The 72,089-nt window shown below is 40.5% G+C and overlaps 3 protein-coding genes across 3 annotated transcripts in view; all 3 read left to right on the top strand.

The window, feature by feature from the left end:
* Window positions 1–5,685: 5,685 nt before the first annotated feature.
* Window positions 5,686–8,754, top strand: LOC133547332 (zinc finger protein 248-like). The gene is made up of 2 exons (XM_061893055.1): window positions 5,686–5,734; window positions 6,389–8,754. The coding sequence occupies exon 2, from the start codon at window positions 6,440–6,442 to the stop codon at window positions 7,289–7,291; it is 852 nt and encodes a 283-aa protein (XP_061749039.1). The 5' UTR covers window positions 5,686–5,734; window positions 6,389–6,439; the 3' UTR covers window positions 7,292–8,754.
* An 8,694-nt stretch (window positions 8,755–17,448) lies between these two features.
* On the top strand, window positions 17,449–49,490 carry LOC133548279 (zinc finger protein 271-like). The gene is made up of 3 exons (XM_061893596.1): window positions 17,449–17,887; window positions 26,334–27,447; window positions 42,657–49,490. The coding sequence occupies exons 1-3, from the start codon at window positions 17,704–17,706 to the stop codon at window positions 43,795–43,797; spliced, it is 2,439 nt and encodes an 812-aa protein (XP_061749580.1). The 5' UTR covers window positions 17,449–17,703; the 3' UTR covers window positions 43,798–49,490.
* An 11,240-nt stretch (window positions 49,491–60,730) lies between these two features.
* LOC133547321 (gastrula zinc finger protein XlCGF7.1-like) overlaps window positions 60,731–72,089 on the top strand; it is a 20,286-nt gene continuing 8,927 nt past the window's right edge. Inside the window, exon 1 of the mRNA XM_061893052.1 lies at window positions 60,731–61,047. The gene's annotated coding sequence lies outside the window, so the exon portion shown is untranslated. The remainder of the gene's footprint in view (window positions 61,048–72,089) is intronic.

The raw sequence follows: 72,089 nt of genomic DNA, 5'->3' as shown, positions 1-72,089 counted from the left end.
CTTGGAAAAAGGTAGTTGGAATTCCCAGAATGGTGGAATGGTTTGAAGAATGTGAGAATTGTGGAAGTTTAAAAACTGGCCAATTCATTTTGAATGGGGAATATGCAAAAAATAGGAATTGTGGGAAATCCGGGAATTTTTTTCTAGAATTGTTGAAGTAGAGCACACAATTCCTGAACAGGCTGAATATTTTGAAACTGGAACAGTTGGAATCGGAGGAAAAATGTGGGAATTGTGCAACTTGGAAAAATATCCCATTCATTTCAATGAGAACTTCCTGGAAATTTGGAAATTTGGGAAAAAGCGGGATTAAAAAAAAAATATTAGGAGCATGAATGTCCTGAATGAGCTGAATTTCCAGAATGGTGGAATGCGTGGAGGATGGAATGGTTTGAAGAATGTGGGAATTGTGGAAGTTTGAAAACTGGCCAATTCATTTTGAATGGGGAATATGAAAAAAAAAAAAAGAATTTTGGGAAATCCAGGATTTTTTTTCTAGAATTGTTGAAGTAGAGCACACAATTCTTGAACAGTCTGAATATTTTGAAACTGGAACAGTTGGAATCAGATGAAAAATGTGGGGATTGTGGAACTTGGAAAAATGTCCCATTCATTTCAATGGGAACTTTCTGGAAATGTGGGAATTTGGGCAAAAGCGGGATTTTTTTGAAAATGATTAAGAGCATGAATGAGCTGAATTGCTTGGTGTTGGAATTGTTTGAAATGAGCAAGAAATGTTGAAGTAGTAAATGGTATTCGGGAAAATCGGGATTTTTTTTTTACTTGGAAAAAAATAGTTTGAATTTCCAGAATGGTGGAATGTGTCGAAGGTGGAATGTGTCGAAGGTGGAATGTGTTGAAGGTGGAATGTGTTGAAGGTGGAATGTGTTGAAGGTGGAATGTGTTGAAGGTGGAATGTGTTGAAGGTGGAATGTGTTGAAGGTGGAATGTGTTGAAGGTGGAATGTGTTGAAGGTGGAATGTGTTGAAGGTGGAATGTGTTGAAGGTGGAATGTGTCGAAGGTGGAATGTGTTGAAGGTGGAATGTGTTGAAGGTGGAATGTTTGAATGGTTTGAAGAATGTGAGGATTGTGGAAGTTTGAAAAATGGCCAATTCATTTTGAATGTTGGATATGCAAAAAATAAAAAAGAATTGTGGGAAATTTGGAATCTTTTTCTAGAATTGTTGGAGTAGAACACACAATTCCTAAACTGGCTGAATATTTTGAAGTTGGAACATTTTGAATCCGATGAAAAATGTGGGAATTGTGGAACTTTGAAGAATGTCCTTTTCATTCAATGGAAACTTCCTGGAAATTTGGGAATTTCCGGAAAAGCAGAATTTTTGTTTTGTTTTGAAAATGGTAAAAACAGCAACTAGAATAATCTTAATGAGTTGAAATGGTTGGTGTTGGAAGTTTTTGAATCGTTGGAGGAATGTGGAAGTTGTAACATGAGAAATGGTATGATGGAATTCCTGGAATTTCGGGTGAAAAATGTGGAAGGTAGAATGCGCCAAAAAAACTGGTGCCTATCTCAGCTACAATCGGGCGGAAGGCAGTGTACACCCTGGACAAGTCGCCATCTCATCCCAGGGCCTTGGGAAATTGTGTTAGATGTAAATATAAACAGAATACAATGATTTGCAAATCTTTTTCAAGCCATATTCAGTTGAATATGCTACAAAGACAACATATTTGATGTTCAAACTCATAAACTTTGTTTTTTTTTGCAAATAATAATTAACTTAGAATTTGATGCCAGCAACACGTGCCAAAGTAGTTGGGAAAGGGCATGTTCACCACTGTGTTACATCACCTTTTCTTTTAACAACACTCAATAAACGTTTGGGAACTGAGGAAACTAATTGTTGAAGCTTTGAAAGTGGAATTCTTTCCCATTCTTGTTTTATGTAGAGCTTCAGTCCTTCAACAGTCCGGGGTCTCCGCTGTCCTATTTTACGCCTCATAATGCACCACACATTTTCCATGGGAGACAGGTCTGGACTGCAGGCGGGCCAGGAAAGTACCCACACTCTTTTTTACGAAGGCACGCTGTTGTAACACGTGCTGGATGTGGTTTGGCATTGTCTTGCTGAAATAAGCAGGGGCGTCCATAAAAAAGACGGCGCTTAGATGGCAGCATATGTTTTTCCAAAACCTGTATGTACCTTCCAGCATTAATGGTGCCTTCACAGATGTGTAAGTTACCCATGCCTTGGGCACTAATGCACCCCCATACCATCACACATGCTGGCTTTTACACTTTGCATTGATTAACAGTCTGGATGGTTCGCTTCCCCTTTGGTCCGGAGGACACAATGTCGAATACTTCCAAAAACAATTTGAAATGTGGACTCGTCAGACCACAGAACACTTTTCCACTTTGCATCAGTCCATCTTAGATGATCTTGGCCCCAGAGAAGCCGGCGGTGTTTCTGGATGTTGTTGATAAATGGCTTTCGCTTTGCATAGTAGAGCTTTAACTTGCACTTACAGATGTAGCCACCAACTGTTTTTAGTGACAGTGGTTTTCTGAAGTGTTCCTGAGCCCATGTGGTGATATCCTTAAGAGATTGATGACAGTTTTTGATACAGTGCCGTCTGAGGGATGGAAGGTCACGGTCATTCGATGTTGGTTTCCGGCCATGCCGCTTACGTGGAGTGATTTCTCCAGAGTCTCTGAACCTTTTGATGATATTATGGAGCGTAGATGTTGAAATCCCTAAATTTCTTGCAATTGCACTTTGAGAAAGGTTGTTCTTAAACTGTTTGACTATTTGCTCACGCAGTTGTGGACAAAGGGGTGTACCTCGCCCCCATCCTTTCTTGTGAAAGACTGGGAAGCTGTTTTTATAGCCAATCATGGCACCCACCTGTTCCCAATTAGCCTGCACACCTGTGGGATGTTCCAAATAAGTGTTTGATGAGCATTCCTCAACTTTATCAGTATTTATTGCCACCTTTCCCAACTTCTTTGTCACGTGTTGCTGGCATCAAATTCTAAAGTTAATGATTATTTGCACACAAAATAAAGTTTATGAGTTTGAACATCAAATATGTTGTCTTTGTAGCATATTCAACTGAATATGGCTTGAAAAGGATTTGCAAATCATTGTATTCTGTTTATATTTACATCTAACACCATTTCCCAACTCATATGGAAACAGGGTTTGTACTAACCATCTCAAATGTTATCGCCGTTTATTATTATACGTTTTAGCGTTACCTCCCTACACTTGATGTCACGTCCTGTTGCAGCCGAGACAGCGGCTCATGTAAAATGTCACTCAAGCAGCACTGAGGGCGGACTCAGCCAAACTCCCTCTGAGTAATGTTGTCATTTTCAACACCGACAAAGCCAGCATGCTCGGTAGATATTAGCCTGATGCTAACTTACATTGGATTTGCAATAGACAGGCTACTGATTAGCGGTGGTGCACAAAAAAATCTAATTACATCCGAATCGCGATTCTTACTCATCTCGATTAAAAGTTTTCAAAAATGGATTCTGCCCGAATGCAGCTGAGATGGACTCCAGCATCCCCCGCCTCCCCGGGAGGGACAAGCGGTAGAAATGGATGGATGGATTTAAATGGACCAAATTATGCATACATCCTGAAAATGTGAAACCAAAGCATGGAGGCACTGTGGAGGTGTTTATTAAACAATCAATACAAATAATAATACATTCATAAAAGAAGCAAACTTCATGAATGTTTTTTTTAGCACCAATTATGTGCTCCGATCACTACATCACACACACAAATAAGAGTTGTAGAAATGATTGGCAAGTCAAGACAGCCATGACATCATCTTCTTTACAAGTGTACCTACACTTTTGACCACCATTGTATATTATTTGGTGCAGCTGGACCAGAGCAGGGGGAGATAGAAAGAGAGAGAAAAGAGGAAGGCAAAAGGGGAATAAGACAGAGAGACAACAACAACAACAACAACTGAAAAGCATCAGCAAATAGGATACAAACAAATATGAAAGTGAAAGTGAAAGCAGAGAAGCAGTTAGTGAAGTAAATATTAATAAGATGTAGTTTAAGATCTACACGAGTCCGCCTACAGGAGAGATGGAGCGGCTGGTGTCCTGGTGCAGCCTCAACAACCTGGACCTGAACACCCAGAAAACAGTGGAGATGCCCACCCTGCTTGACTCTCCCTCCCCCGTCTCCATTGTGGACTCCCCCCCCCCCCCCCCCCCACCCTGATTGACTCCCCCCCACCCTGATTGACTCCCCCATTGTGGACTCCCTCTGTTTCCTGGGGACCAGCATCACCCAGGACCTCAAGTGGGAGCCGACCATCAGCTCCCTCATCAAGAAGGCCCAGCAGAGGATGTACTTCCTGCGGCAGCTGAAAAAACTGAAAGTGCCGACTGAGATGCTGGTGCAGTTCTACTCAGCCACCATGGAGTCCATTCTCACCTCCTCCATCACCGTGTGGTTCCCCGCCACCACAGTCCGGGACGAGCATGGACTGCAGAGCATGTACGTGCTGCTGAGAAGGTGATTAAGGTATAAAATACTACACGGTCTAGCTCCAGCCTATCTTGCCGATTGTATTGTACCATATGTCCCGGCAAGAAATCTGCCTTCAAAAGACTCCGGCTTATTAGTGATTCCTAGAGCTCAAAAAAAGTCTGCGGGCTATAGAGCGTTTTCCGTTCGGGCTCCAGTACTCTGGAATGCCCTCCCGGGAACAGTTCGAGATGCTACCTCAGTAGAAGCATTTAAGTCTCATCTTAAAACTCATCTGTATACTCTAGCCTTTAAATAGACCTCCTTTTTAGACCAGTTGATCTGCCGCTTCTTTTCTTTCTCCTATGTCCCCCCCTCCCTTGTGGAGGGGGTCCGGTCCGATGACCAGGGATGAAGTACTGACTGTCCTGAGTCGAGACCCAGGATGGACCGCTCGTCGGGACCCAGGATGGACCGCTCGCCTGTATCGGTTGGGGACATCTCTACGCTGCTGATCCGCTTGAGATGGTTTCCTGTGGACGGGACTCTCACTGCTGTCTTGGAGCCACTATGGATTGAACTTTCACAGTATCATGTTAGACCCGCTCGACATCCATTGCTTTCGGTCCCCTAGAGGGGGGGGGGGTTGCCCACATCTGAGGTCCTCTCCAAGGTTTCTCATAGTCAGCATTGTCGCTGGCGTCCCACTGAATGTGAATTCTCCCTGCCCACTGGGTGTGAGTTTTCCTTGCCCTTATGTGGGTTCTTCCGAGGATGTTGTAGTCGTAATGATTTGTGCAGTCCTTTGAGACATTTGTGATTTGGGGCTATATAAATAAACATTGATTGATTGATTGGCTGCAAACTCACATTCCTCCAGGACTTGTTCTCCTCCAGGACCAGGAGGCGTGTGGGTCGGATCACAGCTGACTCTTCTCACCCTGGACACAAACTATTCTGCCCTCCTCTCCCCTCAGGCAGGAGACTACGGTCCATCCAGACCCACACCTCCCGCCATCTGAACAGTTTTTTCCCTTCAGCCATCAGACATGTGAACTATAACCAGATCTGACAGCTCAGTTACAGCTCATCTTATTACCTATTCTGTCTTAGATGTCTTTTATCTTGCACCATTGCACCAAGTCAACTTCTTACTTTGTGAACCCGTTCTCAAACAATGGCAATAAATACTTTTCTGATTCTGTTTCTGATTCTGATTCTGATTTTATACGGATCAGGACTTACTGAGTTTGGCAATGGACAAGTAAGTCATATGATCTTTTATTATTATCTCCAGTTATATTTTGACAAACAATCAGAAATTAATCTTTCAGCACGTACACGATGTTGACATCTATAATCATATTTTAATAATCAATCATCAATGAATCTTTCAGCACGTACACGATGTTGACATCAATAGTTATATTTTGATAAACAATCATAAATGACTGCAAAGAGGTGGCAACTTGTCCAGGGTGTACTCCGCCTTCCGCCCAATTGTAGCGTTGGTAAGCACCAGCGCCCCGTGCGACTCCAAAGGGAATAAGCGGTAGAAAATGGATGGATGGATGGATGGAATCACAAATGAATCTTTCAGCACGTACACAAAGTTGACATCTATAGTTCCATCCATCCATTTTCTACCGCTTATTCCCTTTGGGGTAAAGGGGGGCGCTGGTGCCTATCTCAGCTACAATCGGGCGGAAGGCGGGATACACCCTGGACAAGTCGCCACCTCATTGCAGGGCCAACACAGATAGACAGACAACATTCAGACGACATCTATAGTTATATTTTGATAGACAATTGTGACAAATGTTGATGAATACAATGTTGATGTTGCATCATCACAAAGTCAACATGGTGACTGATGAGACTTTTCTAAAGCCCGTGTTTGTTTTCTCGTGTCCTGCAGACGTCAGTGAAGAACATCTTCTCACCTGAGCGGCAGGAGTGGACGTCCAGGATGGAGCAGGAGGAGCCACAGCCCCCCTACATTAAAGAGGAGGAGGAGGATTACAGCGTCAGTCAGGATGGAGAACATCCTGAAGGACTGGAGGAGTTCTCAGTGATCCGTGTTATCGTGAAGGGTGAAGAAGAAGAAGAGGTCAAAGGTGAAAGTGAGGAAAGGGGAGAGGCGGAGAGACCAAGCAGCAGCTCAGCTCGACACATGACAACAGAAGGTGATGGCGGAGACTTAGCTCCACTGTCCGATGGTGACGAGGCGACGTCTCACTCTGCTGACTCTGATGATGAAGACGAGAAGATGGGTCAGAAGGACAACACTCGCTTTATCTGCTCTCAGTGCGGGAAAACATTCAGTGAGCGGTGTAATCTGAAAAGACACACGAGAATACACACCGGAGGGAAACCTTTTACCTGCTCGGTGTGCGGCGCGGGGTTTGCGCGAAAAGACGATCTGAAAATACACACGAGAACGCACACCGGAGAGAAACCCTTTTCGTGTTCCGTCTGCGACAAAAGCTTTTGTGTCCAAACCAACCTGGTAAGACACATGAGGACTCACACCGGAGAAAAACCCTATTCATGTTCCATCTGCAACGCCACTTTTTGCTTCCGAACAAACCTGGTAAGACACGCAAGGACGCACACCGGGGAGAGACCCTATGCTTGCTCAAGCTGCAACAAGAGCTTTTGTGTCCAATCGCACCTGGTGAGACACACGAGGACACACACTGGTGAGAAAGTGTTCAGCTGTGGTGTGTGTGACCAAAGGTTCTCTTATAAATACCAGCTGAACAAACACAAGTGTGTTGCTGACCTCGGCAATAGGGGAAGATCCTCTATGACTTCCTGAAGGACTGGACTCTGTTCAGGTAGCAGCTCAATAACAATAAGCACTCGTCATTCATTGTCGCAGGTCAAGCTGGACTAGAAGGGGGTCTCCACGTCTGTCACCACTTCTCAAGGTTTCTTCTTCTTCCCCAGCTGCGGCTTTTACAGTTTTTCCTTGCCCGGATGTGGGTTTGGATCAGGAGATGTGGTTTTGAAGCCCATTTAGACACTTGTGCTTATGAAGGTCTATATGAGGAGTGTACATACTCCGCCCACGGTCCAAGTTAAATGTGAAATTCCGTATTTCCTTGAATTGCCGCCGGGGCGCTAATTAATTTGAAGCCTCTTCTCACTCCGGCGTTTACTAAAGTCATGCGGTAAAGGCAAGCATGCGCTGATTAATTTAAAACCTCTTCTCTCATCCGCGCTTACCGAAGCCATGCGGTAAATTTAGGCCTGCTCTTATAAATTTGAGTGTGATGTAAGGATACCATCATGAAAAGCACATTTGATAAAAATAAATTTTTTTTATTATGGTCTTACCTTTACTTATAAATGAAGTCCATGTGCAGCTCCTTCTGATCAAAAGCATGGATAACTTGTTTATAGAAGTCTTCCTTATCTTTCTTCAGTTTTAAAAGTCTCTCTGTCTCAATGGAGATCTTCCTTTATTACCACCTCTTTTGATTGAAAGTCCAGTTTAGAAAACTGTTTTATTTTAGATATGTAATCCTCCACAAGCGAGAGGAAAAAAATAAAGGATGGCTGCTCACTCTTGCTGCTTGTTGTCACTTCTTCTGCAGCCGAGTAGTCGCAAGAAGGATCACTAGCGCCCTCTACCACCAGGAGGCGGGAGTCATTTAATGACTCATATTTGACACACGCAGCTATGGTATCTTAATAAAGCATAGCTGCTTACTGTTCTTTTTAGCATATTTAATAGCTTGGACCTTAAATCCTACTGAATAGCTCTTAATCTTCTTCCCTTTATGCGATTTCAAATGATTGAAATCAGCCTCCTCCATTTTGAAAAAGATGACGGGTGAAGTGTCACTCGTGACGTGACGAGTTTGACCCGGCGGAAATTCTAGACATGTGCTAATTATTTTGCGAAACGAATTTGACTTGGCAGTAATTCTAGGCAGGTGCATACTTTATACCTGGTAGCAAGTCAAGGAAACCTGCAAACCTGATGTCATCTTGTGGACTATGTACATGATTAGGTTGATGACCATGAATTCTACTAGGAAGTGTGCTGAGCACAGCATTTGTTTATATGACCCAATCCAAACAACCTTTTCCACTCATGGTGCAGATAAAGTGTAACCAAAGTCAACCCACATTATGAGAAATAACACAACCTGCTCACGGAACTTTGTGGACTTTATAAAAAAATGTCCTGGCACCAAACATCATTTAAAATGACACCCACTTAAAGGGGAACATTATCACAATTTCAAAAGGGTTAAAAACAATAAAAATCAGTTCCCAATGGCTTGTTGTATTTTTTGAAGTTTTTTTCAAAATGTTACCTGTCTCGGAATATCCCTAAATAAAGCTTTAAAGTGCCTTATTTTCGCTCTCTGCGAAGACACTGGCAATTTCCCAGTGACGTCACACAGTGCTGCCAATGTAAACAAACAATGGGAATACCACAGCAAGATATAGCGACATTAGCTCGGATTCAAACTCGGATTTCAGCGACTTAAGCGATTCAACAGATTACGCATGTATTGAAACAGATGGTTGGAGTATGAAAATATTGAAGAAGAAACTGAAGCTATTGAGCGAATAGCTATTGACGCTATTCATAGCCATAGCATGGCCGAATAGCTGCGTTAGCATCGCCGGTAAAATGTGCGGACCAAACGATCAGGACTTTCGCATCTTTTGACACTGGAGCAACTTAAATCCGTCGATTGGTAAGTGTTTGTTTCGCATTAAATGTGGGTGGAAGGAAACGTAATATAGTTGCAAATGCATCTACAGGTTATCTATATATCTCTGTGCCATGTCTGCTTTAGCACCGCCGGTAAATAGCATGTTGGCATCGATTAGCGTAGCGTGTTAGCATCGATTAGCTGGCAGTCAACATCAACAAATCTCACCTTTGTGATTTGGTTGACTATGGTTGCAAATGCATCTGCAGGTTATCCATACATCTCTGTGCCATGTAAAATGTGGAGACACTCTGGCACATTCAATGGGGGTCTGGCGGCAGACACTTTGGCATCTTGGGGCCAGTGGTGCAACTTGAATCCCTCCCTGTTGGTGTTGTTACACCCTCCGACAACACACCCACCAGGCATGATGTCTCCAAGGTTCCAAAAAATAGTCAAAAAAACGGACAATAACAGAGCTGAGACCCGGTGTTTGTAATGTGTTGAAAATGAAAATGGTGGCTGTGTTACCTCGGCGACGTCACATTCTGACATCCTCACCACATGAGCGATAAACAGAAAGGCGTTTATTTCACCAAAATTCACCCATTTAGAGTTCGGAAATGGGTTAAAAAAATAGATGGTCTTTTTTCTGCACCATCAAGGTAAATATTGACGATTACATAGGTCTGCTGATAATGTTCCCCTTTAAGTCCACTGCAATGCATGATGGGGGAAATGTCAAACACTCTCTCCACACTTTAGCTGCTTGATAAGTGTGTTGGATTACAAACTTGAAGGAGGTCATCACTGAATGTGTGTCACCTTTTCATGTAAATAGGTTCCAAGGTTCTGAGATTTGTCAAAAGAATTAATGCGGCAAACTTGGATGAGTCATGCGGTTCTAATAAAACAAGTAAAACATGAACTATGTCATACAAATGTAATTGTTTGGTGTTGAACAACATCATATTCTGTGTGTAGTACTTACTGAGTATGTAGTATCTTGTACTCAAACACCAGTAAAACTGTACTTAAACACCAGTAAAACATTCTTAAGTGCATTTCATTGACAACCCCAGCTCAGGTGTGTTGGCGTTCAAAGTAGGAAATATGGAACAGTCAACACAAACTATCACCTACTCTACTCGTAAACACACTTCTTTGTAGTCACCAGCATGTACCACCTGTGTCATGTGACTTTGTAGTCACCAGCATGTACCACCTGTGTCACGTGACTTTGTAGTCACCAGCATGTACCACCTGTGTCACGTGACTTTGTAGTCACCAGCATGTACCACCTGTGTCACGTGACTTTGTAGTCACCAGCATGTACCACCTGTGTCACGTGACTTTGTAGTCACCAGCATGTACCACCTGTGTCATGTGACTTTGTAGTCACCAGCATGTACCACCTGTGTCATGTGACTTTGTAGTCAACTGCATGTACCACCTGTGTCATGTGACTTTGTAGTCACCAGCATGTACCACCTGTGTCATGTGACTTTGTAGTCACCAGCATGTACCACCTGTGTCACGTGACTTTGTAGTCAACTGCATGTACCACCTGTGTCATGTGACTTTGTAGTCACCAGCATGTACCACCTGTGTCACGTGACTTTGTAGTCACCAGCATGTACCACCTGTGTCACGTGACTTTGTAGTCAACTGCATGTACCACCTGTGTCATGTGACTTTGTAGTCACCAGCATGTACCACCTGTGTCACGTGACTTTGTAGTCACCAGCATGTACCACCTGTGTCATGTGACTTTGTAGTCACCAGCATGTACCACCTGTGTCATGTGACTTTGTAGTCACCAGCATGTACCACCTGTGTCATGTGACTTTGTAGTCACCAGCATGTACCACCTGTGTCACGTGACTTTGTAGTCACCAGCATGTACCACCTGTGTCACGTGACTTTGTAGTCACCAGCATGTACCACCTGTGTCATGTGACTTTGTAGTCACCAGCATGTACCACTTGTGTCATGTGACTTTGTAGTCACCAGCATGTACCACCAGTGCCATGTGACTTTGTAGTCACCAGCATGTACCACCTGTGTCATGTGACTTTGTAGTCACCAGCATGTACCACCTGTGTCATGTGACTTTGTAGTCACCAGCATGTACCACCTGTGTCATGTGACTTTGTAGTCACCAGCATGTACCACCTGTGTCATGTGACTTTGTAGTCACCAGCATGTGCCACCTGTGTCACGTGACTTTGTAGTCACCAGCATGTACCACCTGTGTCATGTGACTTTGTAGTCACCAGCATGTACCACCTGTGTCATGTGACTTTGTAGTCACCAGCATGTACCACCTGTGTCATGTGACTTTGTAGTCACCAGCATGTACCACCTGTGTCATGTGACTTTGTAGTCACCAGCATGTACCACCTGTGTCATGTGACTTTGTAGTCCACACATGTACCACCTGTGTCACGTGACTTTGTAGTCACCAGCATGTACCACCTGTGTCACGTGACTTTGTAGTCACCAGCATGTACCACCTGTGTCACGTGACTTTGTAGTCACCAGCATGTACCACCTGTGTCACGTGACTTTGTAGTCACCAGCATGTACCACATGTGTCACGTGACTTTGTAGTCCACAGCATGTACCACCTGTGTCATGTGACTTTGTAGTCACCAGCATGTACCACCTGTGTCATGTGACTTTGTAGTCACCAGCATGTACCACCTGTGTCATGTGACTTTGTAGTCACCAGCATGTACCACCTGTGCCATGTGACTTTGTAGTCACCAGCATGTACCACCTGTGTCACGTGACTTTGTAGTCACCAGCATGTACCACCTGTGTCACGTGACTTTGTAGTCACCAGCATGTACCACCTGTGTCATGTGACTTTGTAGTCACCAGCATGTACCACCTGTGTCACGTGACTTTGTAGTCACCAGCATGTACCACCTGTGTCACGTGACTTTGTAGTCACCAGCATGTACCACCTGTGTCATGTGACTTTGTAGTCACCAGCATGTACCACCTGTGTCATGTGACTTTGTAGTCACCAGCATGTACCACCTGTGTCACGTGACTTTGTAGTCACCAGCATGTACCACCTGTGTCATGTGACTTTGTAGTCCACAGCATGTACCACCTGTCTCATGTGACTTTGTAGTCACCAGCATGTACCACCTGTGTCACGTGACTTTGTAGTCACCAGCATGTACCACCTGTGTCACGTGACTTTGTAGTCACCAGCATGTACCACCTGTGTCACGTGACTTTGTAGTCCACAGCATGTACCACCTGTCTCATGTGACTTTGTAGTCACCAGCATGTACCACCTGTGTCACGTGACTTTGTAGTCACCAGCATGTACCACATGTGTCACGTGACTTTGTAGTCACCAGCATGTACCACCTGTGTCACGTGACTTTGTAGTCACCAGCATGTACCACCTGTGTCATGTGACTTTGTAGTCACCAGCATGTACCACCTGTGTCATGTGACTTTGTAGTCACCAGCATGTACCACCTGTGTCATGTGACTTTGTAGTCCACACATGTACCACCTGTGTCACGTGACTTTGTAGTCACCAGCATGTACCACCTGTGTCATGTGACTTTGTAGTCACCAGCATGTACCACCTGTGTCACGTGACTTTGTAGTCACCAGCATGTACCACCTGTGTCACGTGACTTTGTAGTCACCAGCATGTACCACCTGTGTCACGTGACTTTGTAGTCACCAGCATGTACCACATGTGTCACGTGACTTTGTAGTCCACAGCATGTACCACCTGTGTCATGTGACTTTGTAGTCACCAGCATGTACCACCTGTGTCATGTGACTTTGTAGTCACCAGCATGTACCACCTGTGTCACGTGACTTTGTAGTCACCAGCATGTACCACCTGTGTCACGTGACTTTGTAGTCACCAGCATGTACCACCTGTGTCATGTGACTTTGTAGTCACCAGCATGTACCACCTGTGTCATGTGACTTTGTAGTCACCAGCATGTACCACCTGTGTCACGTGACTTTGTAGTCACCAGCATATACCACCTGTGTCATGTGACTTTGTAGTCCACAGCATGTACCACCTGTCTCATGTGACTTTGTAGTCACCAGCATGTACCACCTGTGTCATGTGACTTTGTAGTCACCAGCATGTACCACCTGTGTCACGTGACTTTGTAGTCACCAGCATGTACCCCCTGTGTCATGTGACTTTGTAGTCACCAGCATGTACCACCTGTGTCACGTGACTTTGTAGTCACCAGCATGTACCACCTGTGTCATGCGACTTTGTAGTCACCAGCATGTACCACCTGTGTCATGTGACTTTGTAGTCACCAGCATGTACCACCTGTGTCATGTGACTTTGTAGTCACCAGCATGTACCACCTGTGTCATGTGACTTTGTAGTCACCAGCATGTACCACCTGTGTCACGTGACTTTGTAGTCACCAGCATGTACCACCTGTTTCATGTGACTTTGTAGTCACCAGCATGTACCACCTGTGTCACGTGACTTTTTAGTCCCCAGCATGTACCACCTGTGTCATGTGACTTTGTAGTCACCAGCATGTACCACCTGTGCCACGTGACTTTGTAGTCACCAGCATGTACCACCTGTGTCACGTGACTTTGTAGTCACCAGCATGTACTACCTGTGTCATGTGACTTTGTAGTCACCAGCATGTACCACCTGTGTCACGTAACTTTGTAGTCACCAGCATGTACCACCTGTGTCACGTGACTTTGTAGTCACCAGCATGTACCACCTGTGTCATGTGACTTTGTAGTCACCAGCATGTACCACCTGTGTCACGTGACTTTGTAGTCACCAGCATGTACCACCTGTGTCATGTGACTTTGTAGTCACCAGCATGTACCACCTGTGTCATGTGACTTTGTAGTCACCAGCATGTACCACCTGTGTCACGTGACTTTGTAGTCACCAGCATGTACCACCTGTGTCATGTGACTTTGTAGTCACCAGCATGTACCACCTGTGTCATGTGACTTTGTGGTCACCAGCATGTACCACCTGTGTCATGTGACTTTGTAGTCAGCAGCATGTACCACCTGTATCATGTGACTGTGGTCACCAGCATGTACCACCTGTGTCACGTGACTTTGTAGTCACCAGCATGTACCACCTGTGTCATGTGACTTTGTAGTCACCAGCATGTACCACCTGTGTAACGTGACTTTGTAGTCACCAGCATGTACCACCTGTGTCATGTGACTTTGTAGTCACTAGCATGTACCACCTGTGTCATGTGACTTTGTAGTCACCAGCATGTACCACCTGTGTCATGTGACTTTGTAGTCACCAGCATGTACCACCTGTGTCACGTGACTTTGTAGTCAACTGCATGTACCACCTGTGTCATGTGACTTTGTAGTCACCAGCATGTACCACCTGTGTCACGTGACTTTGTAGTCACCAGCATGTACCACCTGTGTCATGTGACTTTGTAGTCACCAGCATGTACCACCTGTGTCATGTGACTTTGTAGTCACCAGCATGTACCACCTGTGTCACGTGACTTTGTAGTCACCAGCATGTACCACCTGTGTCATGTGACTTTGTAGTCCACAATATGTACCACCTGTGTCATGTGACTTTGTAGTCACCAGCATGTACCACCTGTGTCATGTGACTTTGTAGTCACCAGCATGTACCACCTGTGTCACGTGACTTTGTAGTCACCAGCATGTACCACCTGTGTCATGTGACTTTGTAGTCACCAGCATGTACCACCTGTGTCATGTGACTTTGTAGTCACCAGCATGTACCACCTGTGTCATGTGACTTTGTAGTCACCAGCATGTACCACCTGTGTCACGCGACTTTGTAGTCACCAGCATATACCACCTGTGTCATGTGACTTTGTAGTCACCAGCATGTACCACCTGTGTCACGTGACTTTGTAGTCACCAGCATGTACCACCTGTGTCACGCGACTTTGTAGTCACCAGCATGTACCACCTGTGTCATGTGACTTTGTAGTCACCAGCATGTACCACCTGTGTCATGTGACTTTGTAGTCACCAGCATGTACCACCTGTGTCACGCGACTTTGTAGTCACCAGCATGTACCACCTGTGTCACGTGACTTTGTAGTCACCAGCATGTACCACCTGTGTCATGTGACTTTGTAGTCACCAGCATGTACCACCTGTGTCATGTGACTTTGTAGTCACCAGCATGTTCCACCTGTGTCATGTGACTTTGTAGTCACCAGCATGTACCACCTGTGTCACGCGACTTTGTAGTCACCAGCATGTACCACCTGTGTCATGTGACTTTGTAGTCACCAGCATGTACCACCTGTGTCATGTGACTTTGTAGTCACCAGCATGTACCACCTGTGTCACGCGACTTTGTAGTCACCAGCATATACCACCTGTGTCACGTGACTTTGTAGTCACCAGCATGTACCACCTGTGTCATGTGACTTTGTAGTCACCAGCATGTACCACCTGTGTCATGTGACTTTGTAGTCACCAGCATGTACCACCTGTGTCATGTGACTTTGTAGTCACCAGCATGTACCACCTGTGTCATGTGACTTTGTAGTCACCAGCATGTACCACCTGTGTCATGTGACTTTGTAGTCACCAGCATGTACCACCTGTGTCATGTGACTTTGTAGTCACCAGCATGTACCACCTGTGTCACGTGACTTTGTAGTCACCAGCATGTACCACCTGTGTCACGTGACTTTGTAGTCACCAGCATGTACCACCTGTGTCATGTGACTTTGTAGTCACCAGCATGTACCACCTGTGTCACGTGACTTTGTAGTCACCAGCATGTACCACCTGTGTCACGTGACTTTGTAGTCACCAGCATGTACCACCTGTGTCACGTGACTTTGTAGTCACCAGCATGTACCACCTGTGTCATGTGACTTTGTAGTCACCAGCATGTACCACCTGTGTCATGTGACTTTGTAGTCACCAGCATGTACCACCTGTGTTACGTGACTTTGTAGTCACCAGCATGTACCACCTGTGTCACGTGACTTTGTAGTCACCAGCATGTACCACCTGTGTCACGTGACTTTGTAGTCACCAGCATGTACCACCTGTGTCACGTGACTTTGTAGTCACCAGCATGTACCACCTGTGTCACGTGACTTTGTAGTCACCAGCATGTACCACCTGTGTCATGTGACTTTGTAGTCACCAGCATGTACCACCTGTGTCACGTGACTTCCTGTCATGCCGCAACAATTCTTCCATTAAATGTGTTCAGTAGAAAAATAACATTTGTTTTGTATTTTGTTGCTCAAATATTTCCTTTAAAGAATCAAATGTATGGCTGGCGTGGCTCCGATGGTAGAGGGTTCCTGGTACAAATCCAGTTTTGTTTATGTTTGATATAAAATACTGTATCTTAGTAGTTTATGTTTAATGGGAATACTGTGTCTTAGGAGTTTATGAATATGAATGAATGTTTGGGGTAGTAATGAATGAATGAATGTTTTGTGTATGAATGAATGAATGGATGTTTGGTGTATGAATATGAATAAATGTTTAGTGTATGAATGAATGAATGGTTTGTGTATGAATATGCTCCCAATCTGTGGAACGCTCTCCCTGACCACTTGAGGGCACCTCAGACTGCGGATGCTTTAAAAAAAGCCTTTTTAAAGACATGCATGCTGGTTCTAGCAATCGGGCTCTTTCTAGTTTTATATTTTATCAAATTTTTTATGTTTTTACTACTATTATTATTATTATTACTATTTTTTACACTGTGGCACTTTGAGGTTGTTTTCTCAACGTAAAGTGCTTTTTTTTTTACAAATAAAATCTATTATTATTATTATTGTTATTATTAATGTTTGTTGCATGACTATCAATGAATTGGTGGTGTCTTAATTTGAATGAATGTATTGTGTATGAAAATATGAATGAATGTTGATGTATGAATGAATGAATGTTTTGGTGTGTGAATATGAATGAATATTTGGCGTATGAATGAATGAATGTTTAGGGCATGATTATGAATGAATGTTTAGGGTAAGATTATGAATGAATGTTTGGTGATGAGGTCTTGTTCCTTTCAATCGGTTCTTGTAGTTCCTGTGTGATCAGTTTGATGTATTTTGATCTTTATTACTGCACACTATGAGGATCTCCAAATAAAGTTGCATGTTGTGAAAGGTTTAAGAAGGAAGGTTCAAATAGTCACTGAGGCGTGGGGCAGATATACAGGACATATCAAGCGTGTAATGACGCCTCCTCGCCTGAGGCGGCAGTCTTGCTAGAATACACAACCTGAGTCTCGTCTGCCGGAAACACCAAATATGGTCAAGGAACCAAGCAAGGCAGCGAGACGTTTAGCTTAAAAAGCCATCAATGCTGAGTTTGTTTGGTTTTCAGCTGACTAAATATACATTTTACAGACGCCGTTGGGACAAAGAAGAACATTTAGCGCACGTTAACACGTCTTCGGTCCGGGAAGAACTCGCCTTAGTGTCCCTTTGAAGCGTCCCATGCTAGCTTAGCTCGCTAGCTGCTAACAAAGACACAAAGCGGAAGTGATCGACAAAGTGTGAAAATGTGCAAAGTAGAAATGCTGAGAGTGTTGGTGAAGCAGCGACTAACTGCTGCTGTGGAAGAAATATTTGTAGTGTTAGAAAGAACCATAGCAGAATACGAGGAGGAACTTTCTAGAAGAAAAGAGGAGAACGAGCGACAACGTCAACTACTGGACGCTCTTTTCAACAAACATCAACAAACAGGTTTGTTTACTTCTTTGACTTCTCACTTGTTGACTAACTTCACTTTAGTTAACTCTGGATCGGTAGACTGGGGTGGTGGTTCCTCTCTTTAAGAAGGTGAACCAGAAGACTGGGGTGGTGGTTCCTGTCTTTAAGAAGGTGAACCTGAAGACTGGGGTGGTGGTTCCTCTCTCTTTAAGAAGGTGAACCTGAAGACTGGGGTGGTGGTTCCTCTCTTTAAGAAGGTGAACCAGAAGACTGGGGTGGTGGTTCCTCTCTCTTTAAGAAGGTGAACCTGAAGACTGGGGTGGTGGTTCCTCTCTTTAAGAAGGTGAACCAGAAGACTGGGGTGGTGGTTCCTCTCTCTTTAAGAAGGTGAACCAGAAGACTGGGGTGGTGGTTCCTCTCTTTTTAAGAAGGTGAACCAGAAGACTGGGGTGGTGGTTCCTGTCTTTAAGAAGGTGAACCAGAAGACTGGGGTGGTGGTTTCTCTCTCTTTAAGAAGGTGAACCTGAAGACTGGGGTGGTGGTTCCTCTCTTTTTAAGAAGGTGAACCAGAAGACTGGGGTGGTGGTTCCTGTCTTTAAGAAGGTGAACCTGAAGACCGGGGTGGTGGTTCCTCTCTTTAAGAAGGGGAACCTGAAGACCGGGGTGGTGGTTCCTCTCTTTAAGAAGGTGAACCAGAAGACCGGGGTGGTGGTTCCTCTCTTTTTAAGAAGGTGAACCTGAAGACTGGGGTGGTGGTTCCTCTCTTTTTAAGAAGGTGAACCAGAAGACTGGGTGGTGGTTCCTCTCTTTTTAAGAAGGTGAACCAGAAGACCGGGGTGGTGGTTCCTCTCTTTTTAAGAAGGTGAACCAGAAGACTGGGGTGGTGGTTCCTCTCTTTTTAAGAAGGTGAACCAGAAGACTGGGGTGGTGGTTCCTGTTTTTAAGAAGGTGAACCTGAAGACCGGGGTGGTGGTTCCTTCTTTAAGAAGGGGAACCTGAAGACCGGGGTGGTGGTTCCTCTCTTTTTAAGAAGGTGAACCTGAAGACTGGGGTGGTGGTTCCTCTCTTTTTAAGAAGGTGAACCAGAAGACTGGGGTGGTGGTTCCTCTCTTTTTAAGAAGGTGAACCAGAAGACTGGGGTGGTGGTTCCTGTCTTTAAGAAGGTGAACCTGAAGACCGGGGTGGTGGTTCCTCTCTTTAAGAAGGGGAACCTGAAGACCGGGGTGGTGGTTCCTCTCTTTAAGAAGGTGAACCAGAAGACCGGGGTGGTGGTTCCTCTCTTTTTAAGAAGGGGAACCTGAAGATCGGGGTGGTGGTTCCTCTCTTTAAGAAGGGGAACCTGAAGACCGGGGTGGTGGTTCCTCTCTTTAAGAAGGGGAACCTGAAGACCGGGGTGGTGGTTCCTGTCTCTTTAAGAAGGTGGACCAGAGGGTGTGTTCCAACTATGGTGGGATCACACTCCTCAGCCTTCCCGGTAAGGTCTATTCAGGTGTACTGGAGAGGAGGCTACGCCGGATAGTCCAACCTCGGATTCAGGAGGAACAGTGTGGTTTTGGTCCTGGTGGTGGAACTGTGGACCAGCTCTATACTCTTGGGTCGCGGGGGCAGCAGCCAAAGCAGTCCCGTCCATCGCTGCTTGCAGCTAAAGTTATATATTATCATTACAATCGTGTTTAATTTGGTCTAAAAATAATGCAGACAGTAATATTGTTTATATGCAACAATATGCAGAGCAATATGTCGTCCAGCAAAATGAGAACAATTTCCTTTTTATTACTTATTCCTTCAGTTTAAGAGCAGGATGTCAAAAAAAAAAAAAGATGTGAGTTTGTTTGCCTGAAGACAAATATTTTGAAAGTAAATAATTGCATGTTGTTGTAGTCCAGGGATGTCCAAGTGTGTCCATTGAGGGCCACATGACACTTTTGCTGCCATCACACTCAATAATGGAGGAAGTTCTTTTCATTATTAATCATAAACATTATTTGAAGAGTCCCTGGCTGTATCGCTTGTCATCAGAGTAGGCGTATCCAAGCGTGAGCACACGGTCCATCCAGCCCTTCAGGATAGCAGGAAGGCTGAACCAGTACATGGGGAACTGAAAGATGACGAGATCAGCCTCATCCTGTTCGTGACGTCAATTTTATGTGGTTGAAAATTCCGAATCTTAAACAGGAACAATAGAGAGTTTTTTTTACAACAGTTTTAATTACTCACAATCAGATAATACAAAGTTGGATTGAATTACGTTCACACAGACAATGTCTTCCAAGACGAAAGATGGTGAACCCTCGTGAAGGAATTAAGAAAGAGCGCACGCCAGGCTTGGTCTTCCCTTCTTAGTTATACGCTCCATGATTGTATCATAACAACTTATGTAACTGTCCAATGTTCAGGGTGACTTGACCTCTCATGTCGTGTCCCTCCCAATGTATTTAGATTGGAGGTAAACCTAGGACAGAAATGTTCCACTACGAATGCAAAATGAGGTGGGCGTGGCTTATATTTAGGTGTGCTGCATAGCCTGGAAGTGTAAGTGAATCATTACAAAAGTTCAGTTCCAGGAACTAAATGTTCCCACCGTGAAGCCCCCAGTGTGGTTGTGTGTGTGGTTGTGTGTGTGTGTGTGTGTGTGTGTGTGTGTGGTTGTGTGTGTGGTTGTGTGTGCTTTGGCGACATCTTGTGGGCGAGTTAGCTCAGTGCATCTTGTGGGCGTCTTGGTCAGTCAACGTTTTGGTCAGTTCATTTTAGTTTTGGGAATGAAATTACTCATTTATTTGAAGAAACAAAACAGCAACATTGAAAAAAAAAGCATTTTATTGTGTGTTGTCTCAAAGAGCAAAAACATGTAAAAATGGTTCGATTTTTTTTACTTTTCACTGACATTTAAATCTCCCAGAAAACCGAAATAGAGAAACAGACCAAAATGGACGTTTTTTTTTTTTTTTTAGATTTTTGACATTGGAAGTTGTTGTTTTTTTTCAAAGTAAAAGCTGTGTTCTTGACTTAAATGTCTTTGTAGACCCTAACAGAAGTGACTTTAGACACCGGACTTAGAAACACACATCACACACGAGTGAAGGCAAACAAATGATACAACACTACAGTACAGTGTTTTCTTACAGACTAGTCCGAGGTCCTGTCTTTAAATCTGCTTCAGGTTTAGATGACGGACTATAAAAACATCTGTTTTGGACTGTTGTTCTGTTTGCGTTGTGTGAGTAGATGTGTGTGTTGTGTGAGTAGATGTTTGTGTTGTGTGAGTAGATGTTTGTGTTGTGTGAGTAGATGTGTGTGTTGTGTGAGTAGATGTGTGTGTTGTGTGAGTAGATGTTTGTGTTGTGTGAGTAGATGTTTGTGTTGTGTGAGTAGATGTTTGTGTTGCGTGAGTGGATGTTTGTGTTGTGTGAGTAGATGTGTGTCTTGTGTGAGTAGATGTTTGTGTTGTGTGAGTAGATGTTTGTGTTGTGTGAGTAGATGTGTGTGTTGTGTGAGTAGATGTTTGTGTTGTGTGAGTAGATGTTTGTGTTGTGTGAGTAGATGTGTGTGTTGTGTGAGTAGATGTGTGTGTTGTGTGAGTAGATGTTTGTGTTGTGTGAGTAGATGTTTGTGTTGTGTGAGTGGATGTTTGTGTTGTGTGAGTAGATGTGTGTGTTGTGTGAGTAGATGTTTGTGTTGTGTGAGTAGATGTTTGTGTTGTGTGAGTAGATGTGTGTGTTGTGTGAGTAGATGTTTGTGTTGTGTGAGTAGATGTGTGTGTTGTGTGAGTAGATGTGTGTGTTGTGTGAGTAGATGTGTGTGTTGTGTGAGTAGATGTGTGTGTTGTGTGAGTAGATGTGTGTGTTGTGTGAGTAGATGTGTGTGTTGTGTGAGTAGATGTGTGTGTTGTGTGAGTAGATGTGTGTGTTGTGTGAGTAGATGTGTGTGTTGTGTGAGTAGATGTGTGTGTTGTGTGAGTAGATGTTTGTGTTGTGTGAGTAGATGTTTGTGTTGTGTGAGTAGATGTGTGTGTTGTGTGAGTAGATGTGTGAGTAGATGTGTGTGTTGTGTGAGTAGATGTTTGTGTTGTGTGAGTGGATGTTTGTGTTGTGTGAGTGGATGTTTGTGTTGTGTGAGTGGATGTGTGTGTTGTGTGAGTGGATGTTTGTGTTGTGTGAGTAGATGTTTGTGTTGTGTGAGTAGATGTGTGTGTTGTGTGAGTAGATGTGTGTGTTGTGTGAGTAGATGTGTGTTGTGTGAGTAGATGTGTGTGTTGTGTGAGTAGATGTGTGTGTTGTGTGAGTAGATGTTTGTGTTGTGTGAGTAGATGTGTGTGTTGTGTGAGTAGATGTGTGTGTTGTGTGAGTAGATGTGTGTGTTGTGTGAGTAGATGTGTGTGTTGTGTGAGTAGATGTTTGTGTTGTGTGAGTAGATGTGTGTGTTGTGTGAGTAGATGTGTGTGTTGTGTGAGTAGATGTTTGTGTTGTGTGAGTAGATGTTTGTGTTGTGTGAGTAGATGTTTGTGTTGTGTGAGTAGATGTTTGTGTTGTGTGAGTAGATGTTTGTGTTGTGTGAGTAGATGTGTGTGTTGTGTGAGTAGATGTTTGTGTTGTGTGAGTAGATGTTTGTGTTGTGTGAGTAGATGTGTGTGTTGTGTGAGTAGATGTGTGTGTTGTGTGAGTAGATGTTTGTGTTGTGTGAGTAGATGTGTGTGTTGTGTGAGTAGATGTGTGTGTTGTGTGAGTAGATGTTTGTGTTGTGTGAGTAGATGTTTGTGTTGTGTGAGTAGATGTGTGTGTTGTGTGAGTAGATGTGTGTGTTGTGTGAGTAGATGTGTGTGTTGTGTGAGTAGATGTTTGTGTTGTGTGAGTAGATGTGTGTGTTGTGTGAGTAGATGTTTGTGTTGTGTGAGTAGATGTTTGTGTTGTGTGAGTAGATGTGTGTGTTGTGTGAGTAGATGTGTGTGTTGTGTGAGTAGATGTTTGTGTTGTGTGAGTAGATGTGTGTGTTGTGTGAGTAGATGTGTGTGTTGTGTGAGTAGATGTTTGTGTTGTGTGAGTAGATGTTTGTGTTGTGTGAGTAGATGTGTGTGTTGTGTGAGTAGATGTGTGTGTTGTGTGAGTAGATGTTTGTGTTGTGTGAGTAGATGTTTGTGTTGTGTGAGTAGATGTGTGTGTTGTGTGAGTAGATGTGTGTGTTGTGTGAGTAGATGTTTGTGTTGTGTGAGTAGATGTGTGTGTTGTGTGAGTAGATGTGTGTGTTGTGTGAGTAGATGTGTGTGTTGTGTGAGTAGATGTGTGTGTTGTGTGAGTAGATGTTTGTGTTGTGTGAGTAGATGTTTGTGTTGTGTGAGTAGATGTGTGTGTTGTGGGAGTAGATGTGTGTGTTGTGGGAGTAGATGTGTGTGTTGTGTGAGTAGATGTTTGTGTTGTGTGAGTAGATGTTTGTGTTGTGTGAGTAGATGTGTGTGTTGTGTGAGTAGATGTGTGTGTTGTGTGAGTAGATGTGTGTGTTGTGTGAGTAGATGTGTGTGTTGTGTGAGTAGATGTTTGTGTTGTGTGAGTAGATGTGTGTGTTGTGTGAGTAGATGTGTGTGTTGTGTGAGTAGATGTTTGTGTTGTGTGAGTAGATGTGTGTGTTGTGTGAGTAGATGTGTGTGTTGTGTGAGTAGATGTGTGTGTTGTGTGAGTAGATGTTTGTGTTGTGTGTGTTGTGTGAGTAGATGTGTGTGTTGTGTGAGTAGATGTTTGTGTTGTGTGAGTAGATGTTTGTGTTGTGTGAGTAGATGTGTGTGTTGTGTGAGTAGATGTGTGTGTTGTGTGAGTAGATGTTTGTGTTGTGTGAGTAGATGTGTGTGTTGTGTGAGTAGATGTGTGTGTTGTGTGAGTAGATGTGTGTGTTGTGTGAGTAGATGTTTGTGTTGTGTGAGTAGATGTTTGTGTTGTGTGAGTAGATGTGTGTGTTGTGTGAGTAGATGTGTGTGTTGTGTGAGTAGATGTTTGTGTTGTGTGAGTAGATGTGTGTGTTGTGTGAGTAGATGTGTGTGTTGTGTGAGTAGATGTTTGTGTTGTGTGAGTAGATGTGTGTGTTGTGTGAGTAGATGTGTGTGTTGTGTGAGTAGATGTTTGTGTTCTGTATAAAAAGTGTTCCTGTGGATGTCAGTCCTTGTAAATGACTAAGATACAGTAATCACATTAAACATAAACTACAAACCCTGTTTCCATATGAGTTGGGAAATTGTGTTAGATGTAAATATAAACAGAATACAATGATTTGCAAATCCTTTTCAAGCCATATTCAGTTGAATATGCTACAAAGACAACATATTTCATGTTCAAACTCATAAACTTTATTTTTTATTGCAAATAATAATTAACTTTAAATTTCATGGCTGCAACACGTGCCAAAGTAGTTGGGAAAGGGCATGTTCACCACTGTGTTACATCACCTTTTCTTTTAACAACACTCAATAAACGTTTGGGAACTGAGGAAACTATTTGTTGAAGCTTTGAAAGTGGAATTCTTTCCCATTCTTGTTTTATGTAGAGCTTCAGTCCTTCAACAGTCCGGGGTCTCTGCTGTCCTATTTTACGCTTCATAATGCGCCACACATTTTCCATGGGAGACAGGTCTGGACAGGAAAGTACCCGCACTCTTTTTTACAAAGGCACGCTGTTGTAACACGTGGCTTGGCATTGTCTTGCTGAAATAAGCAGGGGCGTCCATGATAACGTTGCTTGGATGACAACATATGTTGTTCCAAAAGCTGTATGTACCTTTCAGCATTAATGGTGCCTTCACAGATGTGTAAGTTACCCATGCCTTGGGCACTAATACACCCCCATACCATCACACATGCTGGCTTTTACACTTTGTGTCTATAACAATCTGGATGGTCATTTTCCTCTTTGTTTTGGAGGACACCACGTCCACAGTTTCCAAATATAATTGGAAATGTGGACTCGTCAGACCACAGAACACTTTTCCACTTTGCATCAGTCCATCTTAGATGAACTCAGGCCCGACGAAGCCGGCGGCGTTTCTGGGTACTGTTGATAAATGGCTTTCACTTTGCATAGTAGAGTTTTAACTTGCACTTACAGATGTAGCGACCAACTGTAGTTACTGACAGTGGTTTTATGAAGTGTTCCTGAGCCCATGTGGTGATATCCTTTACACACTGATGTAGGTTTTTGATGCAGTAGCGCCTGAGGGATCAAATGTCTGTAATATCATCGCTTACGTGCAGTGATTTCTCCAGATTCTCTGAACCTTTTGATGATTTTACGGAGCATAGATGGTAAAATCCCTAAATTCCTTGCAATAACTCGTTGAGAAATGTTGTTCTAAAACTGTTTGACAATTTGCTTACAAAGTGGTGACCCTCACCCCATCCTTGTTTGTGAATTACTTAGCATTTCATGGAAGCTGTTTTTATAGCCAATCATGGCACCCACCTGTTCCCAATGAGCCTGCACACCTGTGGGATGTTCCAAATAAGTGTTTGATGAGCATTCCTCAACTTTATCAGTATTTATTGCCACCTTTCCCAACTTCTTTGTCACGTGTTGCTGGCATCAAATTCTAAGTTAATTATTATTTGCAAAAATATAAAAAGTTTATGAGTTTGAACATCAAATATGTTGTATTTGTAGCATATTCAACTGAATATGGCTTGAAAAGGATTTGCAAATCATTTAATTCTGTTTATATTTACATCTAACACATATGGAAACGGGGTTTGTACTAAGATACAGTATTCACATTAAACATCAACTACTAAGATTCAGTATTCACATTAAAAAACTAAGATACACTATTTGTGTTAAACATAAACTACTAAATACAGTATTCACATTAAAAATAAACTACTAACATACAGTATCCACATTAAACAAAAACTACTCAGATACAGTATTTAGTAATTTGTGAAAGTGAAAGAATACAAAAAGAATGTAATAATATTAACACAGACACTTGTAAACGTGTTAGCATATTAGCTGATGCTAACGCCGCTGGCTACATTATATTAGCATGTACAAATATGCATGAAAACACTCAGACATCACACATGGGACGCTTCACTAAGTAAGAATTGTTTTAGTTGTATTGTAAAACTTAAATGAAGTAATGAATGAAGATTCCGTATGAGTAAAAACGCTATGGACGGGTTTACTTCCCATTTAAGGCATTCAATCAACAGTGAGCGAACTCTTCCAAAAGATGGCGCCACATCACAGACAACAAGACACCATCTCAGTGTCCCTGCTGGGGGTTTGAACACAAAACAATAAGGCCTTCAGCCAAGAAAACTTATTTCACTACCTGCACCGTTTTATAAGCCGCAGGGTTCAAAGCTTAGCAAATGAGTAGCGGCTTGAATGTAGTGGCTGCGGTCCTCCATGGAGTCTGGTTCATGCGAGACTGAGGATCCAGCCTTCAAAGTATAAAACACTGAAGATAATTTCCCTTTTGTTGTTGGTCTTCTTGTGTCCTGCAGGCGTCAGTGAGGAACATGGTCCTCCTCCTCCTCCGCAGCAGCAGCAGCAGGAGGAGCCACAGCCCCCCCACATTAAAGAGGAAGAGGAGGAACACGGCCTCAGTCTGGACGGGGAGCCCCTGGGAGGACTGGAGGACTTCTCAGTGGTTGGTGTCCCTGTGAAGAGTGAGGAGGACTATGAAGAGGTCAAAGGTGAAAGTGAGGAAAAGAGAGAGGCGGAGCCTCCGAGCGGCAGCTCAACTCAACTCATGACAACAGAAGCTGACGGAGACCACTCGGCTGCCCCCTCAGAAAGCGGACATTCTGCTGACAGTGAGGACGACGAGTCCAAAGCTGACCAGACGAGTCGCGCCGACAATGCCCACTGGAAATGTTCTCAGTGCGACAAAAGTTTTGGCAAGAAGAGCAACCTGAAAAGACACATGAGCTGCCACACCAAGGAAAAGCCATTCATGTGCTCAATTTGCGGTAAAAGGTTCTCTCTGAAATCCAACTTGAAAGCGCATACGAGGAGACACTCTGGCGAGAAACCATTCTCCTGTTCCATCTGCAACAAAAGTTTCAGTGAGAGCTCAATATTGTCAAGACACAAGAAAACGCACGCTGGAGAGAAACCCTACGCCTGCTCGTTGTGCAGCGTGCGGTTTACTCAAAAGTCATCTTTGACCCAACACATGAAAATTCACACCGGCGAGAAACCATTCACATGTCCCGTGTGCGGCATCGGTTTTGCCCGGAATTCGGACGTGAAACGACACATGAGAACGCACACCGGCGAGAAACCGTATTCTTGTTCAGTCTGTGACAAATGCTTTTGTGAGAGCTCAGAGTTGGAGCGACACATGAGAACGCACACCGGGGAGAAACCTTACACCTGCTCGTTCTGCGGGCTCGGATTTGCGCAAAAGTCCCACATGACGGAGCACACAAGAATACACACCGGAGAGAAACCCTACACCTGTACGTTTTGCGGGAAAGGGTTTGTGCAAAACCATGGTCTGAAAATACACCTGAGAACGCACACCAAAGAAAAACCGTTTTGCTGTCCAAGCTGCAACAAAAGCTTCTGTGACAGAGCGACCCTGGTTCGACACATGAGAACTCACGCCGCTGAGTGATGGAAGATTCTCTTCCAAGTACCAGCAGGACTTTATTGCTCAGAATCTAAGAGCATGTGTTGACATACAAAGTCACGTCACGAGATAATGTCTCCAGTTATCTAGTCAGATTATGAATTAGTAAATATTTTCCAAACTTTGCGGACATTGACTTTTTTTTATTTATTCTAAGTTTTTGGTGTTATTGTTCTGCATCAATCCATATTTGATATTATCGTGCTAATAAAGTGAAACAATATTCTTCTTGTGTAACAAATATGTTTATTGTGTACTAAAGTGTCTGCACAAAGTTGGATGAGGTAAAAGGGGCGGAGCCAACAACATAAAGTACATCAGTCCTTCATTCATGAGAGAAATATTTCGACACAAACACAGGAAGTTGTATTTATATCACCTTGCGCCGTGTGAGCGCCATGTGCCACAACATATTATTTTTAGTGATTTGACCATTAAGACATACAATTAGAGTTTGTTCGAAAGAATAGACGTGATCAGTTATCTTTCGACATCAAACTTAATGACAGTATTTTATTTTGAAGGCTTGTCATCAAACGTCGTTACTTCCCAGTCCGTGTTCGCTGAGCAGGAAGTCGTGTACGTTGTGCAAATGTTTCAGTGACGTCAATAAAGAAGGTAAACTGCGGGACAGCAACACATCTTCTAAGTTCGTAGTCAACACGTGGTTGTGTTCAAACTTAAGTACACTTCACAGACAGGAAGTGAGTCAAAGAATAAATTTGACTTTGTTTTGACCCACAAATCAAATCAACTTTATTTATGAAGCACATTTAAAATTGAGCACAGGGTAACCAAAGTGTCGTACAATAGGCAGGTTAAAAGATAACTCAAGAAAAACCAGCAAACACAACACAAACAGCACAAAAAATAAAAGATAGAAACAGGTTGACAGCAGGTCCAGCCTTCCAATGACAACTAAGTGGAGTCAAAGCTTCAAACAGTCGACAAAAGGGAAGGAAAATCGCGATTCTCGACTTATTTTGTTTAAAAGAAGGATGCCGTTAAGTGAGGATGAACTTTGTCGATATTATAGCTATAAGTGGATATATATTCAATTAAGTATACATATATATATATATATATATATATATATATATATATATATATGTATATGTATGTATGTATGTATGTGTGTGTGTATATATATATATTTATGTATATATGTATGTATATATATATATATGTGTATGTATGTATGCATATATATATATATATATATATATACATATATACATACATATATACATACATATATATATATATCCATCCATCCATTTTCTACCGCTTATTCCCTTTAGGGTCGCGGGTGGCGCTAGTGCCTATCTCAGCTACAATCAGGCGGAAGGCGGGGTACACCCTGGACAAGTCGCCACCTCGTTACAGGCCATATATGGGGTGGTATAGCTCGGTTGGTAGAGTGGCCGTGCCAACAACTTGAGGGTTGCAGGTTCGATTCCCGCTTCCGCCACCCTAGTCTCTGCCGTTGTGTCCTTGGGCAAGACACTTTACCCACCTGCTCCCAGTGCCACCCACACTGCTTTAGATGCCACTCAGATATTGGGTTTCACTATGTAAAGCGCTTTGAGTCACTAGAGAAAAGTGCTATATAAATATAATTCACTTCACTTCACTATATGTATATGTGTATATATATATGTGTATATGTGTATATATATATGTGTATATGTGTATATATATGTGTATATGTGTATATATATATATATAATTATGTATGTATATATGTATGTATTAAAGATGCGCGGATAGGCAATTATATCATCCGCAAACACATCACTAAAGTGGTCATCCACCCGCCATCCACCCGAACCAACATTTTATCAAAGCCCGCCCGTTGTTAAATATCTAATTTAGAGGATGCAAGGCACTAGTGAGGTTAGAAAGTGTAACTCCCTCCAAATAGCACAAACACAATGGCTTTCTTCAACTGATTTATTTGAAGGCTTCCTTTCCCTTCAAATTCAACGTGAAAACTGTAATAAATAAAGCAGGTTACAAACGTAAAAATAATAACATGCACAGCATGTGGATCAAACATTTTACCAAGTCAAATACCAACAAATGACAAACAAATACCTTGTTGGCCTGCATGCTTCTTTTAGGAGGAAATTGTGATCTTCTGGCTCTTATAGCCCAGACGCTGAAAGTCCTTGTGACATTTTTTAGTCTTTCGCTCTTCTCATTACATCAAAAAAAAAGTGTACACATACCCGGAAGTAGCTTCCTTACATCCGTCAACAGACCAAAGGAGACACTTCAAAATAAAAGTATGCCCACATCCTGTTTCAAAGAGTGCTGCTGGTTTTTCATACGTGGGTAACAACACTCAACTATTTAGAAATGGTTGTTTCTTTGTAGGCTAGTAAGGTCAAGTGTTGTAGCTGACAAGTTTGGGCTAACTTGCTTCTGCAGCCTCCATCAGAGGTGTCACGTGATGTTAGCGTGACGTCATCTGTGACGTCTTATATGGATTGTACCATCAAGTGTTGTCATGTACAACACTTGACCTTACTAGCCTATAGAAATCTACCATCAGTAGGCTAAATGAATCTCTTCAACATAACATCGAACTATGTATAATTTAGCGGCTGGCTACGGGGTGTTAGCCAATGACTTTGGCTGGGGGGGCGGGACTTCCGGGAGAGATAGAGAAGTGACGTTGTCGACAGGAAGTGAGAGTTGGAGTTGTCCCGGGAAAAGCGTTAGAGACATGAGAGCTGTTGTGTGGTTGTTTTACATCTTGTGCAATAAAGACAAGACAAACCAAGAAGTTTTATGAGCCTACATTCCTGGGATTATTACAATATATATTTCAAAATTGGTTCAACTGCCACCCGCCCGAATCTATTTAAAATCTATTTTTTCGTCATGTCACCCGCCCGACCTGCAGTTTATCTGCGGACTCCGAGGTTGTGACCGCAAACCGCGCATCTCTGGTATGTATATATATATGTGTATGTATGTATATATATGTATATTTGTATATGTATGTATGTATATGTATATATATACGTACATACATATACAAATATACATATACATGAAAAATGGATGGATGATCCATCCATTTTCCTACCGCTTATTCACTTTGGGGTCGCGGGGGGCGCTGGTGCCTATCTCAGCTACAATCAGGCGGAAGGCGGAGTACACCCTGGACAAGTCACCACCTCATTGCAGGCCATATACATATATATATATATATATATATATATATATATATATATATATATATATATGTATGTATGTGTGGGAAAAATCCCAAGACTACTTCATCTTTACAGAACTATTTCATGAGGGGTTCCCTCAATCATCAGGAGATTTGTTTTTTTCCGAAAATCTCCTGATGATTGAGGGAACCCCTCATGAAACAGTTCTGTAGAGATGAAGTAGTCTTGTGATTTTCCCCACACCTACATATATATATATATATATATATATATATATATATATATATATATATATATATGCACCTGGGGATAGGTTGATTGGCAACACTAAATGGTCCCTAGTGTGTGAATGTGAGTGTGAATGTTGTCTGTCTATCTGTGTTGGCCCTGTGATGAGGTGGCGACTTGTCCAGGGTGTACCCCGCCTTCCGCCCAATTGTAGCTGAGATAGGCACCAGCGCCCCCCGCGACCCCAAAAAATGGAGAGTTATTTTGGTCTGGTTTGCTAACGTCTTTCAACATTTGAACATATCGGGAACTTTACAGGACAAGATTGTGGTCTTTGTTGCCCTCTAGTGGCCAAATTATGCACCACAGACGGAAAGTACCCATGCGTGAAATACTTGGACAACTTTTTTGCCTTTTTTTTAAGGACGTTGCACATTGAAAATAAATCAGAACTTCCTTATTTTGCAACCAATTTTCATGAAGTTTACATTATTTTCTATTAAAGTGTAAATTATACATTTTATTTCTGGTAAAAAAAAAGAATAGAAATATCGGAAATATTTTATAATAGGTACACTCTATCAATACATTACCATATATATATATATATATATATATATATATATATATATATATATATATATATATATATATATATATATATATATATATATATATATATATGTACAGTGGTGGTCAAAAGTTTACATGAAGAAGATGATGTCATGGCTGTCTAGAGTATCCAATCATTTATTTGTTTGTGATGTGTGATGTAGTGATTGCAGCACATACTTGTTGATCACAAAAATCAGTCATGAAGTTTGCTTCTTTTATGAATTTATTATGTCTCTACTGAAAATGTGAGCAATCAAAAGTATACGTACAGCAATGTTCATATTTGCTTACATGTCCCTTGGCAAGTTTACCTGCAATAAGGTGATTTTGGTCGCCATCCACAAGCTTCTGATTACATTTTCCACCACTCATCTTGACTAAATGTGTTGGTTTTCTGACATGGACTTGTTTCTTCAGCATTGTCCACACATTTAAGTCAGAACTTTAGGAAGGCCATTCTTAAACCTTCATTTTAGCCTGATTTAGACATTCCTTGACCACTTTTGAGGTGTGTTTGGGGTCATTGTCCTGTTGGAACACCCAACTGCGCCCAAGACCCAACCTCCCCCCTGATGATTTTAGCTTGTCCTGAACAATTTGGAGGTCATTGTCCCATTTACTCTCTGTGAAGCAGCAGTTCCTTTGCCAGCAAAACAGGCCCAGAGCATAATACTACCACCACCATGCTTGAGGGTAGGCTTGGTGTTCCTGGGATTAAAGGCCTCACATTTTCTACCTCCAAACAGATTGCTGGGTATTGTGGCCAAACAGCTCACTTTTTTGTTTCGTCTGACCACACATGGACAAAGATAAGACCTTCTGGAGGAAAGTTCTGTGGCCAATGACAATGACCCCAAACACACGTCAAAAGTAGCAGCATATGACAAAACAAAAACACCAAATATGCAAAAATGTTCCCCCCAAAAATGTTCACAGTAAAAAAATGTAATGTTAAATTTAAAGTTAAATTAGCCATTATAGGCTCACACACACACTAAGTGTGGCAAAATGGTTCTCTGCATGCGACCCATCACCTTTGATCATCCTCTGGGAGGTGAGGGGAGCAGTGAGCAGCAGCGGTGGCTGTGTCCGGGAATCGTTTTTGGTGATTTAACCCGCACTTCCAACCCATGATGCGAGATAACCAAGCAGGGAGGTAATGGCTCCCATTTTTATAGTCTTTGGTATGACTTTGCCAGGGTTTGAACTCACAACCTACCCATCTGAGGGTGGACACTCTAACAACTAGGCCACTGAGTAGATATATATATATATATATATATATATATATATATATATATATATATATATATATATATATATATATACATATATATATATACATATATATATATATATATATATATATATATATATATATATATATATATATATATATATATATGTATATATATATATAATTTACACTTTAATAGACCATAAAGTAAACTTCATGAAAATTGGTTGCAAAATAAGGAAGTTCTGATTTATTTTCAATGTGCAACGTCGTTAAAAAAAGGCAAAAAAGTTGTCCAAGTATTTCACGCATGGGTACTTTCCGTCTGTAGTGCATAATTTGGCCACTAGAGGACGACAAAGACCACATTCTTGTCCTGTAAAGTTCTCGATATGTTCAAATGTTGAAAGACGTTAGCAAACCAGACCAAAATAACTCTCCATTTTTTTACCAAGCACTTTAAATAAAGCACATAATGTAGCAAACACACACACACACACACACACACACACACACACACATTTTATATATATATCTATATCTATCTGTCTATCTATATATGTATATATATATATATATATATAGGGAATAAGCGGTAGGAAATGGATGGATGGATGAATATTTATATGTATGTATGTATGTATGTGTGTGTATATACATACATATACTGTATATGTATATATATATATATATGTTATATATACACACACACACACACACACACACACACACACACACACACACACACACACACACACACACACACACACACACACACACACACACACACACACACACACACACACACATATATATATCTATATCTATCTATATATATACTCTAAACGCTCACATATATATGTAGATCAACTTCAGATTTACCTGTTGACTTACAATTTTTATATTTGTAATGTTTAATCCCATTTTTGTCCAAGAAAACCCGATTTTTATTGCAGAAAAAACACAAAATATGCGAAACCCCCCTTCCCCCCCTCCACTTTCCTCTGTTTGTTTTTCTGCCACAGTTTTTATTGAACCCCGAATAATTATTCCTCATTAATCATTTGTGTTGACATGACGAGTCAGGCCGAAAACATTTGCATTTAATTGTCAATATGACAACTGAAAATATTGTATGTACAACATTTGATTGATTTTAATTTTAATTATTTCAGATTGTTAATGATTTCAATTTGAAATATGGTTTCTTCTATTTTAGCCTTCTTTTAATTTGAATTGCCTTGTGTGCGATGTGTGCTACTTGCCTATTTCACGTCATAGGTTGAGGGTGTAATGACACCTCCACACCCGAGAGGGCGGTCATGCGCCTGGCTGGAGGCGGAAGCTGCGTAACACCGGAAGTAACTCTGTTAGTCGCGCTAGCTCAGCTCGCTAGCTGCTAACAAAGAGACAAACGGAAGTGATCAACACGTCGCTAAAGTCTTGTTATTGTGTGGAAATGTCTGAAGCAGAAAGGCTGAGAATGTTGGCGATTTAAGGAGTAAACATTTGCAGTGCTGGAAAGAAGAGATAGCTTTCTCAGAACGAGGACCTTTGTGGAAGAGAAGAAGAGAAGGAAGGTCACGAAAACAAACATCAAGAGCAGGTTTCTTACTTTTTTACTTCCACATGTTTACTGACGTCTACGTCTCCACATGTTTACTGACGTCATATTCAAAGAAGTAGTACTTTACTTCCCGCGTGAATACGTCTTCCACATGTTTACTGACGTCATATTCAAAGCAGTAACACTTTACTTCCCGCGTGAATACATCTTCCACATGTTTACTGACGTCATATTCAAAGCAGTAACACTTTACTTCCCGCGTGAATATGTATTCCACATGTTTTACTGACGTCATATTCAAAGCAGTAACACTTTACTTCCCGCGTGAATACATCTTCCACATGTTTACTGACGTCCATATTCAAAGCAGTAACACTTTACTTCCCGCGTGAATACATCTTCCACATGTTTACTGACGTCATATTCAAAGCAGTAACACTTTACTTCCCGCGTGAATACATCTTCCACATGTTTACTGACGTCATATTCAAAGCAGTAACACTTTACTTCCCGCGTGAATTTGTATTCCACATGTTTACTGACGTCATATTCAAAGAAGTAACACTTCCCGCGTGAATATGTATTCCACAAGTTTACTGACCTCATATTCAAAGCAGTAACACTTCACTTCCCGCGTGAATACGTCTTATCCTCCGATTCCAGGTCAACATTTGTGTTAGACTTGTATCACTTCCAGCTGCAATGACACTACACCCAGCTGTGGGAAAAAAATATTTCAGGTTGCTGTTACGTTTTTTTTCGGACGGGGAAACTTTTTCAACCTACATTTTATTTGCTTCTCGCTGAAACAATGGCTCCGTGACCACGGCCCTAGGGGAATTACATATTTCACAATAAAAGGCATACAGTAGTGTTTACTTGGTGAAGTTCCTTTTAAAGGGGGGAACTGTACTTGTTAGGAACCATTCATAATCTTTATGTAGGACAAGGAACACATGTTTTTATTTTTTTAATACATTTTAACTTGTAACCAACAGAAAATGAAAGTCAGCTAACAATGTAGGGAATTGGAGTCATGCTATTCCGTTAATAACGCACTTTAAAACATCTCCATTAATGTTAAATATACACACTCTTAGTATACATTTAATGTAGTAACATTCATAATAACATGTAATATATATATGATGTAAGTATATATGTAGTATCTAGTAACATTCATAATCACATGTAATATATACATGATGTAAGTATATGTGGTATTTAGTAACATTCATAATAACATGTAATATATACATGATGTAAGTATATGTGGTATCTAGTAACATTCATAATAACATGTAATATATAGATAATGTAAGTATATATGTCATGTAGTGACATTCATAATAACATGTAATATATACATGATGTAAGTATATATGTAGTATCTAGTAACATTCATAATAACATGTAGTATACACATGATGTAAGTATATATGTCATGTAGTAACATTCATAATAACATGTAATATATACATGATGTAAGTATATGTGGTATCTAGTAACATTCATAATAACATGTAATAAATACATGATGTAAGTATATATGTAGTATCTAGTAACATTCATAATAACGTGTAATATACACATGATGTAAGTATATATGTCATGTAGTAACATTCATAATAACATGTAATATATACATGATGTAAGTATATGTTGGTATCTAGTAACATTCATAATAACATGTAATATATACATGATGTAAGTATATATGTAGTATCTAGTAAACATTCATAATAACATGTAATATATACATGATGTAAGTATATGTGGTATCTAGTAACATTCATAATAACATGTAATATATACATGATGTAAGTATATATGTAGTATCTAGTAACATTCATAATAACATATAATATATACATGATGTAAGTATATGTGGTATCTAGTAACATTCATAATAACATGTAATATATACATGATGTAAGTATGTATGTAGTATCTAGTAACATTCATAATAACATGTAATATATAAATGATGTAAGTATGTATGTAGTATCTAGTAACATTCATAATAACATGTAAATTATACATGATGTACAGTGGGGCAAAAAAGTATTTAGTCAGCCAGCGATTGTGCAAGTTCTCCCACTTCAAAGGATGACAGAGGTCTGTCATTTTCATCATAGGTACACTTCAACTGTGAGAGACAGAATGTGGAAAAAAAAATCCAGGAATTCACATTGTAGGAATTTTAAAGAATTTATTAGTAAATGATGGTGGAAAATAAGTATTTGGTCAAGCATTCAAAGCTCTCACTGATGGAAGGAGGTTTTGGTTCCAAATCTCAGGATACATGGCCCCATTCATTCTTTCCTTAACACGGATCAATCGTCCTGTCCCCTTAGCAGAAAAACAGCTCCAAAGCATGATGTTTCCACCCCCATGCTTCACAGTAGGTGTGGTGTTCTTGGGATGCAACTCAGTAACTTACTTACAATGACTCTGACTAACTTTGTGATAACTTACTTACAATGACTCTGACTAACTTTGTGATAACTTACTTACAATGACTGACAAACTTTGTGCTAACTTACTTACAATGACTCTGACAAACTTTGTGCTAACTTACTTACAATGACTCTGACTAACTTTGTGATAACTTACTTACAATGACTGACAAACTTTGTGCTAACTTACTTACAATGACTCTGACAAACTTTGTGCTAACTTACTTACAATGACTCTGACTAACTTTGTGATAACTTACTTACAATGACTCTGACAAACTTTGTGATAACTTACTTACAATGACTCTGACAGAGACAGAGTTCAATTTTGCACATGAGGAGAACGCATGGAGCTGCACACTCAGTTACAGTCTCACCCTACGCTCTGAGGAACAGTCCCCACGCTCCTCTATTTATTCAGTTCAGGACGTTCCTGTTTACGTCGCTGAAGCTGCTTCTAAAGGGAGGGGTCACACATGTGAGCAGCTCGGTACGGACAATGCGTGATTATTCAGAACGGAATGTGCTGGGGGCCTCGTGATGGCCCGCTGTTGATATGCCTGATAATCATTTGAAAATTATGAAAATCTCAAATTCAGTATCTCGGAAAGTGAGACTATTACTTATTTAGGACCAATGAAAAAAATAACTTGCAAATTATTGCACTAAATGATTTACATTAGTACACATTATTGCACTAAATGATTTACATTACTTCGCATTATTGCAATAAATTGTTTACATTACTACACATTATTGTACTAAATGATTTACATTACTACACATTATTGCACTAAATTATGTACATTACTACACATTATTGCACTAAATGATTTACATTACTACACATTATTGCACTAAATTATGTACATTAGTACACATTATTGCACTAAAAGATTTACGTTAGTACACATTATTGCACTAAATGATTTACATTACTACACATTATTGCACTATATGATTTACATTACTACACATTATTGCACTAAATTATGTACATTAGTACACATTATTGCACTAAATGATTTCCATTACTACACATTATTGCACTAAATGATTTACATTACTACACATTATTGCACTAAATTATGTACATTAGTACACATTATTGCACTAAATGATTTACATTACTACACATTATTGCACTAAATTATGTACATTAGTACACATTATTGCACTAAATGATTTCCATTACTACACATTATTGCACTAAATGATTTACATTACTACACATTATTGCACTAAATGATTTACATTACTACACATTATTGCACTAAATTATGTACATGAGTACACATTATTGCACTAAATGATTTACATTACTACACATTATTGCACTAAATGATTTACATTACTACACATTATTGCACTAAATGATTTACATTACTACACATTATTGCACTAAATTATGTACATTAGTACACATTATTGCACTAAATGATTTACATTACTACACATTATTGCACTAAATTATGTACATTAGTACACATTATTGCACTAAATGATTTCCATTACTACACATTATTGCACTAAATGATTTACATTAGTACACATTATTGCACTAAATGATTTACATTACTACACATTATTGCACTAAATGATTTACATTACTACACATTATTGCACTAAATTATGTACATTAGTACACATTATTGCACTAAATGATTTACATTACTACACATTATTGCACTAAATTATGTACATTAGTACACATTATTGCACTAAATGATTTCCATTACTACACATTATTGCACTAAATGATTTACATTAGTACACATTATTGGGACTAAATGATTTACATTAGTACACATCATTGCACTAAAAGATTTACATTACTACACATTATTGCACTAAAATATTTACATTACTACACATTATTGCACTAAATGATTTACGTTAGTACACATTATTGCACTAAATGATGTACATTAGTACACATTATTGGACTAAATGATTTACATTACACATTATTGCACTAAATGATGTACATTAGTACACATTATTGCACTAAATGATTTACGTTATTACACATTATTGCACTAAATGATTTACATTAGTACACATTATTGCACTAAATAATGTACATTAGTACACATTATTGCACTAAATGATTTACATTACTACACATTATTGCACTAAATGATTTACATTAGTACACATCATTGCACTAAAAGATTTACATTACTACACATTATTGCACTAAATTAGTACACATTATTGCACTAAATGATGTACATTAGTACACATTATTGCACAAAATGATTTACATTACACATTATTGCACTAAATGATTTACTGTACTACACATTATTGCACTAAAAGATTTACGTTGGTACACATTATTGCACTAAATGATGTACATTAGTACACAATATTGCACTAAATTAGTACACATTATTGCACTAAATGATGTACATTAGTACACATTATTGCACTAAATGATTTACATTACACATTATTGCACTAAATGATTTACTGTACTACACATTATTGCACTAAAAGATTTACGTTAGTACACATTATTGCACTAAATGATGTACATTAGTATACAATATTGCACTAAATTAGTACACATTATTGCACTAAATGATGTACATTAGTACACATTATTGCACTAAATTAGTACACATTATTGCACTAAATGATGTACATTATTGCACATTGCACTAAATGATTTACATTACACATTATTGCACTAAATGATTTACATTACTACACATTATTGCACTAAATAATGTACATTAGTACACATTATTGCACTAAATGATTTACATTACACATTGCACTAAATGATTTACATTAGTACACAACATTGCACTAAAAGATTTACATTAGTACACATTATTGCACTAAATGATGTACATTAGTACACATTATTGCACTAAATGATTTACATTATTACACATTATTGCACTAAATGATTTACATTACTACACATTATTGCACTAAATGATTTACATTACACATTATTGCACTAAATGATGTACATTAGTACACATTATTGCACTAAATGATGTACTTTAGTACACATTATTGCACTAAATGATGTACTTTAGTACACATTATTGCACTAAATGATTTACATTACGAAAAATGTGGGGAAAGAGTGAAGCGTTGTGAATACTTCCCAGATGCATTTTATGTTTTGATTACTGTGTTGTTTGATACTTGACATTAGTTTTGGATGATACCACACATTTGGGTATGGATCATGCTGATACCAAGTAGTTCCAGGATCTTACATTGCTCATATTCAAAGTCCTCATGTGTCCAGGGACATATTTACTGACTTTATAAACACTTAAAAAAAATTAAAAATTATTTTGTGATGCTAAAAAATATCAATATATCACAGTAGTATCGACTAGATATGCTATTGTATTTGGTATCATTACAGTGGATGTCAGGTGTAGATCCACCCATGGCATTTGTTTACATTGTGACGCAGTGAGCTATTGTATCTTCCTACGCTGTGTAGTCAAGCATGTTTAGCTATTCCTCGTCCTCCAGTGATCATGATACTTGTTGATCATGAAACTTACTTTATTTGTCGCCATGGAGACCAGGATTAGTGATTTAGAAGTAGCTGAAACACTGCAGATGAATGTTAGCTGCATGTGTTAAAGCAGCTCTTCCTGAGGGTGTTTCAGTGTTAGAACTTCACCTTTAGCTTGACTTTTTACAGCAAAATGCGTCCATTCTCCCTTTTCTGTCCACTGTGTCTGCTTGTAAGTACTCTGTGTGCGTGCGCTGCCCAACATGCTCCTCTGCTCTTAAACCAGCAATGTCACGGTACTTTCAAACAGAGTACTGTTTTTGATTCATGAGTACCACCATACTGTACTGAATACAGTTCCTGGTGATGCTTGGACACGTCGTCAGTGAGACCCCGGCTTTATCACTCATGACGTGTCCAAGCATCACCGGGAACTGTGTTGAACTTCTTCTACCGTACAACCTTCAAATGTATTAAATCCATAAAGTGTTTAAAATGGAGTCGATGAGTTATTGTGATGTAGAGAAATTACTTTTTTTTTTTTTTACCAAAGTTCCCAGGACTTTTTTATATTTTTAAATAAAATGTAGATGTTCCTCTTAGACCAGGGGTGCCCAAACTTTTTCCACTGAGGGCCGCACACTGAAAAATCAAAGCAAGCGGGGGCCATTTTTATACTTTTTATTTTAAAAACCAATACAATATATGATAAAAAATATACATTTAGACCTCCACTCAGTTCTGATCCCGGGGACCCCAAAGGGTTTTTGTCCAAAAAAATATTAAAAATGTGTCATTATTCAGTATTATTATTTTCATTATTATTCAAGTTTTAATCTGTAGATCAACATTAGGGAAAACAATGGGAAAAACACAAAATATGTAATATTTTCACCATATAACTTTTTTATTTGGAATATTTGAGATTATATAATAATTGGAGCCTTAATTTTGATTCATTTTTTTTTGGAGCAAAGACACTTAAAAAGAAATCACACTAAAATAATTGGGGATCCAAAAGTGTTACAATAAATTATACTTTTTTTTTACTGTTTACTTTTAGCACAATAATCTCCAGATCAACTTGAGATGTATCCGTCAATTTTAAGTTTTTGTTGTTTATGTTTTGTTTGTTTGTTTTAGGCCCTTCTTTAAAAAAAACAGCTCAGTTTATATGTCAAAACACAAAATATGCAACATTTTCCCCCAAAAATATCTCAAAGTGGAATATTTAATGTGACGTAATTGAAGCCTTTAATAGGTCAATAATTCAAAATGACACTGATTTTGATTCATTATTCTTTTTTTAAAGAAAGAAACAGCCTGCATGGCAGCTTTGTGTTATTAAAGCATTGCAACATGTTCTTGTTACATTTCAATCAATCAATGTTTATTTATATAGCCCTAAATCACAAATGTCTCAAAGGACTGCACAAATCATTACGACTACAACATCCTCGGAAGAACCCACAAAAGGGCAAGGAAAACTCACATCCAGTGGGACGCCAGTGACAATGCTGACTATGAGAAACCTTGGAGAGGACCTCAGATGTGGGCAACCCCCCCCCCTCTAGGGGACCGAAAGCAATGGATGTCGAGCGGGTCCAACATGATACTGTGAAAGTCCAATCCATAGTGGCTCCAACACAGCCGCCAGAGTTCAGTTCAAGCGGATCCAAGACAGCAGCGAGAGTCCCGTCCACAGGAAACCATCTCAAGCGGATCAGCAGCGTAGAGACGTCCCCAACCGATACAGGCGAGCGGTCCATCCTGGGTCCCGACGAGCGGTCCATCCTGGGTCTCGACTCTGGACAGCCAGTACTTCATCCATGGTCATCGGACCGGACCCCCTCCACAAGGGAGGGGGGGACATAGGAGAAAGAAAAGAAGCGGCAGATCAACTGGTCTAAAAAGTACACCTAATTCACCTGGTTGCTCTTTTATATCACTTTTAATGGATTTAATTTTTTTTTATTGTATTTTTAAAATGTACCGTGGGGCCGTTAAAAAGGACCTGCGGGCTGCAAATGGCCCCCGGGCCACACTTTGGACACCCCTGTCTTAGACACACTTAATAAGGTTTGATGTTTTTGCTGCTAAATTAAACACAACATCAAACATTATGTCACTACTGCTCCCACCTTTCTTAAAAAATGATGTTAAAAACAACTTAAAGTCTTGTCCAGATGTTTACTGACATACAACATTCATGTTTAAATAACTTTTACTGCACATGAATATCACCTTCAAATATCAGTTAAATCAGCCTCCTTGGCTACTAATAATCGGTATTGATCAAACATACCGGCCGATGTCTAGAACATAAGGTGGTGCAGGACAAAGTCTCATGTGTTTTGTCTTCTCGTGTCCTGCAGACATCGTTGGAGAGCAGGAGTGAAGCTTCACAATGGAGCAGAAGGAGCCACTCATAAAAAAGGAAGAGGAGGAATCGCAGCATTCCCGCTTCAAAACGGAAGCGGAGGAATCACCGGCCCCCCGCATTAAGGAGGAAGAAGAAGAACACAGCGTCAGTCAGGAGTTCTCAGTGATCCGTGTCGTCGTGAAGTGTGAAGAAGAAGAGGTGAAAGGAGAAAGTGAGGAGCAGAGGGAGGCGGAGAGACCAAGCGGCAGCTCAACACAGCACAAGACAAGAGAAGGTGATGGTGGAGGATCACACGCAGACTTGGCTCCACTGTCAGATAGTGAGCACACAGCATCTTCTGACACTGACGAGGAAGACTCCAAAGATGGGGTGACGTGTCAGACCGACAACACGCACTTGAAATGTTCTTTCTGTGACAAAACCTTCACCAAGAAGAGGAGTCTCAAAAGCCACCAGAAGAATCACACCGAGGAGAAACGCTTCATGTGTTCGGATTGCGGCAAAACCTTCTCTCTCAAATCACATTTGATGAGACACAGCAGAATACACACTGGAGAAAAACCTTTTTCCTGTTCAATATGCGGTAAAGACTTCACTCTGAAAGGAAGTCTGACCATACACGTGAGGAGGCACACTGGAGAGAAACCTTTCGAGTGCTCAATTTGCGGCAAAAGATTTTCTTGCAACGTAAACTGCACGTCGCACACGCGAACGCACACGGGAGAGAAACAGTTTTCCTGCTCGGTCTGTGGCAAAAGTTTTGCACGACGAGGCGATTTAAAAATACACACCAGAATACATACCGGAGAGGAACCCTTTTCCTGCTCAATATGCGGGGTGGGGTTCGTGCGGAGTCAGTGTTTGAAAAGACACATACGAAAACACACCGGGGAGAAACCTTTCACCTGCTCGGTGTGCGGCGCCAGTTTTGCACGGCGGGACGACATGGTGATGCACACCCGGCGCCACACGGGAGAAAAACCTTTTTCCTGCCCGAGCTGCGACAAAAGCTTCTGCAACAAGACCAACCTGGCGAGGCACATGAGGACGCACACCGGCGAGAAAGTGTTCCGGTGCAGCGTGTGCGCGCTTAGTTTCTCCTACAAATACCAGCTCGACAAACACGCGTGTGCGGGGGAGAACAGCAACGCCAAATGAAACAAACTCTCAGGACGGAACATTCAGGACGGAACATTTTGACAACTTGATCACATATAACTCTGTGACATCATTGTTGGGTAGCAATTATTGATCATTCAGTGTTGTCGACGCCATATTTATTGTTAATGCCCTTTTCCTACTAAGTTCATGCTTTATTGGAGAGTAAAGATTGTTTCTTTTTAATTATTCATGATGTTTCCACTCATTTAGTAGAAAGATATGTTTTTATATTTATTCAGGACATATCAGGTTGGATCTCTCTGGTGAGGGAGGGGTCAATAGCTTACTTATGGTCAGACCTGCACCTGGAAGAGGAAACATACTCTTTGTTTCCAAAAGTATTTGGCCAGCCATCTAAATGATGAGAGTCAGGTGTCCTAATGGCTTGGCCCGGTGTATCAAATCAAGCACTTAGGCATGGAGACTGTTTCTTCAAACATTTGTGAAAGAATGGGCCGCTCTCAGTGATTTCCAGCGTGGAACTGTCATAGGATGCAACAAATCCAGTCGTCAAATTTCCTCGCTCCTAAATATTCCAAAGTCAACTGTGGGCTTTATTATAAGAAAATGGAAGAGTTTGGGAACAACAGCAACTCAGCCAGGAAGTGGTAGACCACAGGGAGGGGTCAGTGGACGCTGAAGCGCATAGTGCAAAGACTTTCTGCACAGTCACTTGCTACAGAGCTCCAAACTTCATGTGACCTACCGATTAGCCCACCTACAGCACGCAGAGAGCTTCATGGAATGGGTTTCCATGGCCGAGCAGCTGAATCTAAGCCATACATCACCAAGTCCAATGCAAAGTGTGGGATGCAGTGGTGTAAAGGACATCGCCACTGGACTCTAGAGCAGTGGAGACGCCTTCTCTGGACTGATGAATCACACTTTTCCATCTAGCAATCTGATGGACCAGTCTGGGTTTGGAGGTTGCCAGGAGAACGCTACATTTCGGACTGCATTGTGCCGAGTGTGAAATTTGGTGGAGTTATGGTGTGGGGTTGTTTTTCAGGGGTTGGGCTTGGCCCCTTAGTTCCAGTGAAAGGAACTTTGAATGCTCCAGGATACCAAAACATTTTGGACAGTTCCTTGTGGGAACAGTTTGGAGTGGGCTCCTTCCTCTTCCAACATGATGCATTGCAAGGTCCATAAAGACATAGATGACAGAGTCTGGTGTGGATGAACTTGACTGGCCTGCACAGAGTCCTGACTTGACCCCGATTAGAACACCTTTGGGATGAATTAGAACGGAGACTGAAAACCAGGCCTTCTCCACCAACATCACCAATGCGCTTTTGGAAGAAGGGTGCTATAAAGACACTCCGCAACCTTGTGGACAGCCTTCCCAGAAGAGTTGAAGCTGTAATAGCTGCAAAAGGTCATATTGAACTCTATGGGTTAGGAATGGGATGGTGTACTGGCTAAGTTCTGTCCTAAATCTGTTTTGGGTAACTTTCACCAAGATACATTGGGAAGGGACACGACATAAGAGGTCAAATCACCCTGAACATTGGACAGTTACATAAGTTGTTATAAAAGAAATCAGGTCATCATGGAGCGTCGAAATAAAAAAGGAAGACCAAGCCTGATGTGCGCTCTTTCTCAATTCCTTCAAGAGAGGCACCATCTTTCGTCTCATGAGATACTGTCTGTAATCATAGCGATTCAATTTAACTTTGTTCTATCTGATTGTGAATAACAAACTCTCTATTGTTCTTGTTTAAGATTCTGACTTTTCGACCACATAAAATTGGCGTCCCCGTAAGGGCCACCACATAAAATTGGCTACCACGAGCAGGATGAGGCCCCGGGGTAAATCCCCGATATTTCCACCACATAAAATTGGTACCACGAGCAGGATGAGGCCCCGGGGTAAATCCCTGATATTTCCACCACATAAAATTGGCTACCATGAGCAGGATGAGGCCCCGGGGTAAATCCCCGATATTTCCACCACATAAAATTGGTACCACGAGCAGGATGAGGCCCCGGGGTGAATCCCTGATATTTCCACCACATAAAATTGGCGTCCCCGTAAGGGCCACCACATAAAATTGGCTACCATGAGCAGGATGAGGCCCCGGGGTAAATCCCCGATATTTCCACCACATAAAATTGGTACCACGAGCAGGATGAGGCCCCGGGGTAAATCCCTGATATTTCCACCACATAAAATTGGTACCACGAGCAGGATGAGGCCCCGGGGTAAATCCCTGATATTTCCACCACATAAAATTGGCGTCCCCGTAAGGGCCACCACATAAAATTGGCTACCACGAGCAGGATGAGGCCCCGGGGTAAATCCCTGATATTTCCACCACATAAAATTGGTACCACGAGCAGGATGAGGCCCCGGGGTAAATCCCTGATATTTCCACCACATAAAATTGGTACCACGAGCAGGATGAGGCCCCGGGGTAAATCCCTGATATTTCCACCACATAAAATTGGCTACCATGAGCAGGATGAGGCCCCGGGGTAAATCCCTGATATTTCCACCACATAAAATTGGCTACCATGAGCAGGATGAGGCCCCGGGGTAAATCCCTGATATTTCCACCACATAAAATTGGTACCACGAGCAGGATGAGGCCCCGGGGTAAATCCCCGATATTTCCACCACATAAAATTGGCTACCACGAGCAGGATGAGGCCCCGGGGTAAATCCCCGATATTTCCACCACATAAAATTGGTACCACGAGCAGGATGAGGCCTCGGGGTAAATCCCTGATATTTCCACCACATAAAATTGGTACCACGAACAGGATTTGGTCGACATCCGCTCCCGGTCTCTCTCAGGCAGACAGAAGTTTGCACACGCGCATCTAAAGGCAAGCAATTTTGCTTAAAAGTGTAAAAACTGTCTGTCTGGAGATGGTCAGGACTGGTGAGACTAAATACTGAACCTGTTCGTAACGCCAATTTTATGTGGTGGAAAAGTCTGAATCTTAAACAGGAACAATAGACAGTTTTTTTTTTCCAACAGTTTAAATTACTCACAATCAGATAGTACAAAGTTGGATTGAATGAACCCTCGTGAAGGAATTCAGAAAGAGCGCACATCAGGCTTGGTCTTCCCTTCTGATTTTGATGGCCTGATTTTTATCATAACAACTTATGTAACTGTCCAATGTTCAGGGTGACTTGACCTCTCATGTCGTGCCCCTCCCAATATATCTAGGTGAACATTACCCAAAACAGATTTAGGGCAAAAATTAGCCACTACAATGGCACTTTAAATTCAAATGTGAGTCAAGGCAGGTGGCCAAATACTTTTGGCAATATAGTGTCGCTCCCAACTTACCTCTCCATCTCCGTTGCTATCCTTGCTGATGGTCTTCCTGCAATTACGAGCTTTGGGTTGTGACCGAGAGGACGAGATCCGGGGTACCAGCGTCCAAAATGAGTTTCTCAGAGGCACTTACTAAAACAGGCAGTTGTGTGACCCCCCCCCCCCCCCCACCTCCCCAACAATACCGATTCCTTCTATTCACAACAAATATTTATTCAGTCTTGTCTAAATTTGCGCACTTAAAAATTCTCAAACAGTTCGTTGCCATCGAGACTAGACTCAATATATACCTTGATGGTGCAGAAAAAAGACCATGTATTTTTTTAACCGATTTCCGAACTCTAAATGGGTGAATTTTGGCAAATTGAACGCCTTTCTGTTTATCTGTCTTGAAGCGATGACGTCAGAACGTGACGTCACCGAGGTAACACACCCGCCATTTTCATTTTCAACACATTACAAACACCGGGTCTCAGCTCTGTTATTTTCCGTTTTTTTGACTATTTTTTGGAACCTTGGAGACATCATGCCTGGTGGGTGTGTTGTCGGAGGGTGTAACAACACTAACAGGGAGGGATTCAAGTTGCACCACTGGCAAGAAATCTGCCGCCAGACCCCCACTGAATGTACCAGAGTGTCTTCACATTTGACCGGCGATGCTAAGACAGACATGGCACAGAGATGTATGGATAACCTGCAGATGCATTTGCAACTATTAAGTCAACAAATTCACAAAGGTGAGTTTTGTTGATGTCGACTGCCAGCTAATCGATGCTAACATGCTATGCTAATCAATGCTAACATGCTATTTACCGGCGGTGCTACAGCAGACATGGCACAGAGATGTATGGATAACCTGCAGATGCATTTGCAACTATATTACGTTTCCTTCCACCCACATTTAATGCGAAACAAACACTTACCAATCGACGGATTTAAGTTGCTCCTGTGTCAAAAGATGCGAAAGTCCTGATCGTTTGGTCCGCACATTTTACCGGCGATGCTAACGCAGCTATTCGGCCATGCTATGGCTATGAATAGCGTCAATAGCTATTCGCTCAATAGCTTCAGTTTCTTCTTCAATACTTTCATACTCCAACCATCTGTTTCAATACATGCGTAATCTGTTGAGTCGCTTAAGTCGCTGAAATACGAGTTTGAATCCGAGCTAATGTCGCTATATCTTGCTGTGGTATTCCCATTGTTTGTTTACATTGGCAGCACTGTGTGACGTCACAGGGAAATGGCCAGTGTCTTCGCAGAGAGTCAAAATAAGGCACTTTAAAGCTTTATTTAGGGGTATTCCGAGATCGGTAAAATTTTGAAAAAAACTTCAAAAAATACAACAAGCCACTGGGAACTGATTTTTATTGTTTTTAACCCTTTTGAAATTGTGATAATGTTCCCCTTTAAGTGTTGAAATGTAATTAGCTAAATATGCGCTAGGATGCCTTTCTGGTTTGTTTAGAGTCAGTTATTTATGTTTTGGTGTGTGTGACTGTGGTGACGTCAAAGCTGCATTAAACGCTGTCAAAGCTGAGCGTCCATTGATTTCAAAAGGGGAGCACAAAGTGGGTTGTACTTTTCTGTGCCACTTCCCCTCATGTGTGCCTCCAATGCTGTCTGCTGACAAATCCTTGGACTCCATGCTTGGTTTGTGCTCTGTCAGGTGTGGACCTGATATGTAGACAGGTGTGGACCTAATATGTAGACAGGTGTGGACCTGATATGTAGACAGGTGTGGACCTGATATGTAGACAGGTGTGGACCTGATATGTAGACAGGTGTGGACCTGATATGTAGACAGGTGTGCAGCTGATATGTAGACAGGTGTGCAGCTGATATGTAGACAGGTGTGGACCTGATATGTAGACAGGTGTGCAGCTGATATGTTGACAGGTGTGCAGCTGATATGTAGACAGGTGTGTGTCGCTCCTCAATCATGTCTAAACAGCTGACTTGACCACAGGTGGACTCCCATTAAACTGTTGGAACATCTTAAGGATGATGAGCAGAATCAGGATGCACCTGATCTTACTTTTGGGCGTCATGACTAAGCCTGAGAATGCTTATGTACATGTGGTTTGGTGGCTCTTTGTTTTTAACAAATTAGTTAAAAATACTCTTATAAAAATGTTCACATTGTCATTATTATTTACTTTTTGCGCTCTTTGAAATCACACAAACTGCACATGTGATTTCTTTATTTTTTAAAACATTTTTCATGTATTTTCTAACATTTCGGTATCGTGTGTGGATTTTTTTATTATATTTATTTTTTATTGACATCCAGCATCAGACATTCCTATCCATGACGTCATATTTGCATTCTTCATACATCTATTGTCTGCCCTAAATGTCCGAATATGTTGTTTTGGTTTATTATCCCAACGATGCTACCCCCCCCCCCCCCCCCCCCCAAAAAAAAGAAAGAGAAAAACAGTTAAAAAGACAAAAAAACAAAAACAAAGTAATACTAATATTACATGTAAAAAAACCTAAAAACTGTATTTTTTTACATGTATTATTATTATTACTTTAGTTTAGTTTTGTTTTTTAACTGTTTTTCTCTTCCTTTTTTAAAAAAAAAGTTTTTTTCATTAAAAAATAAATACAATTAAAATGTTATTTATTTTTTATTGACAACCAGCATCAGACATTCCTATCCATGACGTCATATTTGCATTCATCATACATCTATTGTCTGCCCTAAATGTCCAAATATGTTGTTTTGGTTTATTATCCCAACGATGCCACGCCTCCCCCTCAAAAAAGAAGAGAAAAACAGTTAAAAAAAAACAAAACTAAACCAAAGTAATAATAATATTACATGTAAAAAAATATTACAAATAAAATAATATAAACAGATAGAAAATAAATCAACTGAAAACAAACTATAGACATACAGGAAGTAATCTTTTTTTTTTAAGAGTACAATCACTAATTCCCTCCATCCATTTTCTATCAATCAATCAATCAATGTTTACTTATATAGCCCTAAATCACTAGTGTCTCAAAGGGCTGCACAAACCACCACGACATCCTCGGTAGGCCCACATAAGGGCAAGGAAAAACTCACACCCAGTGGACATCGGTGACAATAATGATCCAGTGGGACGTCTGTGACAATAATGATTATGAGAACCTTAGAGAGGAGGAAAGCAATGGATGTCGAGCGGGTCTAACATGATACTGTGAAAGTTCAATCCACAATGGATCCAACACAGTCGCGAGAGTCCAGTCCAAAGCGGTTCCAACTCAGCAGCGAGAGTCCCGTTCACAGCGGAGCCAGCAGGAAACCATCCCAAGCGGAGGCGGATCAGCAGCGCAGAGATGTCGAGGCGGATCAGCAGCGCAGAGATGTCCCCAGCCGATACACAGGCAAGCAGTACATGGCCACCGGATCGGACCGGACCCCCTCCACAGGGGAGAGTGGGACATAGAAGAAAAAGAAAAGAAACAGCAGATCAACTGGTCTAAAAAGGGAGTCTATTTAAAGGCTACAGTATACAAATGAGTTTTAAGGTGAGACTTAAATGCTTCTACTGAGGTGGCATCTCGAACTGTTACCGGGAGGGCATTCAGAGTACTGGAGCCCGAACGGAAAACGCTCTATAGCCCGCAGACTTTTTTTGGGCTTTGGGAATCACTAACAAGCCGGAATCCTTTGAACGCAGATTTCTTGCCGGGACATATGGTACAATACAATCGGCAAGATAGGATGGAGCTAGACCGTGTAGTATTTTATACGTAAGTAGTAAAACCTTAAAGTCACATCTTAAGTGCACAGGAAGCCAGTGCAGGTGAGCCAGTACAGGCGTAATGTGATCAAACTTTCTTGTTCTTGTCAAAAGTCTAGCAGCCGCATTTTGTACCAACTGTAATCTTTTAATGCTAGACATGGGGAGACCCGAAAATAATACGTTACAGTAGTCGAGGCGAGACGTAACAAACGCATGGATAATGATCTCAGCGTCCTTAGTGGACAGAATGGAGCGAATTTTAGCGATATTACGGAGATGAAAGAAGGCCGTTTTAGTAACGCTTTTAATGTGTGCCTCAAAGGAGAGAGTTGGGTCGAAGATAATACCCAGATTCTTTACCGTGTCGCCTTGTTTAATTGTTTGGTTGTCAAATGTTAGAGTTGTATTATTAAATAGAGTTCGGTGTCTAGCAGGACCGATAATCAGCATTTCCGTTTTTTTGGCATTGAGTTGCAAAAAGTTAGCGGACATCCATTGTTTAATTTCATTAAGACACGCCTCCAGCTGACTACAATCCGGCGTGTTGGTCAGCTTTAGGGCATGTAGAGTTGGGTGTCATCAGCATAACAGTGAAAGCTAACACCGTATTTGCGTATGATGTCACCTAGCGGCAGCATGTAGATGCTGAAGAGTGCAGGGCCAAGGACCGAACCCTGGGGAACTCCACACGTTACCTTAACGTAGTCCGAGGTCACATTGTTATGGGAGACACACTGCATCCTATCAGTAAGATAAGAGTTAAACCAAGACAGGGCTAAGTCTGACATACCAATTCGTGTTTTGATACGTTCTAATAAAATATTATGATCGACGGTATCGAAAGCAGCGCTAAGATCGAGGAGCAGCAACATAGATGACGCATCAGAATCCATCGTTAGCAATAGATCATTAGTCATTTTTGCGAGGGCTGTCTCCGTCGAGTGATTTGCCCTGAAACCGGATTGAAAGGTTTTCACATAGATTGTTAGACGCTAAGTGTTCATTTAACTGCTCCGCAACAATTTTTTCGAGGATTTTTGAAATAAAGGAAGGTGAGACACCGGTCGGTAGTTTACCATGAGGTCAGGATCGAGGTTAGGTCTTTTAAGAAGAGGATGAGTAACCGCTTTTTTGAATGCTAGGGGAACAGTGCCCGAGGAAAGTGATAAGTTTATAATATTTAGCACTGATGGACCTAATAATACAAAGAGCTCCTTGATCAGTTTCCCAGGAAGAGGGTCAAGTAAACATGTTGTTTGTTTTATTCCATTTACACGTTGTAACAATTCCTCTAATGTTATTTCCTCAAAACGAGAGAAACTATTTTGGAGGGCAGTATCCGCCGTATATACAATCGTGTCAGTGTTAATAGAACCCCGTTGTAGCTGGGACGCATTGTCTTTAATCTCCTTTCTAATGACTTCAATTTTCTTACTAAAGAATTGCATAAAGTCATCAGCTGAGTGGGTGGAGCTACTGGAAGGAGTCCCTTGTTGGTAAGCGATGCTACCGTACTAAACAAAAATTTAGGATCGTTTTTATTACGGTGGATGAGATTTGAGTAATAATTAGCTTTAGCTAAGGTAAGCATGCGTTTATAAGTTATTAAACCATCACTAAATGCTTGATGGTGCACCTCAAGTTTAGTCGTGCGCCATTTGCGTTCCAGCTTTCTGCATAATAATTTCTGAGCTCTAGTTTCTTCTGTAAACCACGGGGTGCGCTTTTTTGGAGCCTTTTTTAACTTTAGCGGTGCTATGTTATTAATGGTTTCGCGCAGGGCGTCGTTAAAGTTGTTAGTGAGGTTATCAATAGAGCCCACATACTTTGGGAATGGTGCCATTACCGAGGGCAGTAGGTCAGCAAGAGTTGTCGTTGTGGCAGCATTAATGTTGCGGCTGCTATAGCAGTTATTATTATTATTAGTTTGACGAACATGCGTCTGAACCTCGAATTTTATAAGGTAATGATCGGACAATACTTTAGTATACGGGAGTATCGTAACTTTGAAGCGGTGATACCCCTGACAAGCACTAGGTCTATCGTATTACCGTTGCGATGCGTGGGTTCATTTATTATTTGTGTGAGACCACAGCTATCAATTATAGTCTGGAGCGCTACGCACGGTGGGTCCGATGGGGTATTCATATGGATATTAAAGTCTCCCATTATGATTATATTATCGGCGTGTGTCACTAGATCAGCAACGAACTCTGAGAATTCATTGATAAAGTCCGAACAGGGCCCTGGGGGGCGGTAGATAACAGCCAGGTGTAGAGGCAGCGGTGTGACAGACCTCATAGTAAGCACCTCAAACGATTTATATTTATTATTTATGTTAGGACTAAGGTTAAAGTTTTCGTTGTATATTAGTGCGACCCCCCCACCCCTTTTAAGCGGACGGGCAATATGCGCATGTGTAAAGTTAGGAGGACATGCCTCATTTAGCGCAAAAAAGTCGTTTGGTTTAAGCCAGGTTTCACTGAGACCGATGACGTTAAGATTGTTGTCTCTGATAATATCATTAACTAACAACGTTTTGGGAGACAATGATCTTATGTTTAAAAAACCTATATTATAGGTAGTGGGCTGTTTAGGGAATTTTTGATCAAATTATCCGTAGTAGCAATATTAATAATGTTGTGTTTATTATGCCCAGTGCATTCAGTATAATTACGACCATATCTAGGAATTGATACGACGGGAATGTTCCGATTGTTTGTTTGTTGCTTTGATAAACTGCACGCATCATGGTTAGCCACCTCAGTAACGGGGATTTTCCGATTGTTTGTTTGTTGCTTTGATAAACTGCACGCATCATAGTTAGCCACCTCGGTAAAACACATGTCCAACTCTGAAACACTCAAAGCAGAAAAAACTTGTTCTAATTTAACAGACTCCTTACCCAGACCAGTAGTCTCGCACTTTTCATCTAAATCCGTCTTCGGGATGGAGGAAAGTGGTGTTCTGTGGGGATTAGCCTTCTGCTTTGTTTTTAGCCCCGCTCGACATCCGCGTTTCCGATCACACCGCTGGCGTCTGCTCCGTAGACGGCCCCCGCTGCTACTAGACTCCGCTGCTTCACAGGCCGCTGGACGTAGCCGCCGACGAATCCCCATGCTAGTTAGCATGTTTAGCACGCCCGCGTCTATCAGTCCAAAACGGCCCAATATGTCCATATCCAGAAGTGTCTGGCGGTCGTACGTGATCACGGAGTGACCACGATGCGAGCCAGCCATGAAGTCTGCAGAACTGTCCGGCATTTCCGCCAAATGTTCCATCTTTAGCAAGAGCACCGCAGTGTCGCAGCCCGTCCGGGCGCCGCCATCTTGCAAACATTTCTACTGCTTATCCCTTTCGGGGTCGCTCACTAATTTTGAGAAAATAAAACCTGGCTTGTGGGGCGTGACATACTTCACCCACTTTTTGCAGAATCAAGTCAATTTCTCCAATTAATAATGAATAAAAGCTGTTATCTCTCCAAGGTTTTTCTCAGTCATTCACATTGGGGTTGGGAGTTTTTCCTTGCCCTTATGTGGGCTCTGAAACGAGGATGTGGTTGTGGCTTGTGCAGCCCTTTGAGACACTCGTGATTAAGGGCTATATAAATAAACATCGATTGATTGATTTTCTCCATTTTATAAATGTCCGTTGTGATTTCCATCTGTGGCGTCAAAGTTGGGCTCTTCTGTCATTTCCATTTCCTGTTAATACTCCTTTTACATTATATTTATCAAGCGTTTATCTTTATTATCTCTTATTTGTGTGTGGAATTTGGAGGACAAAAATGAGTGTATGCCATCTTGGAATAAGGTTATAAGACAGGGGTGTCCAAACTTTTTCCACAGAGGGCCACACACGGAAAAATGTAAACATGCGGCGGCCATTTTGATATTTCTCATTTTCAAACCATAACAAAATATATGGATTTTTTTTTTTTTAATCCTTGGAGCTCCTGGGGAGCATAGAGGGTCTCAGTCACTAAAATGTTAAAAATAAGTCGAATTATTATTATTATTATTTATTTAATGCTTACAGTAAATCTCTATATCAACTTGAGTTTGATATAATGTAAAACAAATAAGGTTTTATGCCTTTTCTGTCAAAGACAACTTTGTTTTTTATAGTAAAACTGAAATATAATGTGAATGTGGTCTGTCTATCTGTGTTGGCCCTGCGATGAGGTGGCGACTTGTCCAGGGTGTACCCCGCCTTCCGCCCGATTGTAGCTGAGATAGGCACCAGCGCCCCCCGCGACCCCAAAAGGGAATAAGCGGTAGAAAATGGATGGATGGATAGATAGATAGATAGATAGTACTTTATTGATTCCTTCAGGAGAGTTCCTTTATTTAGCAATTAAAGCCCTCAAAGATCAATAATGCAGGACATCATTGATTTTAATTATTTAATATTTTTGAGTAATCACAGTGAAAAGTTAAACAAAATCCTACTAAATATATTTGAGATCCGAAAGGTTCCCCACTCATAAAGTGATGCATTTTTATTATTATTTTTTTTTTACTTTTAACACTTAAATTTCAAGCTCAACTTCCCATATATCTGTCGATTTTAAGTTTGAACTATTATTTTGTTTGTTTTATTAAAAACTTTGATGTTTTTATATGGCAACCACACAACATATGAAGTGAATTTGTGAAGTGAATTATATTTATATAGCGCTTTTCTCTAGTGACTCAAAGCGCTTTACATAGTGAAACCCAATATCTAAGTTACATTTAAAGCAGTGTGGGTGGCACTGGGAGCAGGTGGGTAAAGTGTCTTGCCCAAGGACACAACGGCAGTGACTAGAATGGCAGAAGCGGGAATCGAACCCGCAACCCTCAAGTTGCTGGCACGGCCACTCTACCAACCGAGCTATGCTGCCCCACATATGCAATATTTTTTCCACATAAAACATTTTAAAGTGATCATTTTTAAGTAATAATTCATTATAACATAAATTTTTTTGTCCTTTTTTTTTTTTGAGCAATGGAAAAAAAAGAAGATAAAGACAAACTGCCTGCATGGCAGCTTTGTGTCAACATTGACACTTTTTCTCTTTAGATTTCACCTCATTCCACTTTTTTTTTAAATGTTTTGTTTTTAATTTTTGCAATACTATCAATTTTGCTGTTTTTGCAGAATGTGTGGCGGGCCGGTTAAGGATTAGCTGCGGGCCGCAAATGTCCCCCGGGCCGCACTTTGGACACCCCTGGTATAAGATAACAGCTTTGTTTCAAAATGGAATAAATCCATTTTTGTCCTCAAAATTCCACACACAACACCCCATGATGGCAGAAAGGTTAGAAAATACTTAAAAAATGTTTTTAAAAAAAATAAAGAAATCACATGTGCAGTGGCTCCAGAAAGTACAATTAAAAAGTTTGCCAAAATGCTCCTGAAAAACTCTTAGACCATGAGAAGCCAAAGTCTCTGGTCTGATGAGACAAAGTTTGGAGGAAACCAGGCAGCACTCATCAATAACAGTGACGCACGGTGGTGGCAGCATCATGCTTGTGGGGATGCTTTTCAGCGGCATGAATAGAGGGAAAGATGCATGCAGCAATGTATGGAGACATCCACCACGATGTCCAACCTGATGGAGCTTGAGATGTGCTGCAAAAAGGAATGGTTGAAAGTGCCCAAAATAGGTGTGCCAAGCATTGTGTTGAAAAAGACTGGAGGCTGTATTTGCTGCCAAAGGTGCATCAACTAAATATTGAGCAAACTGTCTAAATACTTATATTCATGAGATTTTTATTTACTTTAGTACATTTCAAAAAGCTTTAAAAAAAATGCTTTGAATCGTCATTATAGGGTATTGTGTGTAGAATTTTGAGGACAAAGTGCTCTCCGGATGCAATCTTTGTGCCCCAAACAAAGTTGCTTGGACAAAATCTACACGACAAAAACCAAAAAGCCGCTTTTCTGGAAAACAATCATTAATATCGACATATTTTTGAATGTGAAATAAAATGATTTGTACACAATTCTAATGTTGTGCTGTTGTTTTAACCTCATAAAGGAAGGAAATCAAACAAAAATAGACGAGAATTGAAATGTCAGTGGATTTATGCTGGAGAATCTCAAAAAAAATGTTTGTTTAAAATTAAAATTAAGTTGTTTTAACCCAAAAAAGGCTGAAATCGCCCCCAAATCCGCTCTTTGTTCCCAGTAATGGATCTTTCTCCAGGATCTACTTTATTTTAAATCTAATTAAGAGCAAGAATTACTTATTGCTCCAAATAGGCCATTAAAACTATGACGTCATTATAATGTGTGCGGACAGACAGAAGTGGAGTGTGTGTGTGTGTGTGTGTGTGGCGCTTTGTTTACTTATGAAAACATGCATGAAAAGTCAAGGGGGAAAAAAAAGCTTGCGACTGAAAAGTCTGCGTTCTTGTCCAATGCAATAATAATAATAATAATATATATATATATATATATATATATATATATATATATATATATATATATATATATATACAAAATATAACGTACCAGCACTTATATATGTGTATTTATATACCATCCATCCATCCTCCCACCTCCATGTCTGGAGGTGGGAGGGGCCTATCCCCAGGTGCATGTCTTTGGGGGTGGGAGGGGCCTATCCCCAGGTGCATGTCTTTGGGGGTGGGAGGGGCCTATCCCCAGGTGCATGTCTTTGGAGGTGGGAGGGGCCTATCCCCAGGTGCATGTCTTTGGGGGTGGGAGGAAGCCGGAGTACCCGGAGGGAACCCACGCATTCACGGGGAGAACATGCAAACTCCACACAGAAAGATCCCGAGCCTGGATTTGAACCCAGGACTGCAGGACCTTCGTATTGTGAGGCAGACGCACTAACCCCTCTGCCACCGTGAAGCCTTCTTTATATACTACTCTTTACGTCTTTACTGAGCATAAATATAACAAGTTTTGAAGCCTGAAATGTAAATGATGAACTATTTTCATAAAATTTGTTTTTAATTTTATTTATTTATTTATTTTTAAAATAATAATACACTTTTTTATTTTTATTTTATTAACCTTAATTATAAATTAAAACATTTACAAACAGTTGAGAAATAATAATCAAAATAAGAACAAAAACAGTACAACAACAGTAATAATTAAAGCTGCAAGCAGCGATGGACGGGACCGACTTTTGCTGCTGTTTCCTGCCTTTACCCATTCAACATATCTTTACCTGCACATTACCTACCTTCCCTGCATCCTGGGGTCACACTGGTGCTTCTTTCTGTCACCCATACACGGTCGTGCTTCCTGCCATCACCCAGTCAACATATCTTTACCTGCACGTTACCTACCTTCTCTGTATCCTGGAGTCAAACTGGTGCCTCCTTCTTTCACCCAGTCAACATATCTTTACCCGCACATTACCTACCTTCTCTGCATTGTGTGGTCACGCTGGTGCTTCCTGCTTTTAAGCGGCCATCTTGAGACAACAGCAGCGCAGCAGCATCAGCGCAGCAGTTCTTTTGAAGGTTCATAAAATCAAAACCGGAGCAGTTATTAAAACTTTTTTCTCAACTTTTAATCAGGAGCATTCAATCTCTCTCCTGTGCGAGTTTGAAGCCGACACAACAAACGCGCTCAGAGGAGATAATGTTTGAGAAAAGGTGACAGGTTTTTACAAAACTTTTGTTTTGAAGGGGTAATTGCCAACTTCCTGTTGATTTGTGCTGAAGAATGTCAATATATGAAATGTAGGTCTAAGTGAGACCTATATAGAGTTTTTTGTTTCATGTCTCTACGACATTCCTACCGGAAGTTACAAGCAGTTTTGTCTGTGTTTTCTTCCTAGGAGCAGTTTTCAATCAATCAATCAATGTTTACTTATATAGCCCTAAATCACTAGTGTCTCAAAGGGCTGCACAAACCACCACGACATCCTCGGTAGGCCCACATAAGGGCAAGGAAAACTCACACCCAGTGGGACATCGGTGACAATAATGATCCAGTGGGACGTCTGTGACAATAATGATTATGAGAACCTTAGAGAGGAGGAAAGCAATGGATGTCGAGCGGGTCTAACATGATACTGTGAAAGTTCAATCCACAATGGATCCAACACAGTCGCGAGAGTCCAGTCCAAAGCGGTTCCAACTCAGCAGCGAGAGTCCCGTTCACAGCGGAGCCAGCAGGAAACCATCCCAGGCGGAGGCGGATCAGCAGCGCAGAGATGTCGAGGCGGATCAGCAGCGCAGAGATGTCCCCAGCCGATACACAGGCAAGCAGTACATGGCCACCGGATCGGACCGGACCCCCTCCACAGGGGAGAGTGGGACATAGAAGAAAAAGAAAAGAAACAGCAGATCAACTGGTCTAAAAAGGGAGTCTATTTAAAGGCTACAGTATACAAAATGTTTTAATTTATAATTAATGTTAATAAAATAAAAATAAAAAAGTGTATTATTATTTAAAAAATAAATAAATAAATAAAATTAAAAACAAATTTTATGAAAATAGTTCATCATTTACATTTCAGGCTTCAAAACTTGTTATATTTATGCTCAGTAAAGACGTAAAGAGTAGTATATAAAGAAGGCTTCACGGTGGCAGAGGGGTTAGTGCGTCTGCCTCACAATACGAAGGTCCTGCAGTCCTGGGGGAAAACGCTCTATAGCCCGCAGACTTTTTTTGGGCTTTGGGAATCACTAACAAGCCGGAATCCTTTGAACGCAGATTTCTTGCCGGGACATATGGTACAATACAATCGGCAAGATAGGATGGAGCTAGACCGTGTAGTATTTTATACGTAAGTAGTAAAACCTTAAAGTCACATCTTAAGTGCACAGGAAGCCAGTGCAGGTGAGCCAGTACAGGCGTAATGTGATCAAACTTTCTTGTTCTTGTCAAAAGTCTAGCAGCCGCATTTTGTACCAACTGTAATCTTTTAATGCTAGACATGGGGAGACCCGAAAATAATACGTTACAGTAGTCGAGGCGAGACGTAACAAACGCATGGATAATGATCTCAGCGTCCTTAGTGGACAGAATGGAGCGAATTTTAGCGATATTACGGAGATGAAAGAAGGCCGTTTTAGTAACGCTTTTAATGTGTGCCTCAAAGGAGAGAGTTGGGTCGAAGATAATACCCAGATTCTTTACCGTGTCGCCTTGTTTAATTGTTGTTTTGTCTGTGTTTTATTCCTAGGGGGCGCTAGAATGCAATATTGAGGTTTTTTTTAATTATTTTTTTTTAATTAGATCACAAATTTCGCCAGTCCTGATGTGTGTGTCCAGTTTGGTGAGTTTTGAAGCATTTTAAGTGGGTCAAATTACAGCTCAAAGAGGCAAAAATTACATTTTTTTTAGGAAACTTTTGTTTTGAAGGGCTTTTTGCCAACTTCCTTTTGATTTTTGCGGAAGGAGGGAGGTCAGTGTATGAAATCTAGGTCTAAGTCAGACCTACATAGAGGTTTTGGTTTCATGTCTCTACAACATTACTAATGGAAGTTACAACAGTTTTGTCTGTGTTGTCTTCCTAGGTGGCGCTAGAGCGCCAATTTGAGTTTCGGGTTTTGTTTTTTTGAGTTGATCGCAATTTTCGCCAGTTCTGATGTTTGTGTCAAATTTGGTGAGTTTTGAAGCATGTTAAGGGGGTCAAATTACAGTTCAAAGAGGCAAAAATTACATTTTTTTTAGGAAACTTTTGTTTTGAAGGGGTTTTTGCCAACTTCCTTTTGATTTTTGCTGAAGGAAGTCAGTGTATGATATCTAGGTCTAAGTCAGACCTACATAGAGGTTTTGTTTCATGTCTCTAGTAAAGAATAATAATACAACCTTAGAAATACAATAGGGTCCTCTGTTCCAAAGGGACATTCGGTCCTTAATAATAAACTAACCAAATGCTGTTATTGGCTAACACGTCACGTGACATGTACGTACGTACGTCGTTACGTCATTACGTCCTAGTCGAGGGCGGGCTTGGGAGCTTAAACATCCATTTGAGGTTAGCGCCCCCTGGCTTTGTGTGCATGTTGCAAACAACCTTTTTGAAACAAACACTTGTTTCAATGTGCGGATATAAAGACTAATTACTTGGCTGCTCTTGGATCAAACAGCAGAAGGGAGTGCGTAGAGATCGCTAGCATGCTATGCTAACTAGCATGCTATGCTAACTAGCATGCTAAGCTAAGAGGCGGAAGACTTCCGGACCCAGGAAGGAAGATCGAAGCCAAAGCAGGCCTTTAAAGTCATCATTGCAGGTTTGTGTGTTTAGTGAGAGATTATCCACAACTATTTGAAGTCGTACTTTCAAGTGCATGCGGCTGGATGACATCCATCTGACGTCCAGCCAGGCCGACTGTTGGCCAGCTCGTCCCCGGCTTTGGAAGCCCATCAGGCGGCTTGTTAGCCCGTCAAGCTGGGCCCCGACGTCGGAGGCCCATCAGGCGGCGGCGTCAAAGTCATTTTACTGCGTCAAGACGTCAACACGTCAAAGTCATTTTACTGCGTCAAGACGTCAAGACGTCAAAGTCATTTTACTGCGTCAAGACGTCAAAGTCATTTTATTGTCCAAATAAAAGTGGCAGGCCTAACATTTTCCATATTTACGGTAATTCACTGTTTAAATAAAAACAAGCATAGATTTTACGGTACAAAAAATGTTTACTGTAAAATGAACAGGTAACGTTTTTGTCTAGTTATTAATAATAATAGTAATAATGAATAAATGGGTTGTACTTGTATAGCGCTTTTCTACCTTCAAGGTACTCAAAGCGCTTTGACACTACTTCCACATTCACACACACATTCACACACTGATGGAGGGAGCTGCCATGCAAGGCGCTAACCAGCACCCATCAGGAGCAAGGGTGAAGTGTCTTGCTCAAGGACACAACGAACGTGACGAGGTTGGTACTAGGTGGGGATTGAACCAGGGACCCTCGGGTTGCGCACGGCCACTATACCACTGTGCCACGCCGTCCCTAGAATCATCATACTGCTGTTATTATATGCATTCAAAGCTAAGTCCAAATATCCAGATATATATGGTGTATCGTCACATGGCCGAAAAATATTGAGATATTTATAAAAGGCCATATCGCCCAGACCTAAGTTGTCCCGATATCGAAATGTATTTTGACACTGGTACAGGCACCAAAATGTATTTTGATACTGGTACGGGCACCAAAATGTATTTTGACACTGGTACGGGCACCAAAATGTATTTTGACACTGGTACGGGCACCAAAATGTATTTTGACACTGGTACGGGCACCAAAATGTATTTTGACCCTTTTCTCAATAAAGGGGACCACAAAAAATGTCCTTATTGTCTTCATTTTAACAACAAATCTTAGTGTACATGAAACATATGTTTATTATTGTAATTTAGTCCTTCAACAAAATGTTGAACATACTTGACAACTTGTCATTTAGTAGTTAGTAAACAAACAAACACTCCTAATTATTCTGCTGACGTCTGCAGTAACATATTGTGTCATTTATCATTAATATTTTGTCAACATTACGAGGGACAAACTGTAAAAATTGATTATTCATCTACTCGTTCATTTACTGTTAATAGCTGCTTATTTTCTGTTTTAACATGTTCTATCTACACTTCTGTTCAAATGTAATAATCACTTATTCTTCTCTTCTTTGATACTTGACATTGGTTTTGGATGATACCACACATTCAGGTATAGATCATGTTGATACCAAGTAGTTCCAGGATCATACATTGGTCATATTCAAAGTCCTCATGTGTCCAGGGACGTATTTACTGATTTTACAAACATAATATGAATTTCAAAAAAGGAGAAAAAGATTTTGTGATGATAAAAAATATTGATGTAATCATAATATATTTTATTTGTAAAAGCACTTTTCATTGAGCAAACAACATCAAAGTGCTACAGTGCATTTAGAAAAAACAACAACGCTAGAACCACAAATGGCTGCCCCAAACAAGTACAATATTTAGTATAAAAAATAAAAAAAATCGAACAGCTTAATACAGTGGTTCTCAAATGGGGGTACTTGAAGGTATGCCAAGGGGTACGTGAGATTTTTTTTGAATATTCTAAAAAAAGAAACAATTAAAAAATCCTTTATAAATATATTTGTTGAATAATACTTCAACAAAATATGAATGTAAGTTCATAAAGTGTGAAAAGAAATGCAAAAATGCAATATTCAGATTTTTTCTGGACATGTTCCATAAATATTGATGTTAAAGATTCATTTTTTTGTGAATAAATGTTTAGAAGTAAGTTGATGAATCCAGAAGGATCTCTATTACAATCCCCAAAGAGGGCACTTTAAGTTGATGATTACTTCTATGTGGAGAAATCTGCATTTAGAATTGAATCACTTTTTTATTTTTAAACAAGTTTTTAGTTATTAGTATATATTTTTTTCCAAATAGTTGAAGAAAGACCACTACAAATGAGCAATATTTTGCACTGTTATACAATTTAATAAATCAGAAACTGATGACATAGTGCTGTATTTTACTTCTTTATCTCTTTTTTTCAACCAAAAATGCTTTGCTCAGATTAGGGGGTACTTGAATTAAAAACATGTTGACATCACTGAAAAAAGGTTGAGAACCACTGACTTAATAGCTAGAACTAGCACACATATATCTAAAATAAAGTTTTTTTTTAAAAGAAGGGTTTTTATGCCTTTTTAAAAAGCATTTACAGTAATTCGGTGGAAATAAAGACTCCATATATTCATTTTTATTTTATTTTATTTATTTATTTTATTAAAGCAAATGGGACCAAGAACGTTGTGATAACGCTATCAAAATTTTCTTATCAAAGTGTTGTTATCAAAGTACAATACGAAGGTCCTGCAGTCCTGGGTTCAAATCCAGGCTCGGGATCTTTCTGTGTGGAGTTTGCATGTTCTCCAGCGTGAATGCGTGGGTTCCCCCCGGGTACTCCGGCTTCCTCCCACTTCCAAAGACATGCACCTGGGGATAGGTTGATTGGCAACACTAAATTGGCTCTAGTGTGTGAATGTGAGTGTGAATGTTGTTTGTCTATCTGTGTTGGCCCTGCGATGAGGTAGCGACTTGTCCAGGGTGTACCCCGCCTTCCGCCCGATTGTAGCTGAGATAGGCGCCAGTGCCCCCCGCGACCCCGAAAGGGAATAAGCGGTAGAAAAATGGATGGATGGATTATCATATCCTTTTTGGTCCCATTTATCATATCAAGTCAAGTCAAGTCAGCTTTATTTGTCAATTTCTTTACATGTAAGACATACAAAGGAATCGAAATTATGTTGGTGACCAGTTTGTTTGTTTTGTACCGTCTATTTAATAATAGTAATGATATATGTTATTTGTAAAAGCACTTTTCATCGAGCAAACAACCTCAAAGTGCTACAGTGCATTTAGAAAAAACAACAACGCTAGAACCACAAATGGCTGCCCAAACAAGTACAATAAAATTAAAAACTAGAACAGCCTAATAGCTTTTACCATGAATCGATGAAGGTGGACCCCGACTTAAACAAGTTGAAAAACTTATTGGGGTGTTACCATTTAGTGGTCAACTGTACGGAATATGTACTGTACTGTGCAATCTACTAATAAAAGTATCAATCAATCAATCAACCGAAAGCTAGAACTAGCACACATATATCTAAAAATAAAGTTTTTTTTCCCCCTTTTTTAAAAGAAGGGTTTTCAGGCCTTTTTTCAAAGCATTTACAGTAATTCGGTGGAAATAAAAACTCCATATATTCATTTTTTGGTGACCAGTTTGTTTGTTTTTGTACCGTCTATTTAATAACAATAATAATAATAATATATGTTATTTGTAAAAGCACTTTACATTGAGCAAACAACCTCAAAGGGCTACAGTGCATTTAGAAAAAACAACAACGCTGGAACCACAAATGGCTGCCCCAAACAAGTACAATAAAATAAAAAACTAGAACAGCCTAATAGCTAGAACTAGCACACATATATCTAAAAATAAAGGTTTATTTTTTTATTTTTTAAAGAAGGGTTTTCAGGCCTTTTTTCAAAGCATTTACAGTAATTCGGTGGAAATAAAAATTCCATATATTCATTTTTTGGTGACCAGTTTGTTTGTTTTTGTACCGTAAAATCCACATATTATTTCTACAGTGATTGATTGATTGAAAGTAGATGGCACAGTACAGTACATATTATTAGTAGATGTCACAGTACAGTACATATTATTAGTAGATGTCACAGTACAGTACATATTATTAGTAGATGTCACAGTACAGTACATATTATTAGTAGATGTCACAGTACAGTACATATTATTAGTAGATTACACAGTACAGTACATATTATTAGTAGATGTCACAGTACAGTACATATTATTAGTAGATTGCACAGTACAGTACATATTATTAGTAGATGTCACAGTACAGTACATATTATTAGTAGATGTCACAGTACAGTACATATTATTAGTAGATGTCACAGTACAGTACATATTATTAGTAGATGTCACAGTACAGTACATATTATTAGTAGATAGTACAGTACAGTACATATTAGTAGATGTCACAGTACAGTACATATTATTAGTAGATGTCACAGTACAGTACATATATTAGTAGATGTCACAGTACAGTACATATTATTAGTAGATTGCACAGTACAGTACATATTATTAGTAGATGTCACAGTACAGTACATATTATTAGTAGATGTCACAGTACAGTACATATTATTAGTAGATAGTACAGTACAGTACATATTAGTAGATGTCACAGTACAGTACATATTATTAGTAGATGTCACAGTACAGTACATATTATTAGTAGATTGCACAGTACAGTACATATTATTAGTAGATGTCACAGTACAGTACATATTATTAGTAGATAGTACAGTACAGTACATATTATTAGTAGATAGTACAGTACAGTACATATTATTAGTAGATGTCACAGTACAGTACATATTAGTAGATGTCACAGTACAGTACATATTATTAGTAGATAGTACAGTACAGTACATATTATTAGTAGATGTCACAGTACAGTACATATTATTAGTAGATGTCACAGTACAGTACATATTAGTAGATGTCACAGTACAGTACATATTATTAGTAGATGTCACAGTACAGTACATATTATTAGTAGATGTCACAGTACAGTACATATTATTAGTAGATAGTACAGTACAGTACATATTATTAGTAGATTGCACAGTACAGTACATATTATTAGTAGATGTCACAGTACAGTACATATTATTAGTAGATGTCACAGTACAGTACATATTATTAGTAGATAGTACAGTACAGTACATATTATTAGTAGATTGCACAGTACAGTACATATTATTAGTAGATGTCACAGTACAGTACATATTATTAGTAGATAGTACAGTACAGTACATATTATTAGTAGATAGTACAGTACAGTACATATTATTAGTAGATAGTACAGTACAGTACATATTATTAGTAGATGTCACAGTACAGTACATATTATTAGTAGATGTCACAGTACAGTACATATTATTAGTAGATTGCACAGTACAGTACATATTATTAATAGATAGTACAGTACTGTACATATTATTAGTAGATGTCACAGTACAGTACATATTCCGTACAATTGAGCACTAAAGGGTAACACCAAAATAAGTTTTTTGGCGTGGCGCGGTTGGCAGAGTGGCTGTGCCAGCAACCTGAGGGTTCCTGGTTCAATCCCCACCTTCTATCATCCTAGTCACGTCCGTTGTGTCCCTGGGCAAGACACTTCACCCTTGCTCATGATGAGTCCTGGTTAGCACCTTGCATGAAACTTCCGCCTTGTGTGTGTGTGTGTGTGTGTGTGTGTGCGTGTGTGTGTGTGTGTGTGTGTGTGAATGGGTGAATGTGGAAATAGTGGTAGAAAAGCGCTATAACCCATTTACCATAACTTATTTAAGTTGGTGTCCACGTTAATCAATTCATGGTACTTTTTGTTCATAAATCCATTTTGAAGTCATATTGATTGATTGATTGAAACTTTTATTAGTAGATTGCACAGTACAGTACATATTCCGTACAATTGACCACTAAATGGTAACACCCCAATAAGTTTTTCAACTTGTTTAAGTCGGGGTCCACCTTCATCAATTCATGGTACAAATATATACTATCAACATAATACAGTCATCACACAAGTTAATCATCATAGTATATACTTTGAATTATTGACATTATTTACAATCCGGGGGGTGGGATGAGGAGCTTTGGTTGATATCAGAACTTCAGTCATCAACAATTGCATCAACAGAGAAATGTGGACATTGAAACAGTGTAGGTGTGACTTAGTAGGATATGTACAGCCAGCAGAGAACATAGTGAGTTCACATAGCATAAGAACAAGTATATACATTAGAAGTATATTTGATTATTTACATTAGGTTATTTATAATCCGGGGAGATGGGATGTGAATGGAGGAGGGTATTAGTAAAGTGTTGAAGTTGCCTGGAGGTGTTGTTTTAGAGCGGTTTTGAAGGAATATAGAGATGCACTTACTTTTATACCTGTTGGGAGTGCATTCCACATTGATGTGGCATAGAAAGAGAATGAGTTAAGACCTTTGTTAGATCGAAATCTGGGTTTAACGTGGTTTGTGGAGCTCCCCCTGGTGTTGTGGTTATGGCGCTCATTTACGTCAAGGAAGTAGTTTGACATCTACTTGGGTATCAGGGAGGTGTAGCGGATTTTATAGACTAGGCTCAGTGCAAGTTGTTTGACTCTGTCCTCCACCCTGAGCCAGCCCACTTTGGAGAAGTGGGTTGGATTGAGGTGTGATCTGGGGTGGAGGTCTAAAAGTAACCGGACTAGCTTGTTCTGGGATGTTTGGAGTCTAGATTTGAGGGTTTTGGAGGTGCTGGGCTACCAGGAGGTGCAAGCGTAATCGAAGAAGGGTTGAATGAGAGTTCCCACTAGAATCTTCAAGGTGCTTTTGTTGACCAGAGAGGAGATTCTGTAGAGGAATCTCGTTCTTTGGTTGACCTTTTTGATCACCTTGGTTGCCATTTTATCACAGCAAAGATTAGCCTCTAGAATGGAAGCTAGGTAGGTGATCTCATCTTTCCTGGTGATAACAATGTCACCCACTTTTATAGTCAAGTCACTGACTTTAAGAAGGTATGGATAGCTTGTTGTCAGCGAGCCAGGTGCAAATATTAAGGAGTTCAGCTCTGAGGATTTGTTCCACCTGTGACTTGTCCTTGCCGGATACCAGCAGGGCCGAGTCATCCGCAAACAGGAACAATTCACAGTGGCATGCTGATGGCATGTCATTGATGTATATTAGGAACAGTAAAGGTCCTAGTATACTGCCTTGGGGGACTCCACAGCTTACTGAGAGGGCAGGGGACACCTCTATCACCTGTTCCTCCCCTCCAAGTAAGATTGCATCCAGCTCCATGAGGTTTTATCCAATGTTGCTTTGAGTTTATCCAACAGTATAGCGTGGTTAACGGTGTCAAAGGCCTTGTGAATGTCCAGCATGACCATGCCGCAGTATTTATAATGTCCAGCATGTCCAGCAGTATTTATAATGTCCAGCATGTCCAGCAGTATTTATAATGTCCAGCATGTCCAGCAGTATTTATAATGTCCAGCATGTCCAGCAGTATTTATAATGTCCAGCAAGACCATGCCGCAGTATTTATAATGTCCAGCATGTCCAGCAGTATTTATAATGTCCAGCATGTCCAGCAGTATTTATAATGTCCAGCATGTCCAGCAGTATTTATAATGTCCAACATGACCAGCAGTATTTATAATGTCCAGCATGTCCAGCAGTATTTATAATGTCCAGCATGACCAGCAGTATTTATAATGTCCAGCATGACCAGCAGTATTTATAATGTCCAGCATGTCCAGCAGTATTTATAATGTCCAGCATGACCAGCAGTATTTATAATGTCCAGCATGACCAGCAGTATTTATAATGTCCAGCATGACCAGCAGTATTTATAATGTCCAGCATGTCCAGCAGTATTTATAATGTCCAACATGACCAGCAGTATTTATAATGTCCAGCATGACCAGCAGTATTTATAATGTCCAGCATGTCCAGCAGTATTTATAATGTCCAGCATGTCCAGCAGTATTTATAATGTCCAGCAAGACCATGCCGCAGTATTTATAATGTCCAGCATGTCCAGCAGTATTTATAATGTCCAGCATGTCCAGCAGTATTTATAATGTCCAGCATGTCCAGCAGTATTTATAATGTCCAGCATGACCATGCCACAGTATTTATAATGTCCAGCATGTCCAGCAGTATTTATAATGTCCAGCATGTCCAGCAGTATTTATAATGTCCAGCATGACCATGCCACAGTATTTATAATGTCCAGCATGTCCAGCAGTATTTATAATGTCCAGCATGTCCAGCAGTATTTATAATGTCCAGCATGACCATGCCGCAGTATTTATAATGTCCAGCATGTCCAGCAGTATTTATAATGTCCAGCATGTCCAGCAGTATTTATAATGTCCAGCATGACCATGCCACAGTATTTATAATGTCCAGCATGTCCAGCAGTATTTATAATGTCCAGCATGTCCAGCAGTATTTATAATGTCCAGCATGACCATGCCGCAGTATTTATAATGTCCAGCAGTATTTATAATGTCCAGCATGACCATGCCGCAGTATTTATAATGTCCAGCATGTCCAGCAGTATTTATAATGTCCAGCATGTCCAGCAGTATTTATAATGTCCAGCATGTCCAGCAGTATTTATAATGTCCAGCATGACCATGCCACAGTATTTATAATGTCCAGCATGACCAGCAGTATTTATAATGTCCAGCATGTCCAGCAGTATTTATAATGTCCAGCATGTCCAGCAGTATTTATAATGTCCAGCATGTCCAGCAGTATTTATAATGTCCAGCATGACCAGCAGTATTTATAATGTCCAGCATGTCCAGCAGTATTTATAATGTCCAGCATGACCAGCAGTATTTATAATGTCCAACATGACCAGCAGTATTTATAATGTCCAGCATGACCAGCAGTATTTATAATGTCCAGCATGTCCAGCAGTATTTATAATGTCCAGCATGTCCAGCAGTATTTATAATGTCCAACATGACCAGCAGTATTTATAATGTCCAGCATGTCCAGCAGTATTTATAATGTCCAGCATGTCCAGCAGTATTTATAATGTCCAGCATGTCCAGCAGTATTTATAATGTCCAGCATGTCCAGCAGTATTTATAATGTCCAACATGACCAGCAGTATTTATAATGTCCAGCATGTCCAGCAGTATTTATAATGTCCAGCATGACCAGCAGTATTTATAATGTCCAGCATGACCAGCAGTATTTATAATGTCCAGCATGTCCAGCAGTATTTATAATGTCCAGCATGACCAGCAGTATTTATAATGTCCAGCATGACCAGCAGTATTTATAATGTCCAGCATGACCAGCAGTATTTATAATGTCCAGCATGTCCAGCAGTATTTATAATGTCCAACATGACCAGCAGTATTTATAATGTCCAGCATGACCAGCAGTATTTATAATGTCCAGCATGTCCAGCAGTATTTATAATGTCCAGCATGTCCAGCAGTATTTATAATGTCCAGCATGACCAGCAGTATTTATAATGTCCAGCATGTCCAGCAGTATTTATAATGTCCAGCATGTCCAGCAGTATTTATAATGTCCAGCATGTCCAGCAGTATTTATAATGTCCAACATGACCAGCAGTATTTATAATGTCCAGCATGACCAGCAGTATTTATAATGTCCAGCATGTCCAGCAGTATTTATAATGTCCAGCATGACCAGCAGTATTTATAATGTCCAGCATGACCAGCAGTATTTATAATGTCCAGCATGACCAGCAGTATTTATAATGTCCAGCATGTCCAGCAGTATTTATAATGTCCAACATGACCAGCAGTATTTATAATGTCCAGCATGACCAGCAGTATTTATAATGTCCAGCATGTCCAGCAGTATTTATAATGTCCAGCATGTCCAGCAGTATTTATAATGTCCAGCATGACCAGCAGTATTTATAATGTCCAGCATGTCCAGCAGTATTTATAATGTCCAGCATGTCCAGCAGTATTTATAATGTCCAGCATGTCCAGCAGTATTTATAATGTCCAACATGACCAGCAGTATTTATAATGTCCAGCATGACCAGCAGTATTTATAATGTCCAGCATGTCCAGCAGTATTTATAATGTCCAGCATGTCCAGCAGTATTTATAATGTCCAGCATGACCAGCAGTATTTATAATGTCCAGCATGTCCAGCAGTATTTATAATGTCCAGCATGTCCAGCAGTATTTATAATGTCCAGCATGTCCAGCAGTATTTATAATGTCCAACATGACCAGCAGTATTTATAATGTCCAGCATGACCAGCAGTATTTATAATGTCCAGCATGTCCAGCAGTATTTATAATGTCCAGCATGTCCAGCAGTATTTATAATGTCCAGCAAGACCATGCCGCAGTATTTATAATGTCCAGCATGTCCAGCAGTATTTATAATGTCCAGCATGTCCAGCAGTATTTATAATGTCCAGCATGTCCAGCAGTATTTATAATGTCCAACATGACCAGCAGTATTTATAATGTCCAGCATGTCCAGCAGTATTTATAATGTCCAGCATGACCAGCAGTATTTATAATGTCCAGCATGACCAGCAGTATTTATAATGTCCAGCATGTCCAGCAGTATTTATAATGTCCAGCATGACCAGCAGTATTTATAATGTCCAGCATGACCAGCAGTATTTATAATGTCCAGCATGACCAGCAGTATTTATAATGTCCAGCATGTCCAGCAGTATTTATAATGTCCAACATGACCAGCAGTATTTATAATGTCCAGCATGACCAGCAGTATTTATAATGTCCAGCATGTCCAGCAGTATTTATAATGTCCAGCATGTCCAGCAGTATTTATAATGTCCAGCAAGACCATGCCGCAGTATTTATAATGTCCAGCATGTCCAGCAGTATTTATAATGTCCAGCATGTCCAGCAGTATTTATAATGTCCAGCATGTCCAGCAGTATTTATAATGTCCAGCATGTCCAGCAGTATTTATAATGTCCAGCATGTCCAGCAGTATTTATAATGTCCAGCATGACCATGCCACAGTATTTATAATGTCCAGCATGTCCAGCAGTATTTATAATGTCCAGCATGTCCAGCAGTATTTATAATGTCCAGCATGACCATGCCGCAGTATTTATAATGTCCAGCATGTCCAGCAGTATTTATAATGTCCAGCATGTCCAGCAGTATT

The sequence above is a fragment of the Nerophis ophidion genome, linkage group LG02 (assembly GCF_033978795.1).
Source record: "Nerophis ophidion isolate RoL-2023_Sa linkage group LG02, RoL_Noph_v1.0, whole genome shotgun sequence".
NCBI classification, from domain to species: Eukaryota; Metazoa; Chordata; class Actinopteri; order Syngnathiformes; family Syngnathidae; genus Nerophis; species Nerophis ophidion.
Note: the sequence above shows the minus strand (reverse complement) of the source record. Positions and strands in the feature narration are given on the sequence as shown.

Bases quoted from the DNA above. Each gene is read 5' to 3' on its own strand.
- LOC133548279 (XM_061893596.1), top strand. From the start codon at position 17,704: ATGTGCAAAGTAGAAATGCTGAGAGTGTTGGTGAAGCAGCGACTAACT. The intron at 17,888-26,333 runs GTTTGTTTACTT...TGTGTCCTGCAG, and splicing joins CAACAAACATCAACAAACAG to GCGTCAGTGAGGAACATGGT. The intron at 27,448-42,656 runs GTGATGGAAGAT...GCAGGAGTGAAG, and splicing joins ATGAGAACTCACGCCGCTGA to CTTCACAATGGAGCAGAAGG.
- LOC133547332 (XM_061893055.1), top strand. From the start codon at position 6,440: ATGGAGCAGGAGGAGCCACAGCCCCCCTACATTAAAGAGGAGGAGGAG.